This window comes from Hevea brasiliensis, chromosome 6, assembly GCF_030052815.1.
Source record: "Hevea brasiliensis isolate MT/VB/25A 57/8 chromosome 6, ASM3005281v1, whole genome shotgun sequence".
NCBI classification, from domain to species: domain Eukaryota; kingdom Viridiplantae; phylum Streptophyta; class Magnoliopsida; order Malpighiales; family Euphorbiaceae; genus Hevea; species Hevea brasiliensis.
The window spans coordinates 2,605,878-2,660,146 of record NC_079498.1 but is presented as its reverse complement, the minus strand read 5'-3'; the positions used below and the strand labels follow the sequence as shown (position 1 = coordinate 2,660,146).

Here is a 54,269-nt window from a genome sequence, read left to right as displayed (position 1 = left end):
TTGATCTTAATGGCTTCTTCCTCCTCTCCAAATACCCCTGATTTCCTTATCCCCACACCAGACAGCTTCCCTCCAGGTTGCTCTCCCAATCAACCCATTCCAAAAATAGCCAAATTTGCAAAAGACCATTTATTCCACTACTTAAGTGCCATAAATACTCTGAGGGGATTACTCCCTTCTTCCTCTCTCTTCATCCCTGACAATCCCTTTTTAACATGTTTCAGCATTCACCCAGACAGAGATCTTATTCTCGAAGAATTATGGCTCCTATGATGTATGATCACCCTATATTCTACGAGTATAGAGTTTCCTCTCTTAGCACTTTATCAATATACACTCAACAACACAAACAGGACTCTCTTGTTCATGTTCCTTGAATGGTTCAAGCCCATCTCTGCATGACAAAACAATATTAAACGGCTCATAGAGGTCCATGGAATTGAAGAAAGGCCTATCAGGACTCAGCCTACTATTAAGACTCTGTTTATCATGCACAGACCCTTTTTCAGAAAGTCTGATGGACTCCTCTGGTCTCAAAATTCTGAATATGAGTGGAGAACGTATAATGGATCAATCCTGGAAAAGGATGCAATGGGACCCCTAAGAAGACAATTGGTTGAACATCTCTGTGAGATAAATAATTACCATCCCCTGACTCCTCCTCATGTAAACTGCACGTTCCTAGGACCCATCCAATCCCTTGAAAATGAATCAATAAATTGGTCTAATCCAATCTGGCAAGATTCCCAAGATCCAATGAACATTGAAGCCCGTGAAGCTATCAAGAATGCTGACCCACCTTCTCCCACAGAATATGGACAATGGCCCAAGGACTTTTTTGGAATTGATGACTCGGATGATTCTGACTACCAGACTCTCAATCTGTCAACAACTCCATAATTAAAGTTTGCTGGCCATGTTGTTATGTAATAAGTGTATATGTTTTACTTTAAGAGTGTCGGTAGCAGGTTGCTACCCGGTTGCCTGTAAAAGTTAGAGTCTCTTAGTCTATATAAGGAGACTCTCAGTTCAGTTGTAATCAAGCTTTCCTCTAAGAAATAAAACCTCTCTGTTTTCATCTATGGCATTCTAATTTTTTCTTTCTTCTCTTGAAAACCCTAGAATGTGTATTATACTTATGCAATCAGAGACACGTATGCTCTACACTTGCCTCGTCAGAGGATCCTGTATATCAGAAATGTCTTTGTTATGATATTAGACGCGACAGTCCCGTTATCATATGTATAAAGTTATAAAAAGGCATAGTCAGAGAGTACCTATAAGAGGGAAGAGGCATAGCATGAGTAATTTATACGTATGGTAAAAGCTCCCGGCATCGACGTGGTAACTAAAATTAATTAGTCTCTATATTTTGAAAATACAATATTTTAAAAAACACATTCTTGAATGAAAATGAAAATTCTGTCATATGAAAACTAAATTTGAATTTACATTTTTTTTAAGAAAATTATTCAAATATTATCATTCAATTCCTCAGGCCTTTTTTTCATGTTTTCTCTATTGAAAAACAAATTTTCTAGATTCACCTATTAATTACTTGAAGTTTTAGAAAAATTGATTAATCTTTTTACATATATAATTGTACCCATTTCTATTAAAAATAGAAAATAGAGAGAAATTAAAAGGGAGAAAGGCTTGTGCACGTGCAAAGGGAAAGAATTATGGTGAGAAATATTAAGGGGAGAGTCAGGGCAGGGCAGTTAGGCATGAGAAAAATAACATGAAGACCAAAAAGGTAATATATTTTTTCAAAATACAAGACTATGTTTTATTAAAATTAAAATATTTGATTAACTAAAAATTTGATGAAGAAATTAAATAATTTAACAAAAGTAAAATACATTATTTTCAAAATACAGGATGATGTAATTTTTCCACCTTTATATGCACCCATTTTGGGACAGGTATAAGGCAACGGCATGAGTAAAGTTAAAATAAGTTTTAACTTATTTAAGAAAGTGTTTAGTAGCTTTTAAAATTAATATTTAACAACTACTAAACCTTAATTCCAAAACAGATGGAGTTCGTTATATAGATTATTTTTACTATTCAACTCTGTTAAACATGAATCCACATCAATATCCTCAGCTTGTAAGTAAAATAATGAGCATAAAAATTTCGATAAGAGTTATTATAATCAATTTTATATTAAATCAAGTTTATAATAGCTGCACTCAATTGCTATTTATTCCAAGTAGAACTAGGAACAAGATCAACTTCATTAGAATAAACCACTAGGCCACCAACTCCCAAGCCTAGGAAGAGAATACAGAATCTCTTGTGCCGAATATATAAACAAGGGAGAAGTAAAAATCACCAACTCAACCTATGGCTCATACACTTTTAACTGGTCAAGTAAAATTCTCGGTAGTTGGTACAGACTGCTAAAAAGAAGTTCACCATAACAATTATACCCAGAAAAAGAGAGAAAGAGAAGTGGATGATTTGAGCAAATGTGATTGTAAAGTTCACAAAAATAGACCGGTAGTTTACTTACCCCCAACAACATTCATTTAGCAAAACACATCATTTCTTTGGGTATGTCTGAGAGTCAGGTCCAATGTCTCTTGAACCAGTATTTATGTAAGGCCCTCGGAAAGTTGCTTGTGGAGGCAGTGGCTTTGATGAATCTATCACTGGCCTACTCCTAGATGACCTGTATAAGAAGGTTCATATTATTCTAACATCTACAAGCATGAAGAGAATGCAAATTCTAAGAATCATTAATAAGAATCCAATTTACTTACGCCATGTAAAAGGGAAATGCCAATCCAGCAGCAGCAAAAGCTAGTAAACCAGTTGCAACAATTGTGTTGCGCTTACGGGTCATCGAGATCAGTATAGATCAATTTAAGGAATGATCTATTGAAAGACAAACAACAAAATGTCAATGCCATCTTACTTAAGAATGCCATATGGAAATAAATTCATTTTAACCAAAAAAAAAAAAGTGCACATAGGCAGTGATTATGCACTCTATTCCCCATCACCCACATGTTATGACTTGCAAGCTTGAGCTGATATTACCATAACTCTACATTTTCAAGTCCTAATTCAACTGACTTAAAATACTCTTTCACTCTTTTTTCTTTTTGGGTGTATCTAACATAAGTTTGATGATCTTATATATGAATGAACGTAGTAAGTCTTAAATTAAATATTTGCGCCTGTGAGAATCAATTATGAGCACATTTTAATTGATCCTATACGAATCTCGATACAAATATTGAAATCGTCCTTATATACAAGTTCAAGGTTATAATAGCTGTACCCTTTATTTCTTCTGTCCCATAATGTACAAATTCAAAACAGGCTAAAGAAAAGAACACTCAATTCTGGAAATGCTTAGCTACAGCACTCTAGAAATGGTGATTCATGATAAGAGCATGTAGTGGTACAATTTGCACAACCTTGAGATTTCACTGATAAAAGTTATAAATTATAATCAATGAACAAATACATAACAAAAATCGTAAATCTACAAGAAATTTCTCAAAGCCGCTAAACAATATATATAACAAGTATAGAAGATTAATCTCCATGACTTTCAATTATCTATATGCAAGTTATATATACCCATAATTTCAATTAGGGAAAAAAAAATGGACAGCAGAGAACCCTAAGACGAACAAGATATCCCACTACAGTGAATTGAGTTACCTGATTAATTCGAATGCCGATTTAAATCCCGAGCAACCGAGTTAGAAAAGAGGCTGAGCGAGCAGAGGCGTTTAGAAGAGGAGAAGAACAGTATAAACAAAAGCTTGGCAATTGGAATGGAAGAACTGTGAGCTACTGCATTACGGAGGGGATGATCCGATGGAGAAGAGAAACAGAGGGGCAGATCAAATGAAATCAGATTGGGCTTTTTGGGGGTTGTTTTGCATTATAAAATAATGGATTTGAAATCCTATCTGGGCTGGGTTAAATCTCTGAATTCTTAGGCCCAAGTCCATAATCTCATCATATTTAAAATAATTTTCTATTTACCGTTAGATGATTAGTATAATAATCAAATATCTATTTCATAATGCTGAAAATTCATAAATGTAAACTCAACAGAATCAATTGCTAAATTTCACAACAAACTATAGGTCTATTTGACAGAGTGTTAAAAATTTATTTAAAGTTAAATTAACCATATTTTACTTAGAAAAACTCTAGAATAATTAAATAATTAGTTGTATTGCATGTGCATTGTGTAAATAATTTTTTTATTTATTATTATTATTTATTTTTAATATTTTTAAAATCATATTAAAACTTTTTTAATATTAAAATTTTCATTAATTATATTAAATGCAAATTAAATTTTATTAAAATTTTGAATATTAATATCATTGTCACCATATGATAAAAGATATGAATGAAAATGAGCAATTCCGAAAACTTCAACTCAATTAGGCTTTATCTATTTTTTTTGTTAAATAATTTTTTTATTATTTAAATTTCAAATATTTTTTATAATTAATAATTATAATTAAAAGAAAATAACAAATGGTAAAATTTTAAATTACTTTCTTAAACACATGGCATGATTTTATGAAATTATTTATATGCTTTAACTTTTATATATATATATATATATATATTTTTTTTTTCAACAATTTTTAGCCTCCTAATCACAATACAAGCCTATATCGTGCCAAAAAGTTGGAAGATGCAGAAGCAGAAACGCTTGCAGTTAGGGGAACATTTTCGCCCAGTTTTCTTCTTTGACCTATTAAATGATGTGTTCATATTGAAGTACATCGAGTGCACACAAAGGTAGAAGAAATGTATGCATAAGTGAGTTATATAATATCAAAGACTGTTAAAATTATCATAATTTTAATAGTGATCCAGTTCTATCTTTGAATCGTGTGCGTATATTATTTCTTTCAATAGGAAGAAAAAAAAAAGAAAGAAAAGGAAGACTTCCTAGAGGATTACTGATGGAAGCAGGAAAACAACTGGGGATCAAATTCAGCCATCTTCTGCACTTTTAATTTAGCCAAGGACAGTTGAGGAATTAAAATACAGGACAAATAATTCAATTAAAAATTATTAGATGTGGCAAAAACAAAAATTGAATGAACAAACAAGGAGATCAACCAACTAACAGTTTACCACTTTTCCTGCTATATTGAATCAGTTCCGAAAGTTCAATATATCAGGATATGTTCCATGGTGTAGAAAAATAATTCAATCATATATTAGATTTGAGAAATATTATAAAAGGTTTCCGATAACATAGCTAAAACACACCCAACTACACAATTATCTAAATACTGTGCTTCCAGAGACTAACCAGAACCACACATACCAAAGAGTATCAATCCAAATCCACCATTAATTTTGGATCAACAACATCCAACCAACACACAAGAAAGTATCATATATCTAATCAAGTGATGCCAATAACACCAAAACATCAAGGTCAGAGTTAATAAAGAAAGAAACAAGAACCCATAATGAAATTCTCCAAAGGAGAGAATTACAACAGAACACTAGGAAATTCCAAATTATCCATGTTTCATACTGCTTACGCAGAGCATAAACCAAACTATTTTGTATTTGACATTTTCCACATATCGGGAGGTAAAACTGATCACTTTAGCAAGCATATTTTGCTAAGCTTGATTCTCCTGCTGCTGCTGATAGTTCAAGGGCCTCCTGAAGAGCATGATATGTGGCTCAGGGCGATGAATTGCATAGTGGACCCAACCACGGCTCTGCTGAACACCAATAGCACGCCATTCATTCTGCAGAACCAAATTAACAAAAAAAAATGCTAAGAATTTCAGCAAACTTAACTGCTCATAAAGACCATATATAATGTGCAAACAATCAAAGAAAATGAAAACTTTAGGTTTTAAACTGCAAATAAATGCCTTGAATTTACTCAATGTGCTTCAAAAGCTAAATGAAATGCAATAATAGCATCTTAGTAAGAAATTTGACAAAATGAAACAAAACCCTAAATCCAACAACATTTCCAATTTCCTCTAAAGCACATTATTTTCTTGTTCTCCATCCAAATCTCAGTCCCAGTGATTCTGTTATGATTTTATACACATTGAATTTCTATCTTCAGAAAAGAGGAACTAGAAACCCAGAATCCTGCATTATTTTTCTTGATCTCAATCCAAAAATTAGACAATAATTGCGTACAATTAACCGAAAACATTCAAATAACACAAAAATATATTTAAATATAAGACAGCCACAAAATTAAAATCAATGATGAAACCATATAATAAAATGCCTATTAAGAGACACAGCAAAGAAAACCCCCCCAATTGAACTTACTTCAGAGAGAAGCCGATTCTTTGGAAGAAGCTTTGCCACTTCAGGAGGGAGCACCACATGCCTGTACGGAAAACATTAAGAACAGAATTACCACCCAATCAAGCAACACTCTAAGGAAGTAAAGACTGAAAGGAAGAGATTAAAGCGATGATTAATGTAATTAATACCTGTACTCATAAGTGTCATCGAAATACTTCTCGGAGTACTGGATCTGACCCATCTTCCACTCTACTAGGGATTTTAGTCTCAATCAAATTCCACTTTCAAGTCGGTTGTCCAGTTTTCTTCAAGACTTATAATTGATCTGTGAAAACTGAAGCAATATCAAAGAAGAAACAGGATTCAATGAAATCACAAGTGCACAGATCAGTAAGGGAAGAATCGCAAAGGGAATTTCATACCTCGAGAGAGAGAGAGAGAGAGAGAGAGAGAAAAGTGGCGAGAATATGTGGGTTTTGATAAAGAAGAGACAAAAAGCGCAAATGAAGGGGAATTATTGGGGGCAAATTGTAATTGTATTTGCTGAATGTGATTAATTTAATTGACAAGATGGAATGTAATGGATTTTTAAATTTCAAATTTTTGAATTTTTCCCGCTTTTAAAATAATCAATTACTAAATCCACAACTTTTCGATTTTTTTATGTATACCTTTGATTCCATTGGATACGATAATTATTTAAATTCTCTAAATAAAATGTTAATCATTTAAATATATTAATTATAGGATATTAAAAATAATGATTTACAACTAAAATTTTAATGTGCTTTAAGTAATAAAAGCTTTAAAATGATTAAATAATTTTCAATAATTACTTTTTAAATTTCAATTACATTAAAATTAATGATTTTATTCGTATATTTTTAAAAAATATATGATATAATTTCTCACATTTAATTTTATTAATTATTAAAGAAATTCCTTCAAAGAGCAAAGGTTGCTTCCATTCACTATCAAGTCAAAACTATGCAAGTTTACTGCAAATGTAGAGCCCCCTAGCGCCTGTATACATATCAACTGCCTATGATCTCTTTCCACTTTCCTTCTACAAAAAGAATTTTTTGTAAAAACCCTGTGAGCTTCAACTATAACCATCTATATCCTGTACACTAACTTGCAAAAACATATCCCTGTACATTAAAAGGAATTTGACTCCCCCAAAATTTGCTTTCCCTACTTGTATGAAAAGCATTCCACTCATTCCTTCATCATTCAACCACCTTCCGATCGACCAACAATCCGGCACTTGGGGACTGGCTTCTGCAGCATTGATGTCCCTTGAAACACCATCATTTGATAATTCTTCCTAAATTTCATAAACTGCAATACGGCATAATGTATAAGTATGGAGATTATTTCATTAATAGAATACTTATTGAAAATTACAAAATACTGCAAGTGATAATAGGAGAAGCTGAAAAGTTTTGAGTGTATTAATAGGAAGAAACTATCTACCACCACAGAATTCAAAACTTGCTAGTTGAAAAACATGTTAGGACACAAGACATGCACATCTAACTAATCAGTAGGAAGATCGGTTTAGGAGGTTAACAAGCAGAAAGCACACGCACGCATGTATACTTAGATCATGAGAACATGTCCGCACCTCTTCTTGGGTTAACTTGCTGAAACCAAATTTATTTGTCCAAATAGATTCAGCTTCTTCGGCTGCAGGAAGTACAAGATTCTTAACATTGAGAAACCCAAGTAGCTTCTCAATACAAGTAAATAAGGCCTGAAAATAACCCTACAGATGTAAAAACACCATTGCAGTCAGAAATGCTATCCGAGAAGGAATCCTTAGATAGACACAAACAAACAATAGCAAAACAATGAGCATGTCCAGTGCAGCATGTCATATCACCTGTCCTTGGACTTTGCTCCTAGTTGCAACTAAAGGAAGCTCTGCCAATTCCTGGCCAAAAAACCTAATGATTGCAGATGACACCACCACTTGGCTGCACAAGTAATCACTAATCAGTATATATTATAACTGGAAAGCAAGATGCCGAAAAGATAACATTCTTAAAAATTCTTACTTGACAATCAATACAGCACAATACATGCCACCCAGTTCCTGTCCTTTGACACTATCTCTGCAAAATCAAATTAATGCATTCATTCACCAGCACATTGGATGTGGCACAACCAATAATAAGATCATAGAGAAGAAAGAAAGAAAGGGTCCAATGTGTAAAATAAAAAAAAATAAAAAAAATAAAAACTAAAATGTGTTCAAGCTACTACTTAGTGCAGGGCCTGCAGGCACAAGTGCATATCATTACTTACCCAAAAACCATTGATGGGATGAGGTCACAGTCAGCTTTGGCAGAAGTTCCAGCTACAAGAATAGGATCAAATTGCTCCTGACCTCATAAAGGGTGTAAAAAAAATAATTAAGACGAGGAAAAATCAATAAATGGCCAACAACTATATACATACTCCTGACTCATGATTGAATGAGCACAGGAACATATCAAAATTGCACAGAACCAAACAGCAAGTAAAGGCAAGAACACCTCCTCATGAAGTTCAAACAAATTTCAGCAAAATGAATACTTTTAACAAAATAAAGAAAGTGATCATTTCCTATTAAATGAAAATATTCTAAACACAGCAAAGAGCAATCTCTTACCTGGAAAATAGAAAGGGCTTCAGATAGTAATGCTTCAGTATCACCAGAAGGATCTATTTTTCCATTAAGAAGCCTCCATCTCACATCAATGCTGTCGCCAGTCTCCAAAATGTTTTCCTCATGCTTCTTTTTTATGGCATTTAAACATGAATCAGGAAGCTTCTCTTCTCCACGAACAACCAATTTCTCCAAAGCCGAATGAATTCTGTTGCAGTCTGTGCAACAGAACCAATTCCCTTTGGGCAACTCCTGCAGTGTAAACTGTGTCAAAATTTTCTACATTGAATAACCACTTTTGCATTATAAAGAAACAATATTATGGCACCTTTAGATCCTCCATGTTGTGATCCTTTAAACAGCCGACATGGAACTCCTTCTCACACTAGGGAAATTCCACACGAATTAGAGCACAACATAATTGGAAATACATTAAAAAATAGCAAAGATTATAAACCAAAATGTTTTGACAAGCATACACATGATTTTAACTTTTTTAAGTACCTGATCACAAAGTAGAACAGTTCGAGGACCAAATGACTTGTCAAAATCATGGCCCCTGCAAGGATCAACAACAAATTGAGAAATTACAGTTCAAACAAAAAAAAAAAAGAGTGAGAGAGAGAGCCAAAAAGAGATTGAGAATTCACAACTCAGGCCCAAATATAGTCTTCAAATGTCAGTGTCTAAACCAACACCAAAAAACATCCATAGCAGCAACTCTGGACACCCATTTTATGTCCAACCTCCATTTGCCAAACATACATAACAAACGCCCAATCATACACTTAACCAACCTTGCACCACAAACTACTGACTAAATCTACCTACAACTGTAAATACACTGTAACATCAGGTGCAAGTGCAAGCATAAGAACAAGTGCAAGTGCAATCTTACATTATCCGTAGGATAACTCGGTTATTACATGCTTAATCAAGAAGAGGAAAAGGTAAGACTACACTATTCATATTCAACATAGTGAGATACAAGCACTCCACCTGCATAACACACATCCACCAAATTCAGATTCTAGTGTCTTGACAATACGAATGCATCGCCTTGTTATCTGTTCTATTGGATCAATTCCTGCAACTCTTCCTGCTGCTATTGCATTGGCATTACGCTCCACAAACTTTTCTTTCTGGAAGGTATTCAAGCAAAATTTGCAATACCATTTACCATCCGGAATTGCTGGTAGAGAAAGACACTCTGCAATTGAAATATAATGAATATGAAATTAAGCAAATCAGAGGTAGATAATCAACCAAAAAAAAAGGATAGAACACGTTGAACAAAGAAAGAAAATGCAATGTGGAATCATCCTTATGGAGAACCTAGGCAACTAATTTCAAGTGTCCAGGCACTTTATTGAATTTGTACAAAGAGTTTAAATAGCTTAAGAAGAAAGCTCAAATGCAAACACAATGTAACATATATATATCTATGCACCAATGTATTATGCATATTCATAATAGTGTTCTGCAACATACTGAAAATATAGGTACACACTATCATGGCAAATTTAAAATACAAGATGGCAATATTCCCCATCTATTTTCCTTGGCCAGCAGCTATCACTCTCAGTCATCCTTTCCCAAAAGGAGCACTTAGATCCTGTAAACTTGTCTCATTTCCAAATTTTCACTGCTTTTTTCACACCAATTCCAGGCCTCAAGGTGCCATTGCACTGGGGACTACCACTACCTATGAGGATTGATATCAACAAAGATGCATTATGCATACACCAAAAGCAAAGCAACAACAAAGCTAAAGAAATAAACTAGCATTTGAATACAATTGTTCTCTTTTCTTCAGTAGGGCAATTGTTGACTGTGCCAACAGATGTATAGAACTTTGCATGACACTTTTTTCTATAAGCTGCCTTTGTTACCCACCAATACACTTTCAACAACTGAACTGATCATTATACACACACACACACACACACACACACACACACACACACTCCATGATCTCCATCTCAATTATTTAAATCTAAAATTTTAGAAACCATCTCAAAATAACACAAACAATTAAAGAGAGAGAGAGAGAGAGAGAGAGAGAGAGAGAGAGAGAGAGAGAGAGCTCCACCTTTATGATAAGCCCTTGGACATATATCACAACACAAAAGATTCCCACCATCTCGACAAATTTGGCACAGGTCATCATTTTCATGGGCAGAGAACTTCCGAGTTTTGGATAGTGATATTGCCAATTCATGAAGAGACACACCATTAGATGTGTAAATGTGCAGATAACTGTTCAAAAAAAAAAGACAAATCAAAAATAAATTAAAATAAAATACAACAGGCACATAAAACAAAAAAAAAAACTATTACTTCCAATTTCCAATGGCTTTCTGCGCAAAATAGGCAGTCCTGACGACTGCAGGTATTGCCATTTAATCATGCCATGGAACAGTAAAGTGTAACTTTTGAGTTTTTAATATAGCAAGGAATAATCTTTGGAACCAAGACCAACTAAGGTTTCTAAACATATATACTCACGGTTTTCGACGTGATGCCCAACCAGCATGGGCTTCAAATTGGGAGGGGCTGACCTGCTCAGTACATGCCAACAAAATCAGATCTCTAACCGAGTACACCAGAAAAAAACAAAATCCAACGGAAGAAAAATTACCTCAGCATTGCAGCAAGAACAAAATATGCCAAAACCCTTCTTGTATCCAACCAGCAATTTCTGCCAACAACATATTAAAAATCAGAAAATGCACATTCGAATCAAATGCACCAAAAATAGATATGCCATCACAGTAGCAACAACCTGTCCTCTAGAATAATAAGCAACTTCAGTTCCATCCGGCAAGACATCTTCCTCGAAAACCAACTTATGCATCCGCAAATCCCTATTGAAAAGGACAAATAAAGCCAAAAAGCTTATACCTCTGAACAGAAAAATTACAAAAAAATATTTATCTAGATTCTACACAATAGAACCTGATAAAAATTAAACACAAAATAACAAATAAAAGAATACAAGATGAATGCCCCACTATTAAGAAGAAAAATAAGAAGAATACTTTGTTGTAAGTCTCCCCTGACTCTTGCTCCGTGACGAGGTACACTTTGACACACTGTCAGAGGACTTTGGAACCGGAAGTGGTTTTGGAGTTCTGAAACAAGACAATAGAAACATATGAAATTTTTTAGCAATAAAAACCAGAAAAAGATTTTCAGTCCAAATTTATTATGCAACAAAGAAATCTGATTATCAACAATTACACCCAGGAAATGTAAATATTAAATTGCATACGTATGGGATTTGTAGTTAGTTAGAAGCACATAATTCTGTCTTTGACTAAAAAACAAATCCTATACACAGGTTTTGCATAAAGTTAAGCAAAAGAATGTAAAAACAGAAGATAAACTGATCTAACAAGCTTTATAGTTAGCAATCCACATGAAGACACTGTCATATTTAATATAAATATAAAGGAGAGAGAAATAGACGGGCAAGAAACTGAGAAATTTGTGATGACACAACCACTCATGATATTAGAAATTAGAAGACCACAAAATATAAGAGCAGGAACATGGGTACTTACAATTGATCAATCAAATATAACAAACAAAGTAGCAAAAAATTGAACATACCCGGTAAAATGTGGTGTACATCCAACACCCATACTAAGTCCAAGCAACACACATATACTATCAATTGAAGTTAACCAATCAATCATATGATAGCTGTAATTCTTAGTTATAATGTTACCGCCAAATGCCACAAACTTTAGCACATGAAATTGTAGTCAATATAACAAAGAGAAGAAAGGAAAAGATTTTCCAATACAAAATAGGGCCAGAATCAAGGCCATCATGCTCCAATCGATTGCCCTCATGTAGTCTAGGATGAAGTAACTTGCTCATGAAAGGGAACCATCAAATCATGAGATGAAAATACACTAGGATTTTGAATTCATCATTCATTACATAACTATATATAACATGTAGATTCTAGAAAAATATATTGTCAGTGATTTAAGCATAGAAATATGGTTCAGCATACCCTTTGTCTGAATCTGTTGTCCCTGATAAGCTCGCTTGAGAATCTCTCAACCCCATGCATTGACTACATAATACCATTGATTTTCCAGCATCAACCCCAGCAATTGACCCTGCAAACCATCAAATATAACCCCGACACTTAATGTCTGAAAATATACCCATGAAGAAAGAAATCAATCATATCAGCTGTTGTGTAAATTTAAACCTCTGCAGTTCAGACAGAAAGCAGATTTCTGCAAAGATGAACAACCAATAGAAAGCCGAATAGCTTCATCCACCGTCTCCAATGATGCATCCTTGCATGCATTCATCACATCACGAAGTGTATTCCCATTCTCCAGGTAAATATACTCTGGTGGACGTTTATTTGCACTGCCAGCATGCAGCTCAAATAAAGAAGGTGTAACAACCTGTATTTACATTTGACAACAAAATGCTCTCAATAATTCAACCAAAAAGCCCTATCAGTTCTAAACACATGATAATATTTCAAAATTATACACATTACTCACTTCATTTCCTCCACAAGCGCTACAAAAACAGAGAATCCCCGATCCCTTGATAACTCCGCGCAACCCTGTCTCTCCAGGAGCTCTCGCCTACAATCAAAAGAGCCCTAGCTAAGAGTTGAAACAGTAATGATAGCTCCTAGGAATTCATATAAATTATTATCGTAAAGTCAAGTCATACCTTATAGCCCCGCATATACTTCACCTTTGATCCCTCTAATATCCCCGAATCAAGAAGATCCTTCAACTTCGATGGAAATTTCTTTGATGCATCATTCTTCACCGTCTTCAACAGTGGATGGGAATTGGCAACCGAGGAACTACCTGCATCATCAATACTTGAAATTGCTTTCGCATCATTCCCTCCCACACCATCTTTAGCAGTGGATTCTTTCACTGTCTCTTTCTTTGGCTTCAGCAATGACCTGGTAAACCTCCTAAGAGGCTTCTCCTGCGGCTCACTATTACTATCATTAACCAAAATTGGCGATGACTTATTAATAGGAATTACAGGTGCCCTGCTAGTCCCCTCTTCAGATACATTATTCCCGTCACCCTTCACTTCAGAATCACTGTTGCTTCCCGAAATTGTATTCACTGTCACCTTCCCAAGCTCGTTCTTTGAATCCTCGTCCATTAAAACTGGCACTGACCCCCTAGTTCCTTCCTCACATTGATCATTCCTGTCACCTTCCTTAGATCCTCCATCCATCATAACCTCATCCAAATAATTTCCTTTCACTAAACCCTCATTATTCATGGAATTTGGCAACGAATCACTGGTCTTTTCTTCACATTCATCATTCCTATTATAATCTCCCTGCAAGTCCTCATTCATTACAGCGATTTCAGGCTCATTGCTCTTCACTGTCTCCTCTACACACATTGAAGACACTCCATTATCTTTCTCTTGCACAAGCCCCACAACCCCACCATTTATTTTCCCTCTCGAAAGAGGAACTGATTCAATCAAGCCAACCTTTGCCTCCTCATCCCCACTCCCCAATTCCACCACATCACTTTTCGCCTCCTCTTCCCTCATCGCCTCCACTGCATCTCCACCACCCACCATTTTCTCCCCCAAATCCCTCACCTTTTCAACTTTTTTGGCCTCCTTTGAGCCATTGGCTTTCAACCTCTTCTTATTAATAGATCTCTCTGCAATTCCATTCACTGGGGAGTCTCCAGCCTCAGGCCGCCTAGCCCGGGTCCGACCCAAAGACCCAGAGATCTCTGAGTGGGCCCTGAACGCGAACTCAAATTCGCGTTTCAAACCTGGTCGGACCTTCGCCACCAGCATATCCTTAGCCTCCGTTCCGTTTGCCATATATAAGAATCAGATTCCAAAAAACCGTCTGGGTTTCCTTCTTTCGTTCTCTCTGGTTAATGGGTCAGTTTCAGATTGAGATTTGAATCATATAAGCAGCTATTTATCAAATAATTTGCGCCTTTTCACCTCTGAATTATATTGTTGGCATATGATTTTTCGAATTGGAGAGGATAATCTGAAGGGATTTTCGCAACTGAAAAGATAGAGGAACAGGTTAGGGTTAGAGAAACGAGGATAGAGGCGAGAAGGGTAGAGGTCGGTTCATTAGATTGAAGAAGGAAAGGAAAAAAGGAAAAAAAAACAGCGGATTACAGAGAGAGAGAGAGAGGGAGAGATGTGTGGGGTTAACTAAAGGGCGAGGTGGAGACAGAGGAGGACACCTCAATTTTATTTGAATGACCAAACTAGCCCTAGCAGAATACAAATGATCTTTGCTCTTTTCTGCTTTTTTGCTAATCAGGGTCTTATTTTATGGTTTATTTTGGTACATACAAGTCCTTAGGGTTTTTTATTTTTACGTTTTCGGCCACATTTTTATAATTCTTGTTTTTATTGTCGGATTACACAATACTTAATTGTATTAGTCCAGTGAATAAGAATGGAAGCCTCACTTCTGCAGTTTGGAGCAATCAGTGGCGTTGGATGTCCATAGGCCGCCCTTCTTTGGACAAAGCTCTGGTAGAGGGTTTCGATCTCTTCACCAACACGTTTATGGAATCTTCGATTTTGGATCCTCTGCTTTTTTAGTGGACCGGTTTGCCGCGCAACTCCAGGTAGAGAGAGGTGAGCATTCAGTTAATCAAATCGAACTAAATTAAATTTTTAATTAATTCAATTATTAATCTGATTTTAAAAATATTAATCACACTAAAATTAAGAAAAAATTGAAATTAATCAAAATTAAAAATATTTGGCCAGTTATCTATTGTAATCGAATTAATCGAAAAAAATATATATATTTTTTATATTATTAATTATTTAATAAAAATATTAACAAAAATGTATTTATATTCTTTTTTATTTATAAAAATAATAAATATAATTTAATATTAATAAGATAATAATTATAAGCTAAATATTATTATAAAATCATAAAAATAATAATTATAAATAATATAATATTAATAAAATTATAATTAATATATTAATTAATTGAAATTAAATTATTTCTATAACATCCTGTGCGGAAAGGAATATCTCGGCTAAGAGCGATTTTCTAAGAGAGGACAAGGCTAGGACGATCCTGTCACGACCCAACCTATGGGCCGGACCGGCACTAGGACCTGGGCCAGCCTAAAACCTCCGAGGCCCGTAGTAAGCCTAACTATTCCTCAACCCATAACCAAGCCCACAATTTAGGCCCAATATGTATATAAAAATAATTTAAATTAAACTGTTATAATTTTATTTCGGGCCATCTTAGCCCAGAAATCATCAGAGACTAAAATTAGGGGAGCCCGGCTCAACCCTGTTACCTCATTTCACAAACTGTTTAAATACCATACAAATCTTCATTTATTAATCTGAAAAATTTAAATTAACACGATTCCTAATAAGGTCCACACTATTACTAACACATGCGGAGTTCTAGATTTTAAATTTAGAAAAGATAGTAACACAATTAAATAACCTACGTTAAACCTGCGAGGAAGAAAACAGGTTGCTCTGTAAAATAACTCCTCCTGTGGCCTGGAAAAATATTGAACAGGAGTGAGCGTTCGACTCAGAGAGTAAAATATCAATTTTAACCATAATCTCTATAACTATCTAAAGCTAATGCACCCTGTAGAGTGAAATGCAACATCAACAACAATTGCACATCATAACATCAAAAAGGTAATTTGGAGCACTCACACACCCAATAATATCAATCATAATATATGGGAGCTGATCCCTATCTGACTCTCTTAATTCCAAGCGTGCGTGAAGAACTCATTTCGGACTTCCACTTAATAACCAAATCGGGGTCCCAGTGAAGAACTCAAGCGTGTCTACCCGAAGGACCGGTCCCCGAAGATCTCAAGCCGTGTCCACCCGTCCTATCCATAGTCCACACCACATCACACGCACGCCAACGCACGCACGCTGCTCCAAATTACCACAACAACATACATGGCACTTTAACAGTTGTGAATGCAACATAAAACGTGCCTAGAGTTTAACTACATAGATATATGCATATAGGTGATGCATGGGCATGCTTGAACATATAATAATATTGAAATTACAATTAAAATTAATATTTTACTCACAGTACACCGATGACTATTGTGGTCTTTGGATGCGAAAAATAGTGACCTCGATCACCTAATAATTAAATTATAAATTTATTAGTACTAAGTTAAGAGAAAACTCTAAAGAGGCAATAGACACCTAATTCATGCAGGAAATCCGTGAGGTTTTCCTATACCTAGGACCTACCCAACCTGCAAAAAGGCTCAAATAACACTTCTAAATTCTCAATTTCCACAATCACATCTCATCAATATCACATGGCCCCTCCTGGGCCCTCCAAATCAGACAATACTCAAAATCTTAAAAATTATATTTTAGTCCCTATAATTGACATTTTTCAAAAATCCACTCAAATAAGCTCTAAAAATTCTAAAATTTTGCCCCGCGGTCATTAATAATATTATAAGGCTATTGCAAAATGAATTGAAATTTTCTAATCACCCATGAATATTTTATTCAAGAATTTTACTCGATTCCATAAGTTTCCAACATCTAACATATTCTTAATTCAACCCAATTAAATATTCACATATTTAAACCTCCATCCTCAAGCTTCAACCAATTATATAAAATTTAATTATCTAAATTTCAAATAATCTTATATGCCCATATGCTAAAAATCTAACTAAAATCCATCTATATTTTTCAAAAATATTCTACAATCACTCAAAAATTCAACAAACACCATAGAATATCTCCAAATAATTTTTCTTTCATCATATATTTTTCTTAGAATTTTTCTCCAATTTTTTCCTGTTTAAGAAACACTGTATTTATGCTCCACAGACAGAGAAATAATAAAAATTGTCTTACCCGAAGTTTATCTGTGTCTCAAAAATTTCAAAAATTTATGAGGAAGCCTCTGGAAGTTGAATCACCTCCATAGCCTATCGGAGCCACCACCGGAACCACCGCGCACGGTGACCGGCCGCTGGTCGCCTGCGACATTTGCCGGATCTGATCATACCACCATGTTCCTCTCCTCTTCCTCAGTCCATATGTGGTCTCGGATCGTCGATCCAACGGTCGGATCGTCGTAGATCTGACGAAAAAGCTTGAAAAACCAGAAACTTCTCTCCTCCATATCTCACTCATCCAACCTCCATTTGTTGCAAAATTGGTATCAAAAGAAAGCTCTCGGAACAAGCTTTCCAACGCCACCTGAATCGCCTCGATCGAACGTCGGATGAAGCCGGAATAGCGCCGGAAAGCCGCTGCCCACTGTGCGTGCGTTTTCTCTCTCTCCACCCTCTCTTGCCGCCGTTTCTGGTGGCTCTTGCCGTCGCCGGAGGGTCGCCGGCCAGGTGGGGAGCTGCTCGGAAGGTCGCCGGCCTGTCACCGGAAAAAGAAAGAAGAAGAAGAGAGGGAAGGAAAGGGAGAGAAAAGAGAGAATTGGGGGGGGGGGGGGGTTCCTCCTCCCGTTTTTGAAATTTTTTTTTTTTTTGGGTTGTTACAGATCCGACGGTTGGATCTAGGACGATCCGAGACCACCTATGGATTAAGGAAGAGGAGAGGAACATGGTGGTATGATCAAATCCGGCAAATGTCACCGGCGGCCGACCATCGTGCGTGGTGGTTCCGGCGGTGGCTCCGGTGGGCTATGGAGATGATTCAACTTCCAGAGGCTTCCTCATAAATTTTTTGAATTTTTAAGACACAGATAAACTTCGGGTAAGACTATTTTCATTATTTCTCTGTCTGTGGAGCATAAATACAGTGTTTCTTAAACAGGAAAAATTGGAGAAAAATTCTAAGAAAAATATATGATGAAAGTAAAATTATTTGGAGATATTCTATGGTGTTAGTTAAATTTTTGAGTGATTGTAGAATATTTTTGAGAAATATAGATAGATTTTAGTTAGATTTTTAGCATATGGGCATATAAGATTATTTGAAATTAAGATATTTAAATTTTATATGATTGGTTGAAGCTTGAGGATGGAGGTTTAAATATGTGAATATTAAATTGGGTTGAATTAAGAATATATTAGCTGTTGGAAACTTATGAAATTGAGTAATATTTTTGGGTAAAATATTCATGGGTGATTAGAAAATTACAATTCCTTTTGCAATAGCCTTATAATATTGTTAAGGACCGCGGGGCAAAATTTTAGAATTTTTAGAGCTTGTTTGAGTGAATTTTTGCAATGTATCAATTATAGGGACTAAAACGTAATTTTAAAGATTTTGAGTATTGCTTGGTTTGGAGGGCCCAGGAGGGGCCATATAATGATGATGAGATATGAGTTGAATTTAGAAGTGTTATTTGAGCCTTTTTGCAGGTTGGGTAGGTCTCAGGTATAGGGGAAACTCTGCCGGATTTCCGGCATGAATTAGGCTGTCTGTTGCCTCTTTAGAGTTTTATCTTAATTTAGTACTAATAAATTTATAATTTAATTATTAGGTGATCGAGATCAGCCATTTTTTTTCTGCATCCAGCAGCCACAATAGTCATCGATGTACTATGAGTAAAATATTAATTTTAATTGTAATTTCACTATTATTATATGTTCAAGCATGCCCATGCATCACTTATATGTATGTATCTATGTAGTTAAACTCTAGTCACGTTTTATGTTGCATTCACAACTGTTAAAGTGCCATGGATGTTGTTGTAGTAATTTGGAGCAGTGTGCATGCGTGTAATATGGTGTGGACTATGGATAGGACGGGTAGACACGGCTTGAGATCTTCACTGGGACCCGGTCCTTCGGGGTAGACACGGCTTGAGTTCTTCGCTGGGACCCCGATTTGGTTATTTAAGTGGAAGTCCGAGCTGAGTTCTTCGCTGGCACAGGTTGGATTAAGAGAGCTGTATAGGGGATCAGCTCTCATATATTATAATTGATATTACTGGGTGTGTGAGTGCTCCAAATTACCTTTTTGCTGTTATGATGTGAAAATATTGTTGATGTTGCATTTCACTCTACAGGGTGCTTTAGCTTTAGATAGTTATAGAGATTATGGTTAAAATTGATATTTTACTCTCTGAGTCGAACGCTCACTCCTGTTCACCATATTTTTCCAAGCTACATGAGGAGACATTTTTCAAAATAATCTGTCCCTTTCCTCTCATGTTATGAAAAGATTACTTAATTGTATTATTATTCTTCAAATTTGTAATTTAGGACTCCGCGTGTGCTAGTAGTAGCATTAAACCTGTCAGGGACTGCATGAATTTAAGTTTTCGTATTAATAAATGAAATTTTTTTTTATGAGTTTTAAATGGTTGTAAATGAGGTAGCAGGGTTGAGCTGGGCTCCCCTAATTTTAGTTTCTGATAATTACTGTGTTAAGTTAGCCCAAAATATAATTATAACAGTTTAATTTAAATTATTTTATATGCATATTGGCCCTAAATTGTGGGCCTAGTTATGGGTTTGAGAACAGTAAGGCTTACTACGGGACTTGGGGGCTTTATGCTAGCCCAGGTCCTAGTGCCGGTCCGGCCCATAGGTTGGATCGTGACACCTTTAACATAGATAGCGCAATTTTGGACCTCAAAGAATGGGTCCAAAGAATAAAGTCCTGAGACCTGTCGGGTTAAAGCCGATAATACTATTTAATTCTAAGAGAGGCATTATAATTTTGGTTAGTTCAGTTACAAAATCAAAAGTAACTGAATCAAAAATCGAAAATTTTTATTATAATTAATAGAATCGAACCGAATTTACTTTTATCAAAATAATTGAATTTTATCAGTTTGATTCGATTATTCGGCTACAATCAAATAATAGACACCCTTAACGAGGGTTTAGATCTCTTTCCTAGCATATTTATAGAATCATCGATTCTGATTCTCTCTACTCTTTTAGTAGGCCTATTCAATTTTGCGCTGATGAGTTCGATTGTATTGTTTAGTTTGGGCTTTGACCGAAAGCCTATCATTTATAATCTCTCAAATTTTAATGATATTCTAAAAATTTAATGTTTGAAAAAAAATAATAAAGGAGGTCTTACTTTTTTTTGTTAATTATGATATGACTTTACTATGGAATATTTTGTGGTTATTTGTTGCATTTGGTATAATTTATTTATGGGTAGACTAAGTTATTCGTCGACACGTGACACTTTCTAAGAAGAGTTGGACTTATTAATTAATGTTTTAATTTTTTTAATTAATTAGGTTAAATTTATAATTTTAAAAAATAAAATAATAAATTATATTATATAAAAATTGATTTGTAATTTATGGCTCTTATTTTATAAAAGTGACAACAAAATTTAATTTTATTAAAAAAATTAAATTGGATATGAAAATATAAAAAATAAAGTATTAAACGAAAGTATTATAGTTAAATGTTATAACTTTTAATGATCAAATTTAAAAAGATTAAAAATAACTTTAGTAAAAATAAAATATTAAAATTTAAATTAAATATAAAAAATTAATTTTTATTAAATTTGTGCATAGCACAAGCGTTTAGCTAATGTTAAGATAATTGAGGATTAAGTGTTATTTTGTAAGTTTTAATCTCTAAAAGTAATTGTTAACTTAACCCTAAAATTAATATTTAACTTTATAGAAAAGATAAATATTAATCAAAATAATTATTTTAAACATTCAAATAAAATTAATAAGAGATTAACAGTTTTATTAACATTGGTTCTGACTCCATAATTTTCATATGTTAAAATGCAGCCTTAAAATTACTAAAAAAAAAAAAAATGGAGCACAAAAATTAATTTGAGAACATTCCTACTAGGGGAGAGCAGTTTTCGGTTTAAACCGAAAAATCGAACCGAACCGATTGAATTCGGTTCAATCGGTTTGATTTTAAAATTCAATCGGTTCGGTTCGGTTTATAATTTTAATAATTCTGGTTAATCGGTTCGGTTCGGTTATTTTCATAAAAAAAATTAAAAAAACCGAACCGAACTGAAATTATTAATATATATAGGAAATAAAAAAATCAAACCGAATTGAGTCGAACCGAATCGAACCGACCCGAACCTTAAGATTTTTTAGTTTTGATTTCTAATTTTTTTTTGTTTTTATGTTTTTATTATTTAGATTTAATGTTAAAAATATAAAATTTTATAAATTTCAGTTTGATCGGTTTAAAATCGAACCGAACCGATATTTATAGGTTCGATTCGGTTTGGTTTTCTCTTATCAATCGGTTCGGTTCAGTTTTTAAAATTTTTTATTTTCGGTTTTTAGTTTTATCGGTTCGGTTCGGTTCGAAACCTAACCGACCATTTGCACACCCCTAATTCCTACCCATAAAAATACCAAAAAAAATTTATATATTTTATATCAGTTTTTCTAATAAATGTAAAATTAGTAATAAATAAGTATGTTTAATAAATTTTAACGAATATAATATTACACTCGTTATCAGGTGACAGATTTTTTTTCTTAATATTATCACATATTATTTTCTATAAAGAAATTAGTTTACTAATTAATAAAGAGATTAATATATTAATTAATAATTATTTCTTATTAAATCATAATTATTTCCATATAATAATTATTACTTTGCAAAGCATTATTAATAGTGTAAGCTCAACCGCGTATAGGGACGGCTTCTCTTGCCGTTATATTTAAATATTAATAGGCATTAGTGCGTCCATACTATTATATTTTTTGCTTTTATTACTTTGATAAACCAATTCAATAATTTTCCCTCATTTTATTTCCTCATCTTTATTTTTTTTATTTTGCAAATACCATTTTATCTTCTCATTATAATGTATTTCTAATAATTACTAGTCATAAAATAAAGACATATTTATAATAGCAAAATATTTTTAAATCTCAAAAAATTAATGCCAAAAATAATAATAAAAGTTATGATTTTAACTGAAAATATATATATTTTTTTAATTTTTAAATTACTAATGAATTTTAATTTCACTAGTAAATTTACCAATGAATTATAATATTTGATGTTCATTTTTCATTTTTCTCTTGATTTATCAATGGAAGTTGTTAAAAATTTGGCAATGAATTGTAATATTTGATGTTTTTTTGTCTTTTATTTTTTCAATTTATGAACAGAATCTGCTGTAAATACAAACAAATTTAAAATCCATTAATATAAAAATTACCAACAAGATTCACTACAATCGACTTAGTCTATTAGTAATTTCAATTATCAATGAATTTTATTAGATCACCAACCGAAAAATCCATTGATAAACATTAAAAATCTTGCTTGTGATTGCATTAAATCTATTTTTCATTTTATTCAATTAAAACTTTAATGTAATACCTTACAATTATAAAGATTACTACAATGTCATTAAATTAAAATAGAGAGTTAATACGCACTTAACAATTTTTTGAAATTTCAAAAAAAATATAGGTTGAGACTTGAGATTACTTTTAAATTTTTAAAGTACATGTGTGAAAGGGGTGTTACAGACATTTATTCAAAAATATATTATACTACATAGTAAAGTAAGAAAATTCCCACGTTATTAAAATAGTTTTTCAGTGTTGGGAAATGATAATTTAATAAAATAGAAATCGGAGGAGATAAGTGAATAAAAAGGTGAAATATATAGAATTATATATATTTAAATAAATATATATTATTTTATAATTACACTCAGGTTTTGCACATGAGAATCATTTTATTTTTATTTATTTATTTTTATAAATAAATTTTAATAGTTATCTCTGTTAATAAATAAATATGCATATTCATAAATAGATATATCTATTGAAAAATAGATAATCACACCTATCAGGAGAGGTATCTATTTAATTAGTTTTGAAAATAAACAGTCATGTTCTTTGTAATTTAAAATAAAAAGGTATGTATATCTAGATAAATGACACGGCCTTCATTATCTACAAATATGAATGAGTTGTTTTATTCATATTCACTTTTTTTTTATTTCTTATTCTTCTCTTTTCTATCTCTCTAAATTATATTCGTACAAAAAGGTGAAAAAAAAGAAGAAATTATTGTTTGCAGATTTTATTGTATCTTAGATATATATTACCATAGTCAGGCAGAGAGTAATTTATCATTTTTCAAAGCCTATTCTGTATCTATTGTCTTTAACAAATCGACCCTAAGAAAGTTGTCGCTATCCATTATGTTGAGGAAAAATCTTTTTATTCCTATTTTTTATTTTCCTAGAGGATAAGAAACACAAAATATGTCCGATAAAGTTATTATATTATTTTTTGCACTTATTTTTAAAAATATTTTACAAAAACGTGCAATTATTTTTGAAAAAACATATTTTATGGTTTCAATTTATTGTTTTAGCTTTTTTTTTCCTATTAATAAAATAATTAATTTAAAATAAAAAAAAAATTATAAGAGTATGAATGAGGTATTTAAGTTATGCATGGACTCTAAAGGAGTAAAAAAAAAGGTTCTCTAATATAGAGGGGCATGAATGAAAAATAAAGAAAATGTAAGGATGCACATGCAATGCTAAAAAAAAAAAACCCACGTTGGCAGGGGTGACAATTGAAGAGGGGTATGTTTGTCCACATGGAGAATTAAAATGAATCACCTTCTCTCTCTACCTCACATTATTTACCCTCAAAATTTCTATTTACCCTTTCTTTAACCGCCGTAAATTTCTCGACCCAGCCAATAACCTCACTGTTGCCCAATGCCCAATCGCCTAATATCTCTTTTATTGCTTCAAGTTTCGACGAAGTAACACGCGCATGGGTTACTCGAACTCCAAAACCAGCCGACTTCACAGCGCGTGCGACAACGTGGAGAACTTTCCAGTTTCTAGGCAACTTGTCGTTGTATCTGAGATTGTGATTTTTAGGTTAAAACTATTTTTTTTTAATATATTATTTTAAAAATTATTTAATTATTTTAAATTGTTATAATAAAAAATATTAAAATTTTACTTAATATTTAAAAATTTTGAAAATTTTTAATTTTGGGGGAATTAGAGTACGTGTTTTGGGTTTGATTTTCAATGGCGCGTGAGGGAATTTTTGGTTTTGTGTGTAAGTTTGGATTGGCAAAATATGGGAGAAAAAGGTAGTAAAAGTAGAAATTAGGTTATTTGTTAAAAACTTGAAATTTTTTGATGGTAGCGGGAAATTATTTTAGAGTGCCACGTGGCATTAATTATCAAGCCGTTGGATAAATCAATAAATTTATTTTTTTTTTTTTTATGTTGGTATAGGAATTAGGAGGTGCATTATTTTGCTTGGTGGAATATTAATGTGAAATTATATGATTGATTATAGGGTTAATGAAGAAAAATTGAAGGGATTTTTAATTATTGTGAATTTTTTAAATTTCGTTAATTACAATATGTACAATTTTTTCATAATATTATTGTTAGTTATAGTAAAATTTGAAAATATAAAAATAAAAAAAAATATTAATTTGCAATATATGCAAATATTACATATATTTTATTAAAAAAATTACATAATTATTTTAAAGAGAGAATGATATAGAGAGTAGAATTCATGAATATATACATATATTCATGAATATGTTATGTTGATTTATATTTTTTTCAGTTTAATTTTAATTAATAAAATATTTTTTATTTCTATAAAAAGAAAGCAGAAATAAATTTTGATATAAATATTTAATATAATAATTATTAAATTTATTAATAATAAAGTTTTTTTAGCAGAATTAATATATAAAGGTTAATTTATAGTAATTACACCTTTTTTTTAATAAAATATATTACAAATCTACTAAAAATATATCCCATATTAATTACTTCATTTAAGAGTTAACATATATTTTCTAGATTTGCTACCAATTTAAAAATGATGCCCATAACATAATTTCCTCAACTACCGTTCCTCTTTTCCAATATTAAAAAAAAAATTATGTATATAACTGAAAAAAAAATTAAAAATGGGCCATAATTATAAATTTGATAAAAGTTTTTATTTATTTATTTATTTTGTTAAAACTTAATTATAATTAGCAATACTTAATTAGGTCAAGGTTGGACAAAGTGGTTTTATTGTTCTCACCAAGGAAAGTAAATTGCATTGGGTAAACATCAAAGACAGTCACTTAATTTTACGAGTATTTTTATTAAAATCACTTAATTTTAATTTTAATTTTTAAAAATTTTAAAAAAAATCACATTAAAATTAAATAAATTTTATAAAATACATTAAAATTCAGCAACTTTTATAAAAATATTAATAAAATTGAGTGTTGGTAAATAATAATTACTCATTGCATTGTATTGTTATTAGTTATTAAAAATGGAATTTTAGATTTGTTAATCTTTAACTTTTTTATTTTTTATTTTTATTTTTGAAGTTGATTACATTATCTTCCTTGATTTCATTATAGAGATTACCAAAGAAAATTTCATAAGATTTCTAGAACTTCTATAATTATTTTGTTATTAAAACTCATTATATTTCTTTCCTTATATTGTATATGGTAGAGATTTTATTACTTTTATTAGAAATTAGAAAATCACATTATAAATTTTTTTAAATTGTAAATTAATAAAAAGAAAATCTAGAAAAATCCTAAATAATTTAAAGAATATCATGTTCTTTAATGTTAAATTAATATTATGAACATTTTAAAGATTTTGACTTTGTTTAAAATTGTAATCGAAAAGGTTAAAAATATATTTTTTTAAATATTATTTTAGATATCATTAAAAAATAATTTAAAAATATTTAATTAAATTTAAAATTTTATAATTAATATTCCATTTATTTTAAAGAAAATATGAAAAATATTTTATTTTTCATGAAAATCATTTTTATTATTTAGTTACGTTGTTAAATTAATAATATGTATTTATTTCATGTATATATAAATATTTTCATATTTTATAAGATTATTAAAGTCTAAAAAATAAAAAATAACTTGATCTTTTAAAAAAAGAACATCATTTTTCTTAAAAGTAATTTAATTTTCCTTTTGAAACAAAAAAATCTTTCGTTAACTAATTTTTCTAAATATCTCAAATACTAAAAAAATTAAAAAATAATTTTTATAAAATAAACAGAGCCTTAAACATATTAAAATTAATTATAGAATGTTTTAATTATCATATTTAAAGAATTGCTTGTCTCCACAGCATTTTCCAATGCGAAATATTTGTCAATTGGGTATTGAGAATTACATCAGGCTCCGAGAGCAAATGGATTAAATGTTGGCTCTGATTTGCATAGTTGGGCTTCAGCAAATCCACCAATAGCTAGGCGTAGGCTCTCTAACCACTGCTTATTTCTCTGGTACTCGTCTTCATATTTCAAGCTTAAACTCCCTTAATAAAACTGCACTGGATAAGCCTAATTTGACTTGATTTAATGGTTTAAAGTCTATCACTAATCTAAGGGCATGTGACAATTTTTCTTTTCAATTCTCGATTTTTATCTTCTAGTTAGATGAAATCTTATAAAGAAATATTAGATTTAGGAGAAAAATTTTTACTACCAAGAGTATAAAAATTTATGAGAATAAATTTATGGCAACAACGATTATTGTTAAAAAAAAATTACAACAAAATTATGGTTATTAGAAGAAAAAAAATTATTGACGGTAATAATTATTTCTACGGAAAAATTATCAATGATAACTATAATTATTGCTTTATATATTTTCTTTATGTACCATTAGCAGTATTTGTTATGTTGCTGCTATATATTAACTTTATATATAACAAAATTAATGTTGCTATAAAATTAAATCAGTTCGAATTACTTAATTTTAACCGAGCTTTTGTTTTAAGAAAAGGAAAAGACTTTCAATTATTGAATTAACTCAAATCAAATTGAATTATAATTAATGACCATATGATCAGTTCTAGACTATCAGTTTTAGAAATTTTTATTTAGTGTAATTGTTGTACATACAATGGTTTAATTATAATAATGAATCATGCTAGGACTCACATAGCACCCACCACAATCAATGATCATTTTTTCAATTTTGGAGATAAAAAATGGACCGACTGGCTGAGTAGGTCTTGCCATGTTATTGGGGAATCTTTCTATTCTCATAAAATAAGTTAATCAGTACATGAACATTGGAAAGATTAGGCAATATATTCTCTCAAGAGATTTTTCAAGGCATTCATATGTTCTTTCAACTTTCTACATCAACAATTACAATTCTTGGTGATATTGAGATCATATATTATAGCAGTAATGTACGAATAAATTTGGAAACTTCAAGCCTTGTTTAATTGATTAAATTCTTCCGTAGCAGTTCTTACCCTTCTCTGATTGCTAAAGCTTCAGCTTTCAAGGATCATCATGGAGATTCCATTTTTTCATTAGGAAGGGATTGAATTCTTCTAATATAATTAATTTCTTGATGCATCTTGCTACACTTAGTTATCAAGGACGAATTGTAATAAGATTGAAGAGAATATTTATGTTCTTGCATGAAATTTTGAAATGCAATAAGCTCACAAGAACGTGAGTAATATGAAGTATTACAGAAGCATTGCTTCTGCTTTCCTAGAGTATAAAGAAAGAAAGAACCATTACAATTAAATGCAACACCAAAAGCAACAAAATCCACAGGCTCTAAACACATATTGAGAACCCAGGAAGAGACATGACCTTTTCCATGTACATATTTAGAGCACAGAAACAACAGAATAAGAGTTATAAAAATATCCCAGAATCTGATTAACTCGTTGTCATGATGATCGAGCAAATACCTTCGAGCCTCGAGCTTGAGCCTGAGCCTGAGCCTGAGCTTGAACCTGAACCTCAAGCGCAGATCATGTCATGAAAACGAAGAGAATCTCCCAAATTTTTGTGTGACAAAATCTATATGTAGCCTTGCATATCCAGCCACCTCCCACCACCCCTAAACCAACCCACTAAGGCATTAAAGCCATGGTGGGTGATGTGGGTTTAGCACGTTGGGGGTGGCGCTAATGCTAAGAGAAAATAACTGATTATGAGCTTGAAGTAGCTCATAGGTAGATGGAGATGGTGATCAATAGGGAATGTGAATGTGTCTGTGTGTGTGTATATATATGTCCTTATAAACGAGGAGCAAAGAGATTTTAAACTATGGGTGGTTCCTTCTCCAATGGCCGCATCTTCCAAGGGATATGCTGCGACCATCTGCTCCATTGCTCCACATATGACCACAGCTTTACTCCTTTTTCTGCACTATACTTTTTCAATATCTTGCCATTCTCACTAACATATAATAAATTCCTCTAATTCTGTAGCCCTCACACGCCACACGCTCCAATGAATTCAGTTAACATGGCAAGCCATGAAGACAACACCTGCCGAAAGTAACCAAAATGTTAAACCCATCTAGGCGTGTGATGACACAGTGAGATGGGTCTAAGCCTCTTTCTGCAACTTATTATAATGTTCCTACAATTGCTTTTCTGCTTGTCTCCATTTCTTCTGTTAAAAAAGCAAGGTTTCTTTCACTGTTCCTGAAAAAAAAAAAAAAAAAGAATTGAAAGACATTTGGATTTTGAAATGACGTGTGAAAGTCACCAGAGAAATGGAGTGGTAAATGGCCTTAGACAGGGATATCAAGATCAGGGAATGAAGGATTGTACCTAATTTTAATTATTAGGATCAGCATTAAGATGCTATTGATGTCCTTTCCAGACCAATGTGGAGCCATTCAAGTTATAATTGGTTGCTGAGATTTGCATTCTATGGTCCACTTTGAAGTTGGAGCATAAGCATAATTAAGGGACTAAATTCAACTTTGAGCAGAGTCCAAAGTATAGGGCTATTGGGGGATGAGATCAACTCCAAGATGGGCATAGAGTTCTCTACTTTGATTTCCAAGAAGCTAATATGTGACATTTTATTCAAATCGGACTGAAAATCAAGAATTGGTGACCACCCCTATCTTTCTGGTTGATGAAAATGAGAGGAAATAGCTGGAATTTGGAATTACTTGGAGACAAAGCAAGAATCACTATGGAAAAGAAAGTATTACTTCAAAAGTTCTATATTTAAAAAGAGTGCTTCAAAAATAGGAAGAAGAACAAAATCAAAAGACTCTTGGTAATTAGTGCAAGAGTTTAAAGTTCTCTACTTTAAACTCCAAGAAAGGCATAAAGTTCTCTACTTTGATTTCCAAGAAGCTAATATGTGACATTTTATTCAAATTGGACTGAAAATCAAGAATCGGCGGCCATCCCTATCTATCTGGTTGATGAAAATGAGAGGAAATAGCTGGAATTTGGAATTACTTGGAGACAAAGCAAGAATCACCATGGAAAATAAAGTATTACTTCAAAAGTTCTATATTTAAAAAGATTGCTTTAGAAATAGGAAGAAGAACAAAATCAGAAGACTCTTAGTAATTAGTGCAAGAGTTTAATATAGAATGTTGATATATACATTCAAAGAGCACATACAGCAAACTAAAGCCTGTCTTGTGTAAGCACTGATAATTTCCTGACAGCATTGGATGCTTAGTACATATAATTAAACAGATTTCCATGGCTTCACTGGTATTGAATATTCTTAATTATAAATAAACCAAAAATAATTTTTTAAAATTGGGTATTTTCAAACTATGAAGGATAATTGATTACTTGCAACAAACCAACTCATCATCCTGAGTCCATAATAATCTTTAATTTACCATTTATTTTGAAGATTTCATGTCCTGATTGCAGCAAAATGGTCTAAAGTGGTAGTCTACTCAGAAAACCAGCTTTTTCAACAATCTAAGTAGCCAAGAACTTTTTCTGTCCGTAACAGAAGTGATGATTGTGGCTTACACAAGGCATCAAGGGATTATTTTTGCCTGGTGGCGGCATATTCTTATTTTCATATTTGATTATATATATAGCATATTCCTGCAGATCATAAAGTAGGTAGAATAATGCTTCAAAGTGTCCTAACTCCCTAAATGATCATCTTAAGCATACATAGATGCAGTAATTAATGAATCTTGAAGCATTCAATCTGAAGAAAAGAACAATGGAACCTGAATCCCCCAGATTTCTTGAGTTTCTTACAAGAAATGTTTAAGATAAAAAAGTTCAAAGCAAATCCTTCTCTAATTTATTAGTTTAATAGGTCTAGCAGTCAACAGATCCTTCCCTTACCAATCCTAAAGCAAAACCATGGATTACTTTTGGTATAATTTAACGGGTTTATCTTATTCTCAAGCAAAAGAATCCCTACCCTTTTATCCTCTATAAAACTATAACAAGAATTTGATCATAGATAACACCAAAACCATCAATTCCTTCACAATGGCTAATGGTGTTACTACCCAACCACCAGCTGAAGCCAGGCCAGCCCACTCAAATCTGCTTCGAGTCATTGCTATCGTGATACTAGCCCTGATAGTCCTCGTGGGTCTAGCTGTGCTAATCACTTGGCTAGTAATCAAGCCTAAACAGCTTGTTTACACCATTGAAAATGGTACAGTGAGTAACTTCAAACTCAACTACAACCACCTCAATGCCTCATTTGATTTTGGGATTAGGGTACGTAACCCTAATAGAAGAATCTCTGTATACTACGATTCTATTGATGTTTCTTTATCTTATGATGATCAAACCATTGCCTTTAACACCCTGGAGCCATTTCATCAACCTATGGGAAATGTGACTCAACTGAAGGCAAAGATTGAAGCTAGAGATGTTGCATTGTCTAATGGCTTGTCTAGAGACCTGAGGCTCGATAAAGCATCAGGAAAGGTCCAGTTAGATGTCAGGATTCAGGCAAGAACTCGTTTCAAGGTTGGAATATGGAAGTCTAAGCATAAAACTCTGAGAATTTTATGTCCCTCAGTGGTTGTGCACTTCACCTCTGCAAAGATTGCCCAGAGGACTTACTGTGATATAGACTACTAAGTGTCAATGTGATTTATGCATAGGAATAGCTATTATTAGTTAGTTAATTATCTATATTATGCATAGGAATAGCTATTATTAGTTAGTTAATTATCTATTATCTCTTTTTGTTTTTTCTTCTATCATTTCTTTTTAAATTTGCTTTCTCTTGATTTTATTGTTTTTCTTCTTTTTTTTTCTGAATTTGGTGTGAATTTTTTGTGTCTATTTTTTCTTCTTGTACCAAAAGGGATTGATTGTTGTATATTTAAAATTTATTTTAATTAATGTGACTTAATGATTTGTATTTTTTATGAATAATATCACCCATGAGTAATAGAAATATGAAACTTCATTTTAGAATTATGAAATGTATTTGAATTTCATATGTATTTGATCAATAAAAATGAATAAATATCAATCAAGAAATAATTTAAAAAAATTTAATTGATTTCAAGTCGAAGAAAACCAATTAAACTGCCTTTAATTGACGGAATATATTAATTTTTTGGTTAGAGTCAATGTTATTAAACTTGGCTCGAAAATTTACTTGGTAAAAAAGATTAAGTGAATAGATCAATGGTCACTAAATTTTAATCATTTAAAATGAAATTTTAATATTTATTAAGTTATATTTAAAAATTTTTAAATTTTATATAAAAGTATTCAATTAATATAATGTATAAAAATTTCTATAAAATTATAATTTTTTTTAATATTTATGAAATATTAAATATATATTAAAAAATAAATATATTGAAAAAAAAAACATAACTAATAAGTTAGTTCTGATTTTGATTTTAAAATTTTTTTATGAGATTTTGTGTTCAATTATCTATATCAACACTAAAAGAAATTATATTGAATAATTAAATCGGCCGGTTCAATTGAGTCACACCGATTCGTTAGTTCAACTATCAAGTCAATTGGATCATACTGAATCACTTTCTTATCTAGTTTAATTATAAACTTAGACCAGTTTAAAGATCGATTCACTAATCTAATCCATCAGTTTGATTCGAATTTAATTATTATTGTCAGAGTCATTAAAATAAGAGAATCTCATGTCCTCCCAATTATTATTCAATTTATTAGATATGTCTTGTTTTAAAAAAGAAAAATTAGAAAAGTAGAAATGCGAATTTAAGTCCCCTATGTGAGCAGTTATGCCCTATTGGACATGTCTTGAATAAAAAACAAAAGTAAAAACTAGTGGACACTAAGGTGGGGGCCCAATTGTGTGGAGGAGACATTGTTGTTCCTTGGAAAGATATCATATATTAGTGAGACCCATTACGTAATGGGCTATGGGCTTTTGTCAGAGAGCAACATGGTCATCGAGGACATAAATTCAGGTGTTGGGCCTATGTACGAACTGAAAAGCTGGAAAAAAAAAAAAAAAAAGTTAAAGTTAAGGTGATACAGAAATTGGGGAAAAATTGCAAGTGGATGGAAACCTTTCACTCCAAGTGAACACAATTATTTCCCAAAATGCCAACTTTAGAAAAAGACTGCTACCCATGAGACATCAAATATATAGTTTAGAATTCTGGTTTTGAAGACACCATTAATTGTAGTTGTAGGGTTAAAATTACCTTTAAAAAATAAATTTAAATAATATTAAATAAAATGGTTTAAAAAAAAATTTAGTGTTATTTTAGTGTTTTATGATTAAAATTTATCAAATTTAATTGTAAATTATTTTTTAATATTTCCTAATTAATATGTTTTAAAAAAATATTTTTCTTGATAGTAATTTCAACAGTATTGCTAGGGATGATAACGATAAGATATCCATAAAAATCATTATACTCGAACCTAATTAATATTCTTAAAATCTAAACCCGTCTCAAACACGATTAAAATTTATTATTAATTATCTAAACCCGTCTCAAACTCTCGATTATCATTACTCGAAAAAACTTGTTTAATTTTATAGATTTTAATTACTAATCTACATAAAAATTATTTTAATTAATAATTTATATTTTAAAAATATAATAATTTCATCAAATATTTAAATTTCATTTTATATAAAATAAAATATAAAAAAGTTTATAAATATTATTATAAAAAATATATATTTTATAATTAATTAATTATCTATATAAACAAGTTCAGATAATGGATATTTAACACGTAACTAAACCCATTACGAGTATTATATATTTTTCAAATCTAAACCCATTTTAAATTGAATTATATATCATTCCAACTCGTCCTATTCGAATTCGATCGGATCATATATCTATAAAAATCCGACATATTGCGATCGTAAATATTGGCAAATAGACCTAAATTTTGTTGGAAAGGGTAGAGAGGGGGAAATAGTTTCTTTACACTTCTCTATGGATAGAAAGAAAAAGTAAAGGATATTTTTGGGGGAAAGATAATTAAAGAGGAAATGAAGTTTGGTGAAAATATTATGGCTATAAAATGCAGCACACCTTTCTCTTAGGGAGGTCAAAAGAAATAGTAAATATTAAAGAGAATATTAAAATGTTATATGGTCTAACACATAAATTTGTTTGAATTAATTGAAAATTTTCTATTGTAAGTCTGATTAATCTTTTTATTTTGGTACAAATAATTTGGATTAGAGTTCGAACTCAATACTTTACAGTTTTAGAGATGACTTTAGTACCGTTCAATTAACATCTCATTAGTAGTAATTTTTATTTTTAAATTATGTAAATGGATTTTCATGTATTGTTGATATTCCAAAGCAAGAAGAGATAATTAAAGGGAAACAGTAACTTAAATAGAAATGCCAGATAAGAAATGCCCCCATTTGATAAAGCCCTTCCCACAATAACCAAGCCATTCTTAATCTTTTGTGTTTATTTTGCCTCTAAAAAGATATGCAAGATGACTTTCTTCAGGCAGAAGTTTAGCATAGTATTATAAAGGCCAAACCCATGTTTTGGGTCCCTAAATGGGATGGGTCCTTAGAAATTATACACATTGATTTGATCTTGTGCCCTTAAAAGCCACCATTTCTGGGTACCTGTTCTCACTGTTTTAGACCCCTCCATGCCCCCATCTTCCTCATCATTTATATCTGCATGAAGTGTTGCTGTAGGATAAGCAATCAAATTTTCAAAAAACCCTAGCTAAATGATGCAAAGGAGGAAGGCAAAATTCAACAACAATGTTAGAGATGTTAACTTTTAACTCTCACTTATAAATTTAAATTTAAAAATTTTTTTATTGAGTAATTTCATGTTAAATTATTAAAGCTGCATTAATTAAAAAAAAAGATTAGAGTTAGATTAACTTTTTTTTTTAATTAATTTCTTATTGATTATATAAATTTTTTTTATAATATTTAAGTTTCACAAATTTCATATGAAATATCATTTATTCACTTATATTAACTTTAAATTCATTTTTTGTGCTCCTCGCAAAAAATATAAATAAATTTTAGATTAATTCGAGAAAAATGAAATATTTTCATAATTTTCTTTTGATGTGACATATTAATTTTGTTCAATTATTTTTAAAATTAGTGATATAGACGAAATCTCTTTTTTTTTTTCATATAAATGTGTAAAAGATTTTAGTGGAAATTATATTATTAAATAAGATATTTATTATAAATATGAGTTCTTATATATTATGATATATAAACAAATATAAATGAATGAAATGTAGCTCTTAAAATTTTACATTCATAGATGGAAGCTTTCAGTAATCTAACTATGTGAATCCTCCTCTTATTATTATTATTATTTTTTTTTATAATTTAAATTTTAATTAAGGATGTAATTTAAAATTTTATAATTTTCAAAACATTCTAATACTATTATATTAATATTTTTTTTAATATAAAGTTGAATGTTTAGATTGAGAAATATATCATCATACAAAGATCCATCAAGTGAAAGACAGGCAACCTAACTCACATAATCACTTGCTTTGGATGCATATCTATAGCACTATGTCTCAATGTTAATGGACACATATGTGCCATTACCTTTAAACTAAGGCCCATCAATCTTCAATTATTAATGGCTTGTTTAATTTGATAAAAAAAAAAAAAAAAAAAAAAAAAAACCTTGTTTAGTTGATAACTTAGTTTAGAAATTTTAAATTTTCATAAATTGTAAAAATTTTGTTTTTTTTGGTTGGTTATATAAAACTCTCTCTAAGATAAAAGTAATTTATTTTTCTAAATCAATTACAGTTCTGTTTGGTATTGAGTTTCAGAGTCTGAAATTAATTTTTTGAATAAAAACACAATTTTATATGTTGTTAATAAAAACAGTTTGAAAAAAATTGTTTTATTATTTTAGTATTCTTATTATTAAAATTGATCAAATTTAATTTTTAATTATTTTTTAAAACTCTCTAACTAATATATTTAAAAAAGTGATTTTCTCAACGGTAGTTTTAACAGTAAACCCAAACAGACTCTATATTATTTTTTTTTAAATTTATTTTAAAAAAATAAATAATTTAAACCAAACAAAGCCTAAGCCTTTTTATAAAACTTTCTTGATTCTTCTGATTTGTCTATCTCCTCATACTTAAGAGAGATGAACATGTTTATGTTTATTTGATAGTTGTTTGTTGTTGCTCTTTTCTTGAACTGAACCTCACCTCTTGTCCCCCTACAAAGTCATCAATGGGGGCACTTCCCACTAGCTAGTTGCCATAGTTACCAACTACCAATATTTGGAACTTAGATCCATGCAAGAGTGTACATTATTACACTTTGTTGAGTTTTAATCATGATTTCAAACTTGCCCTCATCTGAAAATCTCTAAAAATAGAAAGTTTAATCAAACTTGAATTGTGTCAAATCTATACACAATTCATTCATTAAATATTAAATTTATATTATATAATTAATAATATTAATAATAATATATTAATATTAGATTAAATATTAATAAGTTAAATTAATATTATCCTCATAAATATAATAATTTATAAAATAATTTTAGTATATTTGCTTATATATTAAATTATATTATTTTAACATTTAGTTTCCATTATATATTCATTATTCAAAATTGATTATAAAAAACATTGATAATAAATTTGCATTATCCATATGAGGAATTTAGAGTTATTTATTAGAGAAATAAATATCACTATTTACATTCAAGATATATATATATATATATATATATATCATAAAACATAGTTATTTTTTTAATTTTTTTTTATCATACAAAGAGTTAATATACATCACTAACTAATGATTTTCACGTGTGATAAAAAAAAAACTTAATTGCCTTTTATAATTATAATAAATTTCCTCTATTTTTTCATATTTCTTCTTTTTTACGTTCATTTATTGATAATTTTCTTTTTCTAAGTTCATTCTTTTTTATGTCCACACCTTTTTCTCTCTCATTCTCTTTTAATTTTCATTTATTGATAAAAATGCTACAAACTATTTACAACAAAAAAATTAATCAATTTCTTTAAATTTCTAAATAAGTAGGAAAATCATTTTCTAATAAAGAAAACTAAAATGATATTTAAATAATTGAAAATTAAAAAAAAATATAAATTGAGATTTAATCTCTAAATAATAAAATTTTTATTTTTATCTAATAATATATTTTTCAAAATACATAGACCAACTAATTAATTTCACTAAAATAGAGAGATTAAATAATAATATTTTTTAAAATATAGCGATCAACTAATTATTTTTTTTAAAATAAAGAGACTAATTAGTAGTTTGAATAATATAAATAATAAAAAATTTGACAGAATACTAAATAATTTAGCAGAAATAAAATACATTGAATAAATAATATATTTTTTAAAATATAATAATCAAATAACTAATTTCGTTAAAATATAAAAATTATATAATAATTTTTTTATTTAAAATTAATTATTAAAAACATTGATAATCCATAACAAAAATTTATAGTTATCTATTGGAGAAATAAATATTACCATTGCATTCAAAATATATATAAAAAAATAAAACATAGTTATATATATATATTTTTTTATCATGTAAAGAGTTAATACTTGTCCCTAACTAATGATTGCCTCGTGTGGTAAAAAATTAAAACTTAGTTGACTTGTATAATTATAATTAGATCAAATGGACCGACGAAATTTAATCAAATTTTTTAATTTTCAAAACCATGATATTATGTATATATGTGCATACACATTTGATGAATTTTTTTTTCATATGCTTTGGTATCAGTAGCATGCAGCTAAGTATCCCACGTTATCAACTTTCAAATCACATGACCCACTCAAGGGTCTACCATTTTCAAGCTACATGTGACATTAACCCTAGTTTTTATTCATCAACACACCAACGAAAAGGAAAATAAATTTTTGTAATTAATTGTAATTAACCACTTAAAATAGGTAACTTTTTTAAAATATATTTTATTAAAATATAAAACATTAAAAAAAACTCAATATAATTATAATGAGACGATTGAAAAATATTTATTTTAAATATATTAAATTATATATTAAAATTACTCAAAGAGTAATTTAACATTCCATTAGGAATACTCTTAATAATAAATTAAAAATAAAAAACCTTAAAGTATTCGATATCATGTATTGTTTTGGCCTGTTGATTTGCACAGCTTATTTGCTTTTTAAATTAGTAATATATTCAAAAAATTAAATGACATACTTGATTACGAAGGTTTAACTTTTTTAAATAAATATTAAATAAAATTTTATTGAAATTTTAAAAAATTATTATCTTTAAAATAATTTAAATATTTTAAGATGGTACCGAATAATATATATTGTATGAGAAGGCTAGTTCAAGGTAGCCACGAAGTAGTCTAAGCCCTTCAATAATGGAATAATGAAGTATCACTTGGTTGGGAAGTTGAACTAACATTTTTATTAAAAAAAAATTATTAATAATGAATTCGGATTTTGCAAATTATGTAAGATTAATTAAGGAGCACCAACGATAAACAAACGGAGTCAATGCATTTCTTCAAATTTATATTTTGGATTTTGTTAATCCTTCTAAGACGGCGTGATTGGATGTGTATAAAAATTTTTATTATATAATTAGAAGTGTATTATTTTTATTGTATAATTTAATATAATTAATTATCAAAATGGTAATCATCATTATCCTTAGGATTGCATCTTGGATTGGTGGATGAGAAAATGAGTGATAACCAAAATTTTACATTTTGGGAAAGAAGTGGAACAAATTTTCTCATGCTTGTAATTGAAGATGTTAAGGGTGTTTCTTACTTTTTGGTTAGAGTAAAGTTGTGATTCTTTCTATTCAAGAAGTGTGAAACTTGGAAAATAAAATCACAAAACCCAAAAGTGAAAAATCTTTACACTACTAGCAATTGAAGCATAGGTAGTTAAGAGTTGCAATCCTTTAACCAACCAAAATTGTTGGTGGTTGCTGAAGGACTAAGGAGACTCAAAGTATGTATAAAGTGGGAAATGCATTTTGCTCCCAAAAGTCAAGTTTACTTGACTAGCCACCTTTTGTTCTCATTAATACTTAAATATCCATAGAAATGATGATGATCTATGGACATGGCTTTAATATTTTTAACTATTAGTTTTGTGTTTTTTTTTTTAATTATTTATAAAAGAAACTCCAATATATTTCATTTGTCAATATTTTTTTATTTGTCATTTAGGGTTTTTATTTATTAATTAAGAAAATAGTTAAATCAAATATAATTAAATTATAACAAAATACTTATTAATTTGACTAGACTGCTATTCATTTCACCTAATTAAGAGAGAGAGGAGGTGATAAGATGAGTTTTGGAGAAGTTGTGAAAATAATTACTGTATTTAGTAGATATAAGGGTAAAATTAATTAAAAAATAATAATTAATTTTTATTAATCTTTTTAAAATGATAAATAATTATAAATAAATTAACTTTTAAAAAATGATAAATAAAAGTGAACAGTTAGATAAATTACTTTTTATTTTTATATCTTGCAATTATTGATTTTTTGGTTCATTTATTTAAAAAAATAGACTAAAAATACTCTGATTTTGATTCATTAAACACTTTACTAAACCCTTTTTTTTTGTCTATTTAACCATTAAAACCTCACATGAAACAAAAAATATCCTCATTAAAACCATTGACTTTAGAAACATTTTAATATTTTTTTAAATAAATGAGAAAAGTGTTAAAAATAGTAAAATTTAAAGATAAAATAGTAATTTATTTAAAATATTTCTTAATTGGACTTGTTTGAATGAAGTAATTTATTAAAATATATATTTAGAGAATAAATAAAGCAACTAAAGTGTTGAAGAAATTAAAATTTAGAAAATTTTTAATTTATTTTTAAAATAAATTAATGAAAAAATATTAATAATAACAAAATACTCTAATTAAAAAATAGTTTATTTTTATTTTTTATTTTTTTTAAGATTTAGAATATTTTTAGCTAATTTTAAAACTATTTAAGCACATTTTTTTCACATTAATTTAATAAATTATGGTTCTCAATAAAATCAAAGTGTAGTCAATAAAAAATATATTTATCATGACTAAACCAAGATATCCATCAACTTTATACTTATTTCTTACATTTAATGAACCTAACACACCTGCCTAAAAGAAGTTCTTAATGTATTGAAGTTCACTCTACATTATTGGTAGATAGCTTTCATGACACTTGATGAACTCACCATATTACACATTCTACACATACCTCTCATGGCTAGCCTCTGAAAATTCAATACTCCTGTAAATTGCCAAAAGATCAATAAATGTTGAAAAAAAAATCATGGAAAACATTTATTTCAATTTCTTCAAATTATTATTATTATTAAGCATAAATAATTGTTTAATTAGGCTAGAAGTTTTAGAATGCTTATCCAGTGACAATGATTGAGACATAAAGTGTAGAATGAGAGCAGATATTTTTAGCTTTTAAATTATTTTTCAGGAATATATATTTTTTTATAGTTTAATAGATAATTAAAGTCATATATATGTTATTTATAAAATCATCCACCCACATACATATATTAAAATTTAAATATTTTTAATAGGGGTATTGAGAGCGTAAGACTCAAACTCGATACCTGTCTGGTAAGCGATACGCTTTTAGTTATTGAATTAAATTAAGTTAATTAAAATTTAAATATTATATTTTATATTTATGAAAAAAAGAAAAATATATAAATTATCATTTTAATTATATATATATGGCATTATCTTAAATGATATTATCACGTGATATGCCTTTTTATAGTATTGTTACATGATATTTTCTATTATATGTAAATTATAAATTATTTAATAATTATTTATTAATACTATAATAAATAGTTATTATTACTATAAGGTAATTTATAATATATTAATATACATTAATTATATATATATATAAATTTTAATTATTTTTATTAAAAAATTTAAGAGATAAAAAAAAATAAAATTTAAAATAATTAATAAAAAATTTAAAACATTATATTATTTTTATATGTTAAAATTAAAATTATTAATAATCACATAAATTCCCTAATTGTATATATTTTTAATGGAACATGTTAAAACTGATTTGATCATGCAATCAAATAGATTCAAATTTGAAATTTTATTTAAATTTATGGATGATAATTATGATGGAGAATGAAAAGAAAATTCAAATTAAGGTGTTAATTAGCCATCCTTAATTCAAATACACCATTTAAAATTCTCATAATTGCCCATAAACACATGGCCTAATCATATAATAATGGAGTTAATTACCTTAACTTTTGAGCCAAGGACTAGTACTACAAATCAGAATCTCTTCTAACATGTTACTTCAAAGTGTCCTCTAATGGAGACAAATTAGTAAGGCTATCTTCCACTTTCTTAGAAAGAGTCTCTAATCATCCTTATTACAAAAAGTCTCTTTTAAATTGCTGTTATTTCCCACTCTTAACCGTTAAATTTGCCGTCATGTGCCGTTATTTTCTGCGCATTTGACGGAACAACTTTCAACGTCGCCGTATGGAAGGTAGGTGAAAAGTGAAGCGATGAATCCGGCGTCGTTTAGTTCGTGCTTTCAGCTTCTTCATCACTTACCGTTGCGCTCAAGATTTGAGAATTTTCCAGAAAGAAAGGGACGCTGCCACGTGTCAAATCCTCGCTGCTCTTTCCTCGTCTCAAATATATTTTGCACGTTAGTGTTACGGCTGTTAACCGATGACGTGTCTACCTTCCCATTTATTTTTCTAAAATAAAATCGCTTCCCTCTCCCCCTTCTCCTCCTTCTCTCTCTCTCTCTCTCTCTCTCTCTCTCTGTCAAAAGCTCTGTTTTTTCTTTCTTTGCATAGCTTTCACTCTCCTTCGCTAGGGTTTCGTTTTCTTTACTTCGAAATCATCAAGAGCAGAGCTTCACTGGTAAGTTTCGAGTGGTTTTATATGTTTAGTTGCAGGAGTTCTCTTCGATGTATTTAAAAATGGAGCGTTTCCTCTCGTTTTGGATGGTTTGTTTATGTATTTGTCATGAGTTGTTTGATTTGGTGTTTTGTTGAGGGAATTTGATTTGGCAGAGCATTTGTAATGGTGGTTTAAGTAATGGTTTTCGGTTATCGTTCGCGGTTTGTTTGGTTGCTGAGAAAGGTGAGGAAAAGGATGGGAAATAAATTGTTTTGGATTTTTGGAATTCAGCAGCTTAATATGAGATTGTTAAATTGGAGGTCGTTAAGTATTGTTTTGCGAGTAATGGAAAATGTGAGGTATAAAGTTTCGCTTTCTCACCTTTTCTTGCATTTTCTCAGCGACCAAACGGAGACCAGAGGGATTGGGAATTGAATAGATTCATATATTTTGTGTTGGACTCACCTGAGTCGATGAGGCTACTGCATCTCCCTGCCACATGATGGAGACTCTGTTATTTGAATTCAATTTCTTTTATTTTTCTTATTGTTCCTTGTAACCAAACAGCGAATTTAGCAATTGAATGAGCCTGTGGTTATTGTGCTGTTGAGGTTTGGGTTTAGGTAGTTTCTTTATGAAACCTGTTATTTTGGTATCGAAATTTTTTGCTTTATCTTCTTAAAACTTTTTTTTAGCAAGTAGTCTGTTTAAGAGTAGAGAGAGTGATATTTTTTTATTTGATGCAGGAATGAGACTGCTTCTGGAGAGTTTTCTTGTGAAGGATTGAAAAGTTTAATGCTGGTTCCTTTGATGTTTGTATTGGATTGCCTTCCTTTGGCTTCACATTGAAGGTTGACAGTGATGGAGATCATCGTTTGGAGGGTTCTTGATCTCTCCTTATAAACTAATTAATACAGTGATCTAATTTGTAAACACTCGTCTGCATGAATTTACTGTAAATAAATGCGTTTTTTAATGCATTTTAAGCAGATGGTTGGGAGGTTTTGATTGTTTGTTTGGAATTTGGACTAATGGCTGTTGCTGGTCTACACAATGTTTCTGTACTTGATTCTTCATTTCTTAGAGAACCTCAATCAGAAGCTGTGACAATAAGGGGTGATGATGGCAGAACTAGCACCCGAGCTTCATCAGTCCTGCGAATGTGGCGGGAGCTTGAGGATGAGCATGTGGTGAGTCATGGCCGAGAGAGATTTGGTGGGAGAATGCCCAACAATAGAAGTGATGGTTTGAGTTCTGACCTGTCAAGGATGGATATTTCTGACAGCCATGGTAGTGAGCATAGTGGCACCTCAGAGGATGTGAGTGTGAGTGAGAATGACTATGGACAATGGTCTCCAGGTCCAATTGGATCAGAGAATGGTCAAGACGATACTTCTGATCTGGGTGAGATTGCAAGGGAAAGGGTAAGGCAGATTTTTCAGGAATGGATGAACTGCGCTGCAAGGGAATGCACATCTAATATTTCCTGGAGGAGCAATAGTTCTAGGGCACAATGGCTTGGTGAAACTGAGCAGGAGAGGGTAAGAATTATAAGGGAGTGGGTACAAATGAACAGCCGACAGAGAGGTACTTGTGTTGACCATAGACAAGAGCATGGTGCTGAACTTGTGGGTCAAATAGAGCAAGTTCTTGATGGATCAGTTGTTAACCCCAATGTAGGACAAATTGAGCATACACGGAGGGGCATTCGTCGGTTATGTGGTAGACAGGCTCTGCTTGATATGCTTAAAAGGGCTGAGAGAGAAAGGCATCATGAGCTTCAAGTTCTGTTGGAGCATCGGGCTGTATCACAATTTGCTCATCGCAACCGTATTCAGGTTAGCTTTTATAAAATGCCCTTATTTTAGTCATTGATGGATCTTTTTTCTTTCTTGATTTGCATGCTGTGTGATGCCTATGCTTTTGTTTCTTTTCTGTTTTTCTAAGTAAGATATACAATCTTTAATGGGGTAAAACTACACTTGGGTGGTTAGAGATTCTAGCTTCTAGGTGTAATTTCTCGAGGGAAATACACTGGTATGGTTCAATAATTCAATGGTATTTGCAAGTATGATTTACTTTCTCCTTGAATGATTATTGTTGACTGTTCACTTCTTGTCTCATTGTTATAATGCTTGCATATTTCAAGTTTTTGATGGTGTCTCACTTTTGGGTTAATTCTTGTTGTATTTTGCTGTTGCAGTATCTGCCTCTGAGTTGTTAGTTATTTTTTTCTTGCATTTCTATTATTTGAGATAAGGATTCTTTTACATTGGTTGGCAGTCATTACTCAGAGGTAGGTTCTTGCGAAATGGCAGAATGATTGAAGACAAGAGGCCTACATCCATAGCTGCAAGTGAATTGGGCTTACTGAGGCAAAGACATACAGTATCTGGTTTGAGGTATTTGGATCCTTCTGCAAATCTCCATATTATCCTTAACTATGGTGTACTGTCTCTCTCTCTCTCTCTCTCTCTCTCACACACACACACACACACACACACACACACACACACAAGAATTGTTATTACAGTCAATTGATAGAAATTTTAATTGATCACGAGAAGAGAATAGATTGATCATTATGAGCCTGTAAAGTTTATAATTAATTATGGAGTCCTTGCAATTTTAAATGTATTACGTGATAAGGTTTTGAAAATGGTTTGCCTTTGCTTGATAGGAGGATTTTCTCGTGTGGACTTTAGCTACACCTGCTTATATTTTCAGTTCTGTTTGGAACTTTTTTATAGAGGACTATTTACCTATCTTTGCAATTTAATCAAATTAATATCTAAGAATTTTATTCTAGACTTGCATGTTTCTGATAGATTAGACTTCTTATGACTTATGATTATATATATATATCTGGATTTGTTTTATTTCATCAAGGAATATTGCTATATAAGGATATTTGGAAAATCACAAAACTTGTCCATGAATTTTGAACCATTTTAATTTTTCTTGTTAACTTTTTTTTTTTTAAAAAACAAGAAATGTTTCAGAAATTTGTTGCTTATGTGCTAAAATTAAGATATAATATTTCAGGTTGGTCCAAAACTAGACTGAAAGAGTTATTGCTGCCCCAAATTGATTATTGGATTTTCTGTCGATTTCATATTTTTATTATTGTAGTTTAGTATATTTTCTTAATGACGTTATGCAAACTGTTTCTTCCATGAAGGGAAGGGTTTTTCTCCAGATTGGACCATTCTATTTATGGTCAAGTAAGCAGCAGTGCCTCTGATACTTCATCTAACACTGACATCAATGGTAATGGAAGTGAACAAACCCAAGTAAATAATTCACAACAGGTTGTAGATGGATTTCATGAACAAACAGAGTCAAATATTGAGGAAACTGACAACCACGGGTTATCAGATGGTAGAACTGATATAGGAAGTAACATTGTTGAAGATAGAAGTTCTCAGGAATCTACTTCTGCTTCAGAAGTGGAGTCAGGAAAAGTTCCAGAGAATGAGATAAGAGACAGGCAACAAACCATGAGTACCGAATTTGTTGGAAGCAGAGATGGTACTGGAGAAGAGGTGAATGGAAACTGGAGAGAAGGTACCAATGAAAATGTAGCTGGAGAGCAAATTCGTCTGCAGTCAACCAGTGAAGTATTTTCTCAACAATTAGAGCCAAATGGGAATGAAAATTCTGCCCCCATCTTATCCAATCATGTGGATGATTTGGATGGCAATGAAGTTGAAGATGTAAATCAGCATGGATCTGCTGCACTAGTAGACCAGTGGCAGAGTCAAGTTTTAGGAAGTGAAGACGGAGGCTCGTTTGCAGATGGTTTTGGATCTAATGAATGGAGAGATGGTATTCAAGATAACATGGATGGACATCAACATGAAACCATTGCTAATGAATGGCTGGTAAATGATGATAGAGATGAAGCCTCTGAGGTGTGGCACCAAGATGGTGGTTTTCAAGAGGCCGTTCAAAGTTGGTTAGAAGAGCCTTCTGAACGGGAAGCTGTTCCTGCTGGAAGGATGGATCCTTCTTATTTACCTGATGATGACAATGCGTACAGTATGGAAATCAGGGAACTCCTAAATAGGTAAGAATTTTATTATTGGAGGGCTTATTCAATTGGCTGATTTAAGTCATTGAAATACCTAATCAAACTTTGTTTATGTTATAGGAGAAGTGTCTCTACTCTTCTTCGTAGTGGTTTCCGTGAGAGTCTTGATCAATTGATACGATCTTATGTGGAAAGGCAAAGCCATGCTCCCCTTGATTGGGAACTGCAAGGAACATCACCCACATCAGCTGACCAAGAACTGGAGCAGCATAGTGGGGATCAGAATGAGGGTCAGCAAGATTCTGTTCAGAATTCCCCCCTTGCTCTACCTTCTCCATCAATTCCCCCTGTACAGCAGCTCTGGGACCAGGAGTCCCAGCATTTTACATGGTCACACCATGACATGCATCAACGCTTTGGAATTGTGCGTTCATTTTTCCTCAATTATTCTCTGAAGTTAGTTTTTTTTTTTAAAGATGTATAATACAGATGAGGATAGAAAGAAAAAAAGGGGTAGACCTAAATTGACTTGGAGGAGAGTAGTACAAAATGATCTAGAAGCATTACACATTTTTAAGGATTTAACCCAAAATCATTTAGGGTGGAGAAAGCGAATCCACATAGCCGACCCCAAATTTTTGGGATAAAGGCTTAGTTGAGTTGAGTTGAGTTGAGTATGTATAATACACATGAACATGTGCTTATCTTTCAGACAGTTAATGTTTTGCATATTAGATGCTAGCAAATTATGAAAAACTTGACTCTCTTGAAAGTTGCCCGTCTTTATACATGTATCACTGAAGTTGATGCATTTGGACAGGAACTCGTTTTTGAAATTCATTGCTGTGATTGTTTGTCCCTATGTAATTGCTGGCTGAGATTTTCTCTCATCAGCATTGATTCTTGTTTTTCTTCTTTTCCCCCAGTACGGAAACTTTAAAGTTGCAAATTGATTTTGGGTTCTAACTTCAACTGGAATATGTTTTTTTATTTGGTGCAGGAGTGGGACATCATTAATGATTTGAGGATTGACATGGCTAGGTTACAACAAAGGATGAATAACATGCAGAGGATGCTGGAAGCCTGTATGGACATGCAACTTGAGTTGCAGAGGTCAATTAGGGAAGAAGTTTCTGCTGCTCTAAATCGCTCAGCTGGATCAGCAGGTGCATGCATGGAAGTTGGTGCGATTCTCATATATCTTCCTCCATTTTTTTACCTTCCTCTTTTTAGGTCAAAGTATAATGTGTTTGAGGCATTGTCTGGAGATGTAGTTTGCTAGTGTATATTTTCCCATCTTGATAGATATTTCCTCTCTTAGTTGATATTTTACCTTGAAGACAGGGCCACATAGATCATGATGACTTGTGAGTTAGCTTTAGCAGAAAGTAGCATTCATGTTATTGCTTTTTCATGTGGAGAACTCTTCCTTGGACATGTTTTGTTCCCCAATTTTGAGTTCCATCATTTAGTATGTGCATCTACTTCTCCATACATGCAATGCACTTATTTGCGGATTTAAGTAAACTTTTTTCCATTGGATTTTTTTTCCTTGCAAATTATAATTCTGGACTACGAATTTTTCTTTGGTGATCATTTTGCCCCTGCACTCTGTCATCAGACTTAATTTGTACCTTGTGAATTTAACATATAAGATGCTGTTGTTCTATGGCAGGTATGTGCGAGAATGGTTTGCCAGAGGATAGTTCTAAATGGGATCATGTGAGAAAAGGAATTTGCTGTATATGTTGTGATAGCAATATAGACTCTTTGCTGTACAGGTATATTTAAGCAGAATTATATAATTGTCTAATACTTGATTTGAAGCATTCATTACCCTGACAATAATAATATGCATTGTTGCTTGCTTATCTAATCTTGCATTATTTCGTATTTTTCTCATTACAGATGTGGGCACATGTGCACTTGTTCAAAATGTGCAAATGAGTTGGTCCAAAAAGGAGAAAAGTGTCCAATGTGCAGGGCACCTGTAATTGAGGTCATCCGTGCTTACTCCATCTTATAATTTGATGATTGAAAAGAAGAATGGAGGATTTAAAAGAAAAGAAATTTGGTTCACAAAATAGAGCCATTTCAGATCATGCTCTAGGTTCTGGCCAGGTATTTATTATTTCCTGGATTCTTCATATGTATTGATTGTATGATTGACTATACAATGGGATTTTTCGATTTGTCGTTTTAATGTGAATAAAGATTTTGAGTGGAAGAATCATATTGGTGTTAGCGACAAGAAAGTTTTTGAAGGCAACTTTTTCCTGAGATGATGTACGAAGGTTATATATGACTTGTGACCATTTTCTGATCCCGGACAGCTGCCACTTCAAGTGGGGTATATAGCAATAAGCTTTTTGCACAGCCATGTAAAGTTTATTTTATCAATTTATGGCAACTTGCTTAACTTGTTGATTGTTTTAATTAACATCTTGTAACGTCTGAAATTGCACTTATCTCACTCTATTGCTTCAATGATTGGGAGACATGAAACAGATAGAAAAGGCTACACTTTAGATTCCACATCATAGGACTTACAATATTGACATGTTACGGTAAAATTCAAGATTTTATTATAAGGTCTTAGTGATTTCCAACAAGAATCTAGGTTAACATTGGGAACCTTAGATACTAATTGTACGTTTAGTAAAGTAAGAGACATAATTATCTGCTAGGTCCTTGATAATGGATGTTCTTTTCCCACTTCTCTCTCCGTGTATGCCATTGGGGTTCGCACAGAGTACTCCTGCCATGAATTTTTTGATTCTGTAGTTGATTTGTGGTTATGGTTGTTATGAAAGTATTAAATGGGTTTGCTTTAAGCTGAAAATGGAGTAGGATGGGAAGTAAAATCAAAATCCCCATACGTCCAATTCAAGGTCCTGATGAATCCAACTTCTTTAAGGTAATTAAAAGTTAATAAATGATAAAAATGTTGCCCTAAATCAATATTTTCATTTAAATTGAAACGAGTCGAGTCTTGATGTTATGAAAGTTGAGTATCTCTAAAGACAAAGTGATTGGTCAAAGGTGGAAAAGTAGACAAATGGGCCCATGAAATTAAATTATGAATCATTTGGTCAAGTTGGTAGTCGGGGGTAGGGGCCTAAAGAAGGAAAGAAAAAAAAAAAAATAATGTTAAGAGTTTTATAAAATTTAATTATTTTTTAATTAAAATTTTGATTTTTTAATTTAAAAAAGATTTTATTTTAATAAAAAATAAATATGATTATCTAATAATTTAATTATTTTTTTGGGTAAATGATTTAATTCAAAAATTACTTTCTTATAAATTTTGATAATAATTCACATGAAAATAATCAATTAGTGTGATTTAATTGGCAATTATTTTAATTTTAATATTAAATAATGATGGGTGTACAATTTGAATTTGGGAAATCTATTTAAAAAACATTTTATTTTAACAAAAAATAAAAAATAAAAATGATTATATAATAATTTAATTATTTTTTTTGGTAAATGATTTAATTCAAAAATTACTTTCTTATAAATTTTGATAATAATTCACATGAAAATAATCAATTAGTGTGGTTTAATTCATATGAAAATAATCAATTAGTGTGATTTAATTGGCAATTATTTTAATTTTAATATTAAATAATGATGGGTGTACAATTTGAATTTGGGAAATCTATTGCTTCCTGAATTTAGTTTTGTATTATATTTTAGCTTTAAATTTTAAAAAATTAATTATTTAATTCTTAAATTTTACATTATATTACATTTTAATCTCTATAATTTTAATATATAAAATAAATTAGTCATCTTATTAATGGATCAAACTATTATAAACATTAGGATTACAAAGATTAAATTGTTTTATATATTACAATTAAAAAGACTAAATAATTCATTTATTAAAATTTAAATATTAAATAAATAATTTTTTAAAATTTAAATATTAAAATGTAATATAAAGTAAAACTTAAAGTCTAAATTATAAATTTCTCTTTGAATTTTACCCTTAAAAACGTGTTATCTAAATAGGGAAACAATTTATTTTCCCGATTAATATAAAATAATACAGATTGTAATAGAAACAAACCTAAACAAAAAAAATCTTATAAAACCATGAATTTGTCCAATTCTTTTTACCAAAATTAATTAATAGCAAATCAATATTAATTACTAATGGAAAAAATGAAACAAAATGTTAGTTGCAAAATCCTACTACCATTGAAATCAAACTATAATTAAATCCCTGTTTGTCTCGAAAATAAGTTATATATTAAAATTTATTTTATACAAAAATTAAAATTTTTATATTATATATATAAAGTATTTTTATATTTTAATAAAATTATTAAAATTTAATTATGATTTAATTGATTAATTTTTTAAATTCTTTAAATACTAAAAAAATTAAAAAAATATATATTTTTACAAAAATATTTTAGATGACTTGATTTATTTTATTTTTTTTAAATTAATCATTATTGAAACTAAAATTATTTTTAAATTAAAATAGTCCAAACCAAACTATGAAGAATCAGTAATCAGAACAATATATAGAAATCAACAAAGTGATCAGCTCTATATATATTACCATTTTCCACCAATGACCCTACTGCAACCACCGCCGTCGCCTCCATCAACACTGATACTCTTGCTATTCACCTCAAAAAAACTGGGTCCCTCTACAAACAGGGCAAGTCACCTGCTTTTAAGCCACGTGTCGATGCAGTCCAAGTGAAACACGTGCTTACAGTATGGTATTATTTTGACAGTCTCTTTGTCCTCAAACTCTCCCAAGCAAATTGCGCACTCAGTTAGGCACTTGGCATCCCCATGGTAATAAGAATACACCGGCAGTGAATTGATGACTTCCGGGTCGAGCCCTTTACTTGAACCTGGCGCTGCCCTTGATGGATGATCGGAAACGGTTGGATGGTTGCGATGGTGAGAAGAAAAGTCCGGCGTTGTGTCGCTAGAGGACTTGCGGATGTAGATGAATAAGCCCATGAAGAAGAGACCTATTAGACGGCCAAGAATGGTTAAGGAGATGGAAGAGCCAAAGGGTGGATGAGAATTTTGTTGTTGTAAAGATGGCTGCGGCGATGGTGGTGAGGCCGTGGTGAAGGAGTTATGAAGGGTGTTAAGGGATTGGAACGACATGTCGTTCAATGACACTTGTACGTTGCGGCTATGATATTTCATTGAAGGCTGAGAAGTAAAAAGAAAGGGCATGGCCGCGAGTGTGTGTATGGGGGCGTGTGGGGGAGAGTTAATGGCGGTGGTGGAGGAGGACGATGGAATAAGAGGGCGATCAAGGGGGGGGAAGGTGAATGGGTGACCAGAAATGTCCCCCATAAGGGTAATAATAGATGCACACATTAAAAATGAAGAAAAATAACACTATGCATGGAGGATATATTTTGGCAAAATCAAATTCTTTTATTCCACCATGAATATCATTAAATATTAAATAATAATAAATTTGACTATAAAATATGATAAGTCAGTGTAATTACTGAGAAGTTTCTGTGAAATTTCTGATACTTATTTTTATTATTTTACTTTATTTTTAATTAAAACTAATTTGAAGTTAATTAGAATTACATTTAAATTAATTAATTTAATTGAATTTAAAAAATCAAATTTTTTAAAATGAGAACAAAATTTACAATATTAAATTTAATTAAAATTAAAATGAACTAAAGCTAAAAAAAAAAAAAAAGAATCGAGATATAGTACAATCGAACACTGTCACTTGGCTGTTTTGTTGATTTGGACAAAAACCATTACACTTGCATTAAGCTCCAAATTTGCCTCGGTGTTTGGGGGCTTTTCTTTAGCTCTAAGATAACCTGACAAGTGATAAGGATGCTCCTCCACTTCCTTCGGTCCTTGTTAAAAACTCAACACAGTTAACTAAATTTTTATCCTAAAATTTATTTGAGTTGGTTATATAAATTTTTTTTTTTATTTTAAATAGTCTTGGATTAAATTATTAAAAATATGTTCTTTTTAAATAATTTTAGATTAAATTCTCTTCCTCCTTCTATCCTTGTTAAAAAAAAATCAATTGGATTTAATTTATAAATTAAGCTAATTGAGTTAAAAATGTTGAATATTTACGTTAAATTATAATTATATTTAAAATTTTTAATTTTACATAAATAATTAAAATTTTTAAATTAAGCATAATTTTATTTAAATACTTAAATTAATTTTTATTATATATTAAATCTGTTATCTAAATAAATATGTGACATTTCTAATTTATTGTTTTTTTGATTTTTCTTGCAATTTGTGACAATTTTTTTGGATTTGTTGAATAATGCTTGGATAAAAGTTTGTATTTAATTTTTATTGATTTTTATTTTTTTTTTTTTTTTTCTTTCTTCTTTTAACTAAATCTATAGCTGAAACTAAAGCCTTCATCTAAATATTTTTCTTATTTTTCCTTTTTTTTTTTTTTTTTTTTTTTTTTTTAATTTTTATTTTTTAAAATTTTTTTTAAAAAATAAAATCAAAAAAAAAAAAAAATAAAAATTTTATATTAATATAATGGGTTGGGATTTGTTATACAAAAAAAAAAAAAAAATTCAAATTTAAACAAAAAAAAATTTTTTAAAAAAAAATTTTTATTTTAAAATTTTGATTTTCTTTAAAGATTTCAATTTAATTAAATTTATTAATTTGTAATTTAATTATTAATTAATTTTTATTTCTTTTTTTCTTATAGTTGTTTTTGGTGGTGGATTTTTTTTTTTGCATAAAGTTGATGTTGATGATTAAAATAAATATTTTTTATTTTTTATATTTATTTTATTTATATTATTTTTATTTATTTAATTTATGAGAATGTTTGAGGATTTTTGAAAAGCTTATGTTCTAGTTTTGTTGTGTCTTTTTTTTTTGATTTTTTAATTTTGATTGTTTGATTTTATTTTTTTATTTATATTGTATGTGTTGTGGAAAATGGTTGTATTCTGGAATTTAGTTGATGTTGTTCATAATAACAAAATAATTATTTTAACAACTATTAAAATAGTTAACTGTTACTAAAATAGCTAACAGCTATTAAAATAATTAAAAATTATTAAAACAGCTAATATTGCTAAATATAGCTTTAGTATTAACAAAAAAAAGACATTTGTAAAAATTTTTTATTTTTTTTTCAAATTTCAATAGAGTTAAATTTACGTATATTAATTTAATTTGTGGATAGATTCATTAATATTTAATTTAATTTTAATGGATTTCTTAGCAATATTAGCTCAATTAATTAAGATGAAATCGAAGAGAAGGTTCACCCTTTTTCATGTATTCCTTAGTAATAATAATTTTGATATTTTTTTAATTAGTTATTTTAATATTAAATAATAGGTTAGATAAATGCAATTAATTAAGATAAAATTTGTTAATATCTTCCTATTGTAGATACTTTTTACTAAATAGTAATGAAATCTATGATGGTACGAAATAATTTATTTTAATTTTTTTTAAAGTTATTATTTATATATAATTTATTATGATTTTAAAAATTTAATAATATCATTAAATTTTGATAAATCCAATATTAATAAAAAAAAAAAAGTTGAGAGATTATTGTCATTTGTTTTTTTATTTTTTTGTTTTGAATTTTTACAACAATATGAATAGATTGTAAAAGGAATAAGTATGCTATAATTATTCAAACATAAATATAATGAATGTATCTCAAAAATTCAGTTTAAGAAATGAATTGCAATATATGATGTATAAAGAGATAATTTTTATTTATTTCGAAGCAGTGTTTTAATAAGAATAAATAAATAAATAAATCCTAAAATAGATGGAAAAAAATAAATTTAAGAAGAAAATATTTTGTAAATATTTCAATTTCATAGCTAATAAATAAATAATAAATAAAATAAAATAGTCGAAAACACATATAAAAAAGAAAAATAGAGAAGAATCATCTATTTGACACCATCTTAATTGCATCCAAAGGAAATTAAGAAGAAAAGAACTTTAAAATTCTATAAGAAGTCATAGACACACAAGAAAGAGGAGAAAGAACTTCTCTATATCTGTATTTTAATTACACTAATAAAAATAAAAAAATTTATAAAAATTAAGATTACCATTTAAAATAACTAA

General features: G+C 30.4%; 5 protein-coding genes, 3 long non-coding RNA genes and 1 pseudogene across 10 annotated transcripts; 3 read left to right on the top strand and 6 right to left on the bottom strand.

Moving 5' to 3' along the window:
- Positions 1 to 2,218: 2,218 nt before the first annotated feature.
- LOC110660524 (uncharacterized) lies at positions 2,219 to 3,888 on the bottom strand. The gene is made up of 3 exons (XM_021818864.2): positions 3,682 to 3,888; positions 2,769 to 2,883; positions 2,219 to 2,677 (listed from the first exon to the last, which is right to left on the bottom strand). The coding sequence occupies exons 2-3, from the start codon at positions 2,849 to 2,851 to the stop codon at positions 2,548 to 2,550; spliced, it is 213 nt and encodes a 70-aa protein (XP_021674556.1). The 5' UTR covers positions 2,852 to 2,883; positions 3,682 to 3,888; the 3' UTR covers positions 2,219 to 2,547.
- Positions 3,889 to 5,372: 1,484 nt separating this feature from the next.
- On the bottom strand, positions 5,373 to 6,616 carry LOC110660523 (cyclin-dependent kinases regulatory subunit 1). The gene is made up of 3 exons (XM_021818860.2): positions 6,480 to 6,616; positions 6,313 to 6,373; positions 5,373 to 5,765 (listed from the first exon to the last, which is right to left on the bottom strand). The coding sequence occupies exons 1-3, from the start codon at positions 6,530 to 6,532 to the stop codon at positions 5,634 to 5,636; spliced, it is 246 nt and encodes an 81-aa protein (XP_021674552.1). The 5' UTR covers positions 6,533 to 6,616; the 3' UTR covers positions 5,373 to 5,633.
- LOC131180728 (uncharacterized) lies at positions 6,490 to 6,799 on the top strand. The gene is made up of 2 exons (XR_009149353.1): positions 6,490 to 6,618; positions 6,724 to 6,799. It is a non-coding gene; the product is annotated as an uncharacterized LOC131180728 (long non-coding RNA).
- A 435-nt stretch (positions 6,800 to 7,234) lies between these two features.
- LOC110660522 (uncharacterized) lies at positions 7,235 to 15,152 on the bottom strand. The gene is made up of 18 exons (XM_021818859.2): positions 13,661 to 15,152; positions 13,483 to 13,569; positions 13,176 to 13,380; positions 12,972 to 13,080; positions 11,986 to 12,078; positions 11,730 to 11,811; positions 11,586 to 11,645; positions 11,453 to 11,505; positions 11,037 to 11,203; positions 9,944 to 10,154; positions 9,449 to 9,503; positions 9,273 to 9,329; positions 8,948 to 9,196; positions 8,602 to 8,678; positions 8,352 to 8,408; positions 8,177 to 8,270; positions 7,919 to 8,059; positions 7,235 to 7,632 (listed from the first exon to the last, which is right to left on the bottom strand). The coding sequence occupies exons 1-18, from the start codon at positions 14,804 to 14,806 to the stop codon at positions 7,525 to 7,527; spliced, it is 3,051 nt and encodes a 1,016-aa protein (XP_021674551.2). The 5' UTR covers positions 14,807 to 15,152; the 3' UTR covers positions 7,235 to 7,524.
- A 1,039-nt stretch (positions 15,153 to 16,191) lies between these two features.
- Positions 16,192 to 17,094, bottom strand: LOC131180945 (uncharacterized). The gene is made up of 2 exons (XR_009149610.1): positions 17,062 to 17,094; positions 16,192 to 16,498 (listed from the first exon to the last, which is right to left on the bottom strand). It is a non-coding gene; the product is annotated as an uncharacterized LOC131180945 (long non-coding RNA).
- An 11,303-nt stretch (positions 17,095 to 28,397) lies between these two features.
- Positions 28,398 to 29,872, bottom strand: LOC131180944 (uncharacterized). Its single transcript, XR_009149609.1, has 2 exons — positions 29,534 to 29,872; positions 28,398 to 29,404 (listed from the first exon to the last, which is right to left on the bottom strand). It is a non-coding gene; the product is annotated as an uncharacterized LOC131180944 (long non-coding RNA).
- A 1,261-nt stretch (positions 29,873 to 31,133) lies between these two features.
- Positions 31,134 to 31,978, top strand: LOC110648518 (uncharacterized protein At1g08160-like). Its single transcript, XM_021802777.2, has one exon. It carries the CDS (start codon positions 31,199 to 31,201, stop codon positions 31,802 to 31,804), a length of 606 nt encoding a protein of 201 aa, XP_021658469.1. The 5' UTR covers positions 31,134 to 31,198; the 3' UTR covers positions 31,805 to 31,978.
- A 9,960-nt stretch (positions 31,979 to 41,938) lies between these two features.
- Positions 41,939 to 48,616, top strand: LOC110648515 (uncharacterized). 3 transcript variants are annotated; one of them, XM_021802770.2, is made up of 9 exons: positions 42,188 to 42,358; positions 42,517 to 42,738; positions 42,862 to 43,953; positions 44,399 to 44,517; positions 45,297 to 46,184; positions 46,269 to 46,572; positions 47,149 to 47,332; positions 47,824 to 47,929; positions 48,057 to 48,616. In XM_021802770.2, the coding sequence occupies exons 3-9, from the start codon at positions 43,147 to 43,149 to the stop codon at positions 48,172 to 48,174; spliced, it is 2,526 nt and encodes an 841-aa protein (XP_021658462.2). In that variant the 5' UTR covers positions 42,188 to 42,358; positions 42,517 to 42,738; positions 42,862 to 43,146; the 3' UTR covers positions 48,175 to 48,616. The 3 variants fall into 3 exon arrangements, with proteins under 3 accessions (XP_021658463.2, XP_021658460.2, XP_021658462.2); XM_021802771.2 differs by lacking the exons at positions 42,188 to 42,358; positions 42,517 to 42,738 and adding an exon at positions 41,939 to 42,136 and having other exon boundaries at positions 47,149 to 47,314; XM_021802768.2 differs by lacking the exons at positions 42,188 to 42,358; positions 42,517 to 42,738 and adding an exon at positions 41,939 to 42,136.
- A 2,107-nt stretch (positions 48,617 to 50,723) lies between these two features.
- Positions 50,724 to 51,491, bottom strand: LOC131180934 (RING-H2 finger protein ATL57-like; annotated as a pseudogene).
- Positions 51,492 to 54,269: the final 2,778 nt, after the last annotated feature.

Excerpts from the sequence above, each read along its gene's own strand:
- LOC110648518 (XM_021802777.2), top strand. The coding sequence starts at position 31,199 with ATGGCTAATGGTGTTACTACCCAACCACCAGCTGAAGCCAGGCCAGCC.
- LOC110660523 (XM_021818860.2), bottom strand. The coding sequence starts at position 6,532 with ATGGGTCAGATCCAGTACTCCGAGAAGTATTTCGATGACACTTATGAG. Across the intron at positions 6,374-6,479 it reads GATGACACTTATGAGTACAG|GCATGTGGTGCTCCCTCCTG; the intron begins GTATTAATTACA and ends TTTTCCGTACAG. Across the intron at positions 5,766-6,312 it reads AGAATCGGCTTCTCTCTGAA|AATGAATGGCGTGCTATTGG; the intron begins GTAAGTTCAATT and ends TTGGTTCTGCAG.
- LOC110648515 (XM_021802768.2), top strand. The coding sequence starts at position 43,147 with ATGGCTGTTGCTGGTCTACACAATGTTTCTGTACTTGATTCTTCATTT. Across the intron at positions 44,518-45,296 it reads CATACAGTATCTGGTTTGAG|GGAAGGGTTTTTCTCCAGAT; the intron begins GTATTTGGATCC and ends TCTTCCATGAAG. Across the intron at positions 47,930-48,056 it reads ATAGACTCTTTGCTGTACAG|ATGTGGGCACATGTGCACTT; the intron begins GTATATTTAAGC and ends TTCTCATTACAG.
- LOC110660522 (XM_021818859.2), bottom strand. The coding sequence starts at position 14,806 with ATGGCAAACGGAACGGAGGCTAAGGATATGCTGGTGGCGAAGGTCCGA. Across the intron at positions 11,646-11,729 it reads CTTATTATTCTAGAGGACAG|AAATTGCTGGTTGGATACAA; the intron begins GTTGTTGCTACT and ends TGTTGTTGGCAG. Across the intron at positions 8,060-8,176 it reads GGAGCAAAGTCCAAGGACAG|GGTTATTTTCAGGCCTTATT; the intron begins GTGATATGACAT and ends TTACATCTGTAG.
- LOC110660524 (XM_021818864.2), bottom strand. The coding sequence starts at position 2,851 with ATGACCCGTAAGCGCAACACAATTGTTGCAACTGGTTTACTAGCTTTT. Across the intron at positions 2,678-2,768 it reads GCATTTCCCTTTTACATGGC|GTCATCTAGGAGTAGGCCAG; the intron begins GTAAGTAAATTG and ends CTTCTTATACAG.